The 72,089-nt window shown below is 40.4% G+C and overlaps 2 protein-coding genes across 2 annotated transcripts in view; both read right to left on the bottom strand.

Annotated features, from left to right (window-relative positions):
* Positions 1-37,146: 37,146 nt before the first annotated feature.
* On the bottom strand, positions 37,147-47,962 carry DPPA2 (developmental pluripotency associated 2). The gene is made up of 8 exons (XM_041748527.1): positions 47,933-47,962; positions 47,648-47,743; positions 45,685-45,829; positions 43,535-43,701; positions 43,371-43,436; positions 42,199-42,448; positions 40,284-40,479; positions 37,147-37,320 (listed from the first exon to the last, which is right to left on the bottom strand). The coding sequence occupies exons 1-8, from the start codon at positions 47,960-47,962 to the stop codon at positions 37,212-37,214; spliced, it is 1,059 nt and encodes a 352-aa protein (XP_041604461.1). The 3' UTR covers positions 37,147-37,211.
* A 19,511-nt stretch (positions 47,963-67,473) lies between these two features.
* DPPA4 (developmental pluripotency associated 4) overlaps positions 67,474-72,089 on the bottom strand; it is a 7,345-nt gene continuing 2,729 nt past the window's right edge. The window contains exons 5-6 of the mRNA XM_041748519.1: positions 71,015-71,210; positions 67,474-68,006 (exon numbers count right to left, since the gene is read on the bottom strand). Coding sequence (XP_041604453.1) covers positions 67,976-68,006; positions 71,015-71,210 — 227 coding nt within the window. The 3' untranslated portion in view covers positions 67,474-67,975. The remainder of the gene's footprint in view (positions 68,007-71,014; positions 71,211-72,089) is intronic.

Below are 72,089 nucleotides of genomic sequence, written 5' to 3'. Positions count from 1 at the left end.
ACAGATACACAGATGAATCACTAAGATCGTATGATCTCTTGGCAGACCAAGACCAAGACCTGCTGGCCTTGAAGCAAATGGTCATATTGTGACTGCTTGCAGAAAGGTTCACATTGCAGGAAATTTGGGTGTCCTCTTGGACCTCCAGCCCACAACCAATGACAAGCCCGTCCTAGGTCACAAAGCCCCAAGGATAGAATTCAGCCAAGAGTTTAATTGAATTTGGAAGCAGATACTTCCCTTTGAGCCCCCAGGCAAGAATGCAGCCTAATCAACATCTTGATAGCAGCCCTTTGAAACTCTGAAGGGGGGGGGGGGGGGGAGCTGTGCCCAGACTCCTGACCCAGAGAAACTACAGGCTAATAAATATGTGCTGTTGTAAGCCGGTAATTTTGTAGTAATTTGTTCTGTTGTAAGCCGGTAAATTTGTAGTAATTTGTTATGCAGCAATAGAAAACTAGTGCAATAGCTCAGCACAGGCCAGAATTTAATCTGTTGAACATCTCTCCTTCAAATTGAGGCTAACGTCACTCATTCCTTAGGTTTTCTAAGTCATTTCTACAAACAAATCTGGGTGGTTGGTTGTTTTTGCTTCATAGTCATCCCATCCAGATTGGAACCAAGGTTAATAAGCTTTCAAGTGATTCCCTATTTCCTTTGGTGAAACCTCATTAATTTTTCCAGTCCACAGAGTCTCTCTTTATGGAACCTATGATTAGTATATCACTACAACATTTAGCATTTGATTGTTCTTAACAATTGTATTTCTTTTCCAACAGGATGTGGGTCCTCTATTTGTCTTACAGGTTTTTATGTTTCTCACAGTATTTGCAACAGTGTCAGGCAACAAAGGAGACGCTTGTTAAATGTTGATTGATGAACATGATCTGATTTTACAGAAGTTCCCACTAACAAGTGATCAGCTTGGATACTCAATATAAAATTTGAATTTACTCATTATAAAATTGCCATATCCCCCAGCTGTCCTGAGTTGTTCTGACTCCTCTCCAAAGACCAGGACTAAAGAAACCTCTAGAAAAAATCAGATGTCAAAAATCACTTTCTGGGTTAGTTCTGTTTTCGATTCCTATGTGGCATAATTTATCCCTATGTGAGAGGGTACATCCAGTTCAATACTCAATCCTTGTACATAAATTTAAATCAGAATTTCAACATACATGGTCCAAAAAATAATGATGATAATGTAATGGATAATTGGATGGTCATAAAAATGAGAAAAGAAATTACTAAGATACTTCTAAAACTACAAACTCGATTGTGAATGAATGAATGAACATGTGTCTAAGCCAGTTACTTCCAATCCCTAAAACTCTGTGTAGTGGCAAGCAGCCAGAATTCTTGGGATGATGTACCATAAAACTTCTGCATCATAAACCTTTCATGTTTTACTTCAAACTAAAATATACCCTGACAAGATAAAGTAGCAGATACTGTCAGATTTGGCTTGACGCCTTAAGAAAGAACTGATTAGGGATGCCTGAGTGGCCCGGTGGTTGAGCATCTGCCTTCTGCTCAGGTCCTGATCCCAGGGACCCGGGATCGAGTCCCACATTAGGCTCCCTGCATGGAGTCTGCTTCTCCCTCTGCCTGCGTCTCTGCCTCTCTCTCTCCCTCTCTCTCTCTCTCTCTCTCTCTCTGTCATGAATAAATAAATAAAATCTTTAAAAAGAAAAGAATGAACTGAGTAAGCCATAAAGATTGGTAGTGATTACTATGACTCTTATATGCTTTTCCACTTTCCATAGTGAGTAGGAAGGAACAAAACCCAAACATTTATAAAAACCTACTCATTAAAAACAACACAACTTTCCTAACCTAAAAATAAGGTGCTATAGGCATATTCTTTTGCCTCTTCCATATTTTAGAAGTCGTCTCTGTCTCTCTTGCTGTCTCTGTCTCTGTCTCTCTCTCTCTCTCTCTCTCACACACATACACACACTTTGAAATTACTGCTTATCTCTTATTTACATAGAAATGTCAATAATCCTAAAATAATTGAACCAAATATCTACCATTGTGGCCTTAAATCAGTAACTGCTTACAGCTTCTTTTTGAAAATAACTTGTTAAAACAACTGTTCTAATTCGAAATCATAAAGTTTAAGTGTACAGATAGTGATAATGTTAATGAACTAAGTTTTGTTGTTGTTAACTCAGATTTCTTTGGATGAATCACTTTTCCTTTCCATGAAATTACTTGAATTTCAGTTTCTCAGCTGGCATTTAAATAGTTTTAATTGATCCTGACTTGCTGCTGCTTATTTTTCAGTCTATAGTAAAAGCAAAGTGTTTTAAAATAGAATTTCAAAACAATATCAAAACAACCGCTTTCCTTACGAAGACATTAGACAATTATTTAGTGCCTTGCTCATATTTTGTGCTCAGCATATATTTGGAGAATTAACAATAATAAAAAAAAAAACTGGGAGAGTTTATTACAAACAGAACTATCCTGCAAGAAATGCTAAGGGGAAATTTCAGACTGAACAGCAATGACACCAGATAGAAACTTAGTACTACAGCATATAATGAAGAACACTGGAGATATTTTTTTCTTTTTTAAAGATTTTATTTATTTATGCACGAGAGACACAGAGAGAGAGAGAGAGAGAGAGGCAGAGACACAGGCAGAGGGAGAAGCAGGCTCCATGCAGGGACCTGACGTGGGACTCAATCTTGGGTCTCCAGGATCATGCCCTGGGCCTAAGGCAGCGCTAAACCACTGAGCCACCGGGGCTGCCCTGGAGATATTCTTTGTAAAAGGACAACAGATTGTTTAATGCAAATACTACTATACTATATATTAGGAATTATAACATATGTAGATTGAAATATATGACAGTAATTCTGCAAAGTTTGGTGGGTAAGTGGAAATATATTGTTCTTATACATAACTTAGTAGTAGAAGTCATGCATTAATTCGAGGTAGACTATCACAAATCATAGATACATAATGTAAACCCTAAACAACTATTAAAATATGAAATAGAAATAAGTATTTAAGCAGCCAAGAGAGAAAAGAGGGTGATGTTAGCAAATTGGCAGTATGGGAATTTCTGGTGCTCATCTCCTCCCAGAAACATCAACTTAAACAACTATCTAGTAAGAAATATACTAACCTTGCACAAACTGTTTCAGAAAAATAGAGGAAGATGAAATCTGCCCCAAATCATTTTTTGAGGTCAACATAATGCTCCCATGAACATAGACACAAAAAATACTGCATAAATTACAAGCAAATTGAAATCAACAGTATATAAAGGGATAATATATCATGACCAAAATGGAGTTATCTTGAGGGTACAAGGAAGATCTAACACTTAAAAATCAAAACAACACGGGTGCCTGTGTGGCTCAGTCAGTTAAGCGTCTGCCTTCGGCTCCCAGGATCGAGCCCCATGTCAGGCTCTCTGCTTAGCAAGAGCCTACTTATCCCTCTCCCCCTGCCTCCCCAACCCCTTACTCATGCTCTCTCTCTCTCTCTCAAATAAATAAAAACCTTAAAAAAAATCAAAACAACAAAAAAAGGGATGAAATTATCTCCATCGATGTAGAAAAAACAGTTTACAAAATTCAACACTCATGATTAAAAAGCAAAAACAAAAACTCTAAGCATAGTGATAATAGAAGGAAACACTCTAAATTTGGTATAAGGGTTATATTAACCTTAACCCCAATTTATTATCTCACAGCTCTGGAAGTCAGAAATCCAAAATGAGTCCCACTGGACTAACATCATGGTTTCAGAAGGACTGAGTATCTTCCTTAAAACTCTAGAGGAAAACCCTTTTATTTGCTGTTTCCCGACTCTACAGCCTGCCTCCATTTCTTGGTCTGTGGCTTTCTTCCATCTTCAACCAGCAATGACCAGTCCATGTCCTTCTCACTTTGAAACACCCTGACTCTGCCTCTCTTTTCCACATATGAGGAACCCCTGTGATTACAGTGGGCCCACGTGGTTAATCTATGATAATCTCCTTATTCTAAGGTCAACTGATTAGCAACCTTAATTCTACCCGCTGCCTTGATTTCTGAGGATTAGGACATGGACGTCTTTGGGGAGCCATTATTCTGCCTTCCACAATCTATAGCTCCACAGACTATCACCCCACCCCTGAATTATTTCAGAGAAGTCCCACACATCACAGCATCTCACTCATAGTTATTTCAGTATTTTTTTATTTTTTAAGTTTATTTATTTAAGTATTCTCCACATCCAACATGAGACTTGAACTCATAACCCTGAGATCAAGAGCCACACATACTTTTTTTTTTTTAAGATTTTATTTATTCATGAGAGACACAGAAAGAGGCAGAGACACAGGCAGAGGGAGAGCAGGCTCCCTGTGGGGAGCCCAATGCTGGACTCGATCCCAGGACCCCAGGATCACGCCCTGAGCCAACGGCAGATGCTCAACCACTGAGCCACCCAGGCATCCTGCCACACATACTTCTGACAGAGCCAGTCAGTCACCCCTCAGTACATGTTTTTAAAACAAGAATTCTTTAAAAAAATAAAAAATAAAAAATAGCAATAATTTCTTAAGGTTATCAACTATCCAGTAAATAGATTTCCCTTATTCAATCATGATTTTTTAAATATTTTGCAGTTTGGGACACCCAGGTGGCCCCGTGGTTGGGCATCTGCCTTTGGCTCAGGGCCTGATCCTGGGGTCTGGGATCGAGTCCCACATTGAGCTCCTGCAGGGAACCTGCTTCTCCCTCTGCCTGCGTCTCTGCCTCTCTCTCTCTCATGAATGAATAAATAAAATATTTTTAAAAAAATTTTTGAAAATAAAATATTTTGCAGTTTGAAAGAATATTCAAAAAAGATTTATAGTTTTCATTGAATAATTTTCTATTAAAAAGATAATATTTCTGAGGATCCCTAATATTACTTCAAATCATTTTTATTATACTGTCAATTAAATACAAACTTGAAACCAGTTATAAATTCCTCAAGTGTATGACTCATCTATTTATAAAATAAAAAATATTCTTGAAACAAACCTGTGTACCTAGTTTGAGAAACACTGTTCCTATAACATTGTCTGCACTGTCTATTTTGAAAATACTTGTGTCACGACCTGTGAGAGCTCTTCATTATTGCTAAAGCTGCTGCTTAATTTCATCATTTAATTACCACTCTTCAGTACACACCTTGGTCACCTACTATTTGCCAGTCACTTTTCCCAGGCAGGGAGAAAACGCAAAGGTGAACAAAACTTGGTCAATTGCTCATAGTGAATTTTCAAAAGATTATGAATTATGAGAACTGTAATATAAGCTCAGTGAAGATACGAACCATGTATTATGTATCTTTATATTCCCCAAGGAGCCTGAGAGTGCTTTTTTTTTTTTTAACAAAGTCAGTAATCAGTGTTCAATAATTGATTAGACTTGAAAGCCTTTATTTTACTCACTCGGTTAAATTTGACAGGCAGATTCAGGGAGAACCATGCAACTACATTTCTCTTTTCTGCTTCGGAATGAAGAAGAGGTAAGTGTGTTTGTGTGTTGGCAATTATGGTGAAGAAAAGGATGCTTGGTGACAGCAACAGTGTGACACCCACTGTGGTAATCTGGAGCCAAGCAAGTCATAAAGCTGCCTCCGTCGGGTACAGATCCTTACTAGTCAGCATAATAGATGGATAGCTATTATGGGTCAACAGTGATGGATGGAATTTGCTCAGAATAGCACAACACATTCAGCTCTTTGGGGACCATGAACATTTATCATTGATGATTAATCCTTTCATGAGGTTAACAGAGCTCTTTTCTTGCATTCTTTGTTCTTTGTGGATCACGCCCACAGTCCTGCTCATTTGGGAAATGCTTACTTTCTGGGACTATGCTGTGTCCCTAAGTATTTAATCAGGGGACCGCATGGTAGATTTGTCCCAGCCCCCACAACTGTCTCACAGCCTATTTTCCAGCATGTGCCCAGTCTTATAATTTCTCCTCCTGGAGACATTCTTTGGTTTGTGTCATCTGATAATACATAACCCTTTAAAAAATTCACTATGAGCAATTAGCCAACTTTTATTCATGTGATACAAATTTCAATATAATATCTAAAAGATATTAATAGACATTCACACATTTTAAAGCAATAGGTTGATATATTCATTCTCAAAGGGCAAAACCTCAGGAAGAGTATAATCAGGGAATGCAGATGAGGGTTTTGTTTTAAAGATTTTATTTACATATTTGAGAGAAAGAATGAGTGAGCAAGCAAGCAAGAGAAAGAGAGAGAGAGAGAGCAAGCACACAAGTGCAGGGAGAGGGAGGAGAAGCAGACTCCCTGCTGAGCAGGAAGCCTGATGCAGGCTTTATCTTAGAACTCGTGGATCATGACCTGAGCTGAAGGCAGACACTTAACCAACTGAGCCAGCCAGGTGCCCCTAGGGAGCACATATGGGTTTTGAAACATACAGTATATGCTGCTTTTGTCCAAGAGAATGGATAAAATTTGGTGGCCTTGAGGAGCATGAAACTATAAGGACACTAAAAACAGAGAGCTATATCACAATTACATAAATCTATGCTGTTTAATTATTCGTGTTTGTCCTCATCCTTGACTATAGTATAAATCCCTTAAGGGTGGAGACCAGATTGTACACTTCTGTACATCCCAGTCATAGAGCTCAGGGTGTGCTTCACAGACCAACACCATTGTCATCACCTGGGAGCATATGAGAAATGCAGAATCTAGAGCACCTGGGCGGCTCAGTCCATTAAGCATCTGACTTTGGCTCAGGTCATGATCTCAGGGTCCCCCGGATCAAGCCCCATATTGAGCAACCTCTCAGGTTCCATGCTCAGGGAGTCTGTTTCTCCCTCTTCCACTACCCCTCTCCCTGCTTGTGCACACTCTCTCATGCTCTCTCTCTCTCAAATTCATTAAAAAAAAAAAAAAGGAGTCTTCATCCTAGACACACTAAATCAGAATCTACATTTAAACAAACTTCCAAGTGCTTTCAATGTGATTAAAACATAAGAAACAATGCTCTATAGCGCTAGCGTAGTGCCATAAACCCAACAAAATCCACTACCTGTGTTAACCTCAAACACAGACTTGATAAACTGTGACTCTCTCAGGTGTATAGGTCTGAGAGACAAAACATTTAACAGTTTAAGAGAGGAAGATCAAAAGCAGGCACTATAATAACATACACATATCAGAAATTCTATACTTTTCTGGCAACACACCATAATTGTATGACAAAGAATGGGATAGTCCAGCATACCTGTCTTCACACTGAGGTGTTAGGCCCTGGATGTCTGCAAAATAGTCCTTTGGTACATAGGGAGAGAAATTAGAACTTCTATTCACATTTTTTAAAGGAAAATGGGACACTATACTGGGACACCTGCGTGGCTCAGAGGTTGAGCATCTGCCTTTGGCTTGGGTGGTGATCCAGGGATCCTAGGGTCAAGTCCTGCATCAGGCACCCCACAGGGAGCCAGCTACTCCCTCTGCCTGTGTCTCTGCCTCTCTCTCCTCTGTGTCTCTCATGAATAAATAAATAAAATCTTCAAAAAAAAAAAAAGGAGCAATACTAATATTTAATATCCAGGTTGACATGAGTACCTCCTTAGTCTGCATACCAGATAGTGCATGAGACAGTAGCAATACTCTTCGTTTATTGAAATTTTCCGCAGTTTATGTGTGCCTTGCCAAGTGACTGTAACTAAATGGCCAAATGACTTTAAAAGATTCCTTTAAGAGAAATGCAGAGTGAAGATAATCCAAATACAAGGAAAGTGATGACAAAACAGCAGAGTAGGCACTTACCGTCCTGCAGGCTGTCAGTCACATTCAAGGCAAAAACAATAACAAGCAAATCAAGTCTGACCTGAAGTCAGCTCAAAATCCTTAAATTTTTTAAGTTTTATTAAGGTATAATTAATATACAAAACACTGCACATATTTGGTGTATACAATTTATCATTCTTTTTTTACAAAATATAGTTTTAAACAATTTTTATTATTTAAAGACCCGCCCCCCCACACCCCTGCCCCACTCATGATGAGCTTTCCCTAAAAGTAAATTTTCATCTCTGGGGACACCTGGGTGGCTCAGTGATTGAGCATCTGCCTTTGTCTCAGGGTGTGATCCCAAAGTCCTGGAATCGAGTCCCATATTGGGCTCCCTGCATGGAGCCTGCTTCTCCCTCTGCCTGTGTCTCGGTCTCTCTCTCTGTGCCTCTCACGAGTAAATAAATAAAATCTTTTTAAAAAAAAATTTTCATTTCTGCCTACCATGCTTTGTGAGACAGGCCTTCCAGCAAGGACAGCGGATATGCTGAGATCTCAGGACACACCCAGTAAACTAAACAAAACAAATCAAGATGTGCACATGCAAAACACAAAGAGTAGAACAGTCCATAACGTGAATTATATTTTATAGAAGAAACCCACAATTTTTTTTGCAATTTAAACACATTATCGTGAAATTTCACAATACTAGAGTCAAAGAGAAGGGCGTAGAGAAGGAGAAAATACAGGTCATACTTGATCTAGAATTAGAGCAGATTTAGATCTCCCAACGACAAGAAGACAGTGAAAAAATGACTTCCCCATTCTGAAGACACATTGCTTTTATTTTAGAATCCTATGTCCAAAGTATGAGCTAGCATAAGGATAAAATACAGACAGTTTCAGACACGCAACTGAAAAAAAAAAAAAAAACTTCCCAAAAAGCTGTTTCTCAGGAAGCTATCGATAAGCTTAATTAAAATACAGACATAAGCCGCAAAGAGAAGATACAGAGTCCAGAAGACAAAGACCAAAAGTAGGAGCAAGGGATGAGAGGATAAAAGGAAATTCTGAATACACTTGCCCCATCCGTTCTAGGAGGGGAAAGAGAACACTTCTGCGTGGGGCAGGCGGGAAGGGTCTGGGAGACACTCCACAAAGATCAGATTGACAACCACCCTAATGGAGACATCAGGTTAAGAGACTCCAGCAAACTGACCATGTTTGGGGCTGAACTAGTGATCAATAAGAGACAACATGGTGTGTTGACTGCGTAGGCAGACACTCTTCATGGTACATGAGCTTTATGCAATGGATGCATATGCTGCCCCTATTTCCCAGATTAGAAAGAGGCAAAGGTGACTAACCAGCTAGCTCTGAGTCACACAGCTCGTGAGAGGCAGCAAGGGGACTGAAACCCAGGCAATCTGATTCTAGAGACTTCCTTTAACCATAATTCCGTCCTGACTCCCGAAGGGCACAGAAATGCCACCAATTAAGAAAAACAAGAAAAATCAACTTTAGGAAAAATAGAAAATGGCATAAGGAAGGAAAAGTATAGTTTTCTATATGATTGGGCTGTGAATGACAATTTTCATAGTCATAATAATATGAATATTAAATATTAATCTAAACAATATTACTATAGTGATTTTAAAACATTGGGAGAAGGACAACTGAGTGGCTCAGTAATTGAACATCTGCCTTTGGCTCAGGGTGTGATCTCAGGATCCTGGGATTGAGTCCTGCAATGGGCTCCCCACAGGGAGTCTACTCCCTCTGCTTGCATCTCTGCCTCTCTCTCTCTGTGTGTCTCTCATGAATAATAAGTAAAATCTGTAAAAATAAAATAAAATATTGGGAGATTTAGGGGGTGCTCATCCATAGTGGAGACAGGGAGAGAGAAGGAAGAGAGAGCTAAATTCTTTCATAGTGGAAAGCCAGGTCTAATGTGAAAAATACAAGCATGTTCAATTAGCAATATGGAAGCTAAAATCAAGAATCAAAGTACTTGAAAGTGTGGCCTCTAGGGAAAGAAAAATGGAGTAAAAGGAGAAGAGACTTCAGTTTATCTCAGCAAGTTTTTTGGAACCGGCTGATTCTTTAAACTACATCTATGAAATTAAACTATGTGCGTGTATTTAAACTATATAAATCGAGGGCACCTGGTGGCACAGGTGATTGAGCATCAGACCCTTGGTTTTGGCTCAGGTCATGATCTCAGGGTCGTAGGTTTGAGCCCCCTGGAAGGGCTCCACATATAATGTGGACTCTGCCTAAAAAGACTCTCACTCCCTGTCCCTCTGGCCCTCATCCGCCCAGTCTTTCTCTCTCTCTCAAATAAATAATCTTTAAAAAAATCAAAATAAACTATATAATTAAAATTAAAATTGCAAAAGAAAAAAACATGAACACATTTTAAGGAACAAAAGGAATCCTGTACATTTTCTTCCAGTTCTGTCCTTGTCCTTGAAGGAGTTCAGGACATGCCACCTCAAAATACGCCACTTCGGCATAGTGATTATTTTGAGCTAAAGGCATGTGAGAAACCACAGATCACCAAGGGCTCGTGGGCCCCCCTTTTCTACCTAAAAACAGGCCATAGCATTTCCTACAGGAAAGGTGCCCCCCCTGTACCAGGAGGATCTCAGCACCAGAGCCCGGGAACTGACCCCAAATGGATCAGCAAACAACCTTGCTAAAATCACCCTCATCCTCCACTAGGTTTGCCTCTCCCCTATTTATCTCAGAGTCACTCCTCCCAGTTTACTGTCTCCAGCCCAAACTCTCTTGTGTTGGCATTTCCTCACAAAGGTATCATCTCTTTGTCTAAAAGGGATGAAAGCTTTCTGCTCTGGGCACATCGTTGGGCCTTCACCCCCTTACACAGACCCCCATGGACACGTCAACGTGTCATAGGACCTATGCTGTCCTCCTGTCAGCCTGTCCATGTCGACCTAATTATCAGGCCCAGCCAGAGACCCTAGGAGGAGAATTTTTCCTCTTCTGTGTCCTCATGGATATATGTGCTGGTTCAGGTGTTTGGGACACGCAAACTGAGACTGAGTTAGGAGCACCAATGGTGATGACCGGGGGAGGGACCTGTGAGAGAAGAGTGGAGAAGGCAGAATGGGGCTGAGGGAAGCTCTGCAGACAAGTCTCCCCTCTGCCAAGTGTGGGGGGCTCTGGAGCAAGGGTCAAGAAGAGTCTGACCCTGGGGGAAGTGGCCTGGCCCTTGTTCCACCACCTGGTCATTAGCTGGGGCACTGGAACAGGGGATGGCATCAGCTTGGACACCTCATGGAAGTGGTCAGCTCACCTTTCTCCTTGCATCCTTTTTTTTTTTTTTTTTAAATTCAATTTGCCAACATATAGTATAACATCCAGTACTCATCCCATCAAGTGCTCTTTTTTCTTTTAAAGATTTTATGTATTTATTATAAATAAATATATTATTTATTTTATTTATTCAACCTTGCCTCTAAGATTTTATTTATTTATTCATGAGAGAGACAGAGACATGGGCAGAGGGAGAGGCAGACTCCCTGCAGGGAGCCTGATGTGGGACTCCATCCCAGGACCCCGAGACCATGACCTGAGCCAAAAGCAGACACTTAACCACCAAGCCACCCAGGCGTCCCCAGGGCGTCTCTCTTGAAAGGAGCCTGGAGCTGTGCCTCTCAGTAATTGGCCGTCTATTTCTTTATAAAACAGAGTTGCAGCCATCATGCACATGATGCATGATAAACAGCTGCTTGCTGTTATTTTCCCACTTAACCATTTTCTATTCTGTATTTCCATCTTATTTAATATTCATGAAATTGTTATTACATTAAAATTATGTTGATATTAAATTCAACGTGTCCCTGTGATTTCAAACCAATTTAAAGGGACAAAGTGAAACCTAAGTCCCTAGTCCAGATTCTAGTTACGCTAGACTCCCTTTCTACGGGAACCACAACTACCGGTTTCTTACATCTCCTTTGAGAGACAGCCTATAGATTACATGAGTTAACACATGTGAAACGCTTAGAACATTGCCTAACTCAACCCAATGCCATGTTAAGTTTTTGCCAATATGAACAATAGTAGTGGAGGTGGAGGCGGGACTAGGGTAGGTAGTAGGTAACAGTAGTGGCAGCAGGGCCTAGATCAGTCTCCCTCACTCTTTTTTAATGGCTGCATGGTATTATAATTTCACAATGTGTAATATAATTTTTTAAACATGATTCTTCTTACAGAGGGGACAACAAATAACAAAATAGTTACCATGATCTCCTAAACTAATAAAATCAACAAATACAGAAATTAGATGTGTCAGAAAACAAATTCTGAAAGTCTGTATGCCCTAAGATCTGAATTGGAGTGGGAATTGGAAACACTTGGGCTAATGTGATGTTGAGTGTAGGGAAAAGGGGTCACAAAGTTATTCAACCTTGCCTCTAAGATTTTATTTATTTATTCATGAGAGACAGAGACATAGGCAGAGGGAGAAGCAGGCTCCCTGAGGCGGTCTGATGTGGGACTCGCTCCCAGATCCCGGGATCATGACCTGAGCCAAAGGCAGACGCTCAACCGCTGAGCCACCCCAGCATCCCTCAACCTTGCCTCTAGTTAAGTATTAGAGACTCACACCTGGCACAGTCAACTGGCATCTCCAGGTGTGTTTATTTGCAGATATTTCACAGGCAGGACCATGAACAAACAAGATGTTTACATTAAATCAGTTCCATTAGAAAGGTAACCACTTAAAGTCTCTGCTCAAAAGCTGAGGAGGTGCCGGTGGCCTCAATTTTACCTTTGAATATAGTACACATGAAATTGCAAATATCTAAATTTTGGTCCATTATCTCACAGATATGCCCCTTTCCGGCACTGTTTTTCTTTTAAAAGATTTTATTTATTTATTTGAGAAAGAGACCAAGAGAGTAAATGAGAGAGAGAGAGAGAGAGAGCGCGCACAGCGGCAGAGGGAGGAGAAGCAGGCTGCCCGCTGAGCAGGGAACCCCATCCCAGGATGTGGGCATCATGACCTGAGCCAAAGGCAGACACTTCACCAACTGAGCCAGTACCGTTTTTAAGAGAAATAACTCTCGGTCCACAGTGCCTTGGTGTTTTGTTGTTGTTGTTTTTTAAGTAATCTCTATGTCCAAGGTGAGGTTTGAACTCACAACCCCAAGATGAAGAGTCACAGGCCCTACCAACTAAGCCAGCCAAGGGCCCCACCTTGGGATTTGAATTGTGGCTCAGACCTTTATAGTTGAGTGACCTAAGGTAAATTACTGAACTTCTCTGAGTTTCAGTTTCTTATCAGTAAAATGGCGAGATGTGAAGGACTATATGACTGCTGCTACTGGCAACGGTATATCTTATTTTCCAATTTAATCTAGTTCTAGTTAATGAACATTGTTTTGCTCAGTTATGATTAAAATAATTTTGTTTAAAAAAAAACATATTTTTTTGTTTAAAAAAGAGCCATCCAAGCCCTGGATGGCTCAGTTGGTTGGGTGTCTGCCCTTTGGCTCAGGCCATGATCCCAGGGTCCTGGGATGGAGCCACCTCACTGGGGCTCTGTGTTCAGGTGGGAGTCTGCTTCTGCCCCTCCTCCTGCTCATGGGGTGGGCATGCATGCTCACATCCTTTCTGTCTCCCAAATAAATAAACAAAATCTTTTTTAAAAAATGAAAAAAGAACCATATCCAAATCTTGAGTCTCAAGTGACTGATGAAGCCACAAACTGTACCTGAAACCCAAAGTCATCATTCCATTAGCAGCAGACTTTGTGCTTTGGCACATTTGACAACTGAGCATAGGCATGTGGCCCTAGAAAGGTTTCTTAGTAGACCTGATAGGAGAATCACTTGAAAGCAGTACACAGTATTTCCCAGGGGAAATCAGACCACTGGTACTTTAAAAATGATTAACAATGTTAATGAGTGTTTAGCATTCTTGAAAGGATCGCTTAATTGACTACATAGTCCTAGGGGATGAAAAGTGCAGTGTAAAAATGGAATCCTGGCTTTACTTGAGTCAACTTTTGAAGTCAAGAAAATTAAACAAGGATGGGAATCCATGTGTTTCAAGGACATTATTTGAATAGGGTCCTTTTTAAAAAGTCATCAAGAGCCATAGGGGAACAATGGGATTAGGAGTGGGGGGGAAAGCCCTATAATTTATATTGAGGCTGCATCATTGTTTTAAGCATCCTGCATTTACTTGTAGATTGAAACTCTGGTATAGAGAAGTTAGGCTGTTCCTGAATTTCAGGTAGCACATGACGCCTGACAGCCTCTTACCCAATAGGGGGCGCTCCTGAAATAGTGATTTACAGAGGAATAATCCCTTGGGAAAAATAATACTGTTGGCAGAAATAGCTGAGGGAACCATAGACCCATGTGGTTTTTAGCTAAGAAAGTCCTAATTCCAAAAAAAAAAAAAAAGAGAAAGTCCTAATTCCTTAGATGCATTATCAGAATTATCAGTGAAGGGGTAATTGGACCTGCAGACTCCTTTTGTAGAATTCTCTAAGGAACATAAATTACAGATATTAGCATCTTGGTTGGACACCAAGAGTATAACAATACAATCATTGCCTTGAGGAAAAACTTATTGAAAAGACCAGTGAAGTTAAATGACAACAAAAGTCAGTATGTCAACAAGAATTCAGAAAACAAGAGACAAATTCTACTCCAGAAGCCAATATTGCACTGTATGTTAAAAAATAATTAATTAATCAATAAAAAAAGAAAACAAGAAGCAGTTCTCAACTCTTATAGGGGGAGGGCATTGCTGTTTGGTATTTTTTATTGGAGTGGGTGGAGGCAGGGAAAGGTTAGTGAAGGTCACAGGGCAAGGCAGGAGGACAGCTGGAACGGAAGCCTAGAAGTAGACAAGAAAAAGAATTTTGTTGTGCGGTTTTGTTTTGTTTTAAGATTTTATTTTTAAGCAATCTCTACACCCAATGTGGGGCTCAAACTCACAATCCTGAGATTAAGAGTCGCATGCTCCACCAACAGAGCCGGCCAGGGGCCCCAAGAAGAAGAGTTCCTACAAGCCAATCAGCAGGAATAGAGATTTTGTACTGCAAAATTTAAAAAAAATAAAATAACAGCTTATGAACAGACATGAACTTCCTATTGAGACATTGAGGGAGATAAAAAGATTTCAAGCAGGAGTGTTAAATGAAGGGAAAAAAAGCTGAAGATTATTTACTTGATAGCACATTTTGGAGGAAATTGCTGTGGGAAGTACTAGATAAAGTGCCGTCTCAGTTCCTGCTAGAAGCCCTTCATAATTTTCCAAGGTTCCTGCCTGAGACTGGGGTATGTCCTCCTTCCTTTTTCACAGTTTCTTCTGACCCCTTAGAGTAACAACAGTAACTACCATTTATTAAGGATCTGTTTCTGCAAGGAGTTTGGTTTTTTTTCCCTTAGATTTATTAATTTTAGAGAGAGAGTGTGGGGTGGGGCAGAAAGAGAGGGAGACAGAGAATCCCACGCACACTCCCCACTGAGTGCGAACCTGTGAGATCAGGACCCAGGTGAAACCAGGGGTCAGATGTTCAACCAACTGAGCCAGCCAGGTGCCCCTCTGCAAGGAATTTTATAGACATCCTGCCCCAAAACAACCACCTAACATTAGTAAGAAACATCACTATCCTTTTCTGGATGCGGAAGGGTAAGTAAGGAGCACTCGACTTCGTAATGGCTGTTAAGTGGTAAACCCAGAATTCGACCACTGCTCTGTTTAATACCAACATCAATATTTTTTTTTCACTACGCCTTTAAAATTCAGGGAGGTCGAAGAAGACAAGGGTTAGCACTCCGTCTTTCTGAAATTTAGCAACCTGAGGGGATTCTATGGGTGGCTACATTCCATGGCTAACATCTTCATGATCCCTCCTTTCACTGGTCCTCATATCTGGTGGGGAAATGTGAACACTGAGAAATCTAGTCCCCTTAAACATCTTTGATTTTTTTTTTCTTTTTTCTCCACCAATCATCCCCCATTGGCCTGTAAAGGTGTTCAGAGATGCCAGGGCTTTTGGAAGGTCTGCCACATGGACAAGCACAGAGCATCCTGAGTGTTGGTGGTAGGGGCCATGGGCCTGTCATGCCACAGGCATCTCCATTTTCCTCTCTGGGCTCCTCAGTCTTACAGAGCACCCTTGGGTTGCTTGGAAGACGTTTCCAGTAATAGCAAGTATGGGAGTTAAGGTGCACACACTGGGCAAAATGGTAGCTCTCAGATGGCCAAGGGCCAGTCACTGGGATGGGGGCCACCATGGCTCACAGGTGGGCATGCAACCTTACAAAGGTACACAGAGTACGCCCCCTGCCCAAGTCAATGCCCCCCCCACACACACACACACAGTAGGACTACGAGGCACCTGGCCAGGCAAGGGGCCAGGTGTTCTTCCCTTACCGACTGTACATCTGACTCCTGGGCACTCCAACATCAGTGGTAATCCCGGGGTGGGGGTGAGGGTGGGGGTATCGCTGGGAGCGGAAATGACATCAGCACTGGGCTCCCACACCTGAATTCAATCCACCTGGAGCGCTGCCTGGGACCACAGAGCTAGAGGCCAGGTGGTGAGCAGCACCTGCAGGACAGCCCTTCCCCCTCCCACCCCCGGGAGGGCCACTGGGGGGACGCAGGCAGAGGAAGCACCAGTGTCCACTGCAACAGAGCACCAGGCCTCTGACACCACAACACAGAGGGCAGGAGGGGAAGGTCAGACCAGAGTCTGCACCCCCGTCCTGCACACACTGCCAAACCTTGGGGAGGAGAGAACACAGGTCACCACACTGATCGTCTCCTTTGATCTTTTATGTATTAGCTATTTGCTCACTCATTGGAGAAATATTTATTGATTAGCTACTATATGCTGGGCGTAGGAGATCCTAATCCAGTAAGGAAGATGGAAGAGGTTCTTCAGACCTTGCAGAAAGACATTTATATGCAACCAGTAGGCAACTATACAGTTCATTTTCCCAATACCATTGTCTAACCTGAAGGACAAGTTTAATTTAAAAAATAAATATAAGCTTTAACTCTATGGAACATTTGCTTTTTTGTTTGTTTAAGATTTTATTTATTTATTCATGAGAGACACAGAAAGTGAGAGGCAGAGACATAGGCAGAGGGAGAAGCAGGCTCTCCACGGGGAGCCCAATAGGGGACTTGATCCCAGGATTGCGGGATCACACCCTGAGCCAAAAGCGGACGCTCCACCAATGAGCCACCCAGGCACCCCACATGTGCTTCTTACACTTAGAGTTTCAGAAAGAACATTTTGGTAACAGGAAACCGTCTTAGTCTTTTTAGAAAGCTTCCTTTTCTTTTTTAAATCTAAAATCACTTTCAAGTAATGTTAGATAATTTATCATTTTGGCCATATATCCACCAATTTGCTTTTATAAAATAGATGAGGGATCCCTGGGTGGCGCAGCGGTTTAGCGCCTGCCTTTGGCCCAGGGCGCGATCCTGGAGACCCGGGATCGAATCCCACGTCGGGCTCCCGGTGCATGGAGCCTGCTTCTCCCTCTGCCTGTGTCTCTGCTTCTCTCTCTCTCACTGTGTGCCTATCATAAATAAATAAAATTAAAAAAAAATTTTATAAAATAGATGATAAATAGGAGAAGCTCAGGTGTGTTTTCACTGAGTTGTTAATCTCATTCCCTGACTTGTGCATGGTTAGTATTATAGATTAATAATACCACAACTCTGATGCCACACTCATTTTCAATTACCTGTTAATTCATATGTAACACTTTTTAGAAGACAGACCTCTTGGCATTTTGCCTTCTTTCTCCTGATATCCTGAGAGCCTTGCTGGGAACTAAACTGAGAAGGTTTCTAAATCATATCTGAAAGGGAATGTATATACATATTCACATGCACGTGTACAAAACATCTCTAGAAGGCCCTTTGAAAGTCCTAACAATTTTCTCTGGGAAGAGGACCCGGTAGACAGAGAATAGAGGCTTTTCACTCTTTGGTACTTGAATTTTGAACTGTGTGGGTGGATTCTTTATTCAAAAAAATAAAAATAAAGATGAACAAATCACATTTGTTCTATCTGTTCTCACTGTCAGATTGAGATCCTGCTAAATAGCCTTTGACTTTGGACTAAACTTCATTTCTCTAGATTTTTAAAGAGCCTTATTTTAATTATACAAAAGAAGAATTGCAGAAATTCACAAAAATGAAGTCTCTCAAAAAAAAAAAAAAAAGTCCAAAGAAACGGGTACTTCAACTCTGTAAAAGGTATTAATGCACATGTGTTCTTTGTGGTATATTATGGTGATAATGGCCCTAACTTGTTCACATCTCTCTACATCCCACCCTTGGTTAATCCCCTCCCTCTCTAACTTTGTGCTTGGCTGTGTGGCCAACTTAGCTTTGGCCAGTTGGATGATGGAAAACTTGACTTACACGGAGACTTGCAAAGCATTTGTACATTGAGACTTGCCTTCCCTTGCTGCAGGGAACCCTTTGGCCACCATGGGAGGGAGCTTGGCCAAGACTGATAAACGATGAGACTTATGTTGCCATTGCTCAGCTGACATGGAGCCAACCTCCAAATTTGTGAACAAGGGTCCCCCTAGACCACCTAGCCTGTCCTCTCCAGCATATGAGTAAGGCATCCTGGACCACCCAGCTCAGCCTAAATAGCCCAGCTCAAAAGAACTCTCCAGGGATCATTTTCCATTGCTTTGTTTTTAGGGTGGTTTATTAAGCAGCAAAAGCTAACAGATAAAGTCTAGAATATGCACTGAGATTCATATAGAAAACACAAATAAATCTCAAAGCTATTTTAGATGTTTTTCTTTTAATTTATATGAGCATGTGAAGACAAGACACAGCTGTGATTGGGGCCAAATTATGGTCAACAGACCTAGAGTTTCTTTAGGCAAAGGGTTCTATACCACGGAATGCTCTTGGCTATTTATACCAGTTCCCTTTCTTGCTCATCTTTATTGACAGTGGGCTTTTCATTAACCTCAGAGTCCTAAGACGTAAATGATGTAAGTTTTGCTAAGCAAGAGTAGAGTCAGGCCATTTTACACAGGCCTCTTTCTTGAAAGTGGCCAGTTAAATAAAGAACACCATCCTGAGAGCCTTGAGCAGCTGTAGCAGCAACAGAGTGGTGGGTGAAGGAAGAGGTGAATGTAAGAAAAGAAGAAATTCCTCTTATTCTTCAGTTTGGCTTCTCATGCTATGCACTCTACTGACGTCCTTTCCTACATCTTCATCAACTCTCAGATTGAGTATTTGTGTTCCCCTAAAATTCATGTGTTGAAATCCAACCTCCAATGTGAGGTATTTGGAGGTGGGGCCTACAGGAGGTTATTAGGTCATGTGGGTGGAGTCCTCATCAATGGGATTCGTGCCCTTTATAAAAGGCCAGAGAACTTGATTATTCTCTTTCCACCATGTGAAGATACAAGGCAAAGTAATCAGTTGTCTGCTACCTGCAAGAGAGTTCTCATTAGAACCTGACAATACTGACATCCTGATCTGGACTTCTGGCCTCCAGAACTGTGAGAAGTAATTTTCTGTTTGTTAATGAGCCACCTCATCTATCGTACTTTGTTAAAGCAGCTCAAATACACTAAAACCCATTCTCAAATTGATCACAAGTCAATTTCTTGTCTGATCACTAAATATTTTCAGTCTCCCTTGTTCACCTGTGCTAAATTGCAGGAATCTCTAGGACTTTTTTCTTAAGAAAAAGTCTTCTGGGGCACCTGGATGGCCCAGTTGATTAAGTGTCTCAGGTCATGATTCTGGAGTCTCAGGATCAAGCCCCACATGGGGCTCCGTGCTCAGCAGGGACTCTGCTTCTTCCTCTGCCCCTCACCTCACTCCTGCTCACTCTCTCTCTCATTGCTCTCTGTATCTCAAAACAAAAAAACAAAACGAAACAAAAAAACCCTTCTCTCTGCGCCTTTGCTAAGTGATCCCATCCACAGGTATCAGCTATCAATACTTGCCAGTGTTTCCCAGGAGGTTCTCCAACAGAAGCTTCTCTCCTGAGTTCCAGACCAAATTATCGCAAATAGATCTGAACTTCTGCTCAGTGCCTTTCTCACTAAATCTGATTTTCTGCCTCTATTTCCTATCTCATAGATGGTAACACCAACCACTGAAGGCAGGAAACTTAGGAGGCCATTTCAGCTCTCACAGGACCAATTGTTCAAAAGTCCAGTGATTCTTTCTATCTTCCAAAGTACTCTTGAGTTCTCTTATGTTTCTTGTAACTTCAAGGTTTGTTTTATTTCTAAAGATGTTATGTATTTATTCATGAGAGACACACAGAAAGAGAGAGGCAGAGACTTAGGCAGAGGGAGAAGCAGGCTCCCTTTGGGGAGCCTGATGCAGAACCCAATCCCAAGACCCTGGGATAATGACTTGAGCCAAAGGCAGATGTTCAACCACTGAGCCACCCAGGTGCCCTGTAATTTCAAGTTTTTATTTAAATTCTAATTAGTTAAAAAAACAAAAGTAAAAAAAAATTCCAGTTAATTAACATACAGTGTAATATTAGTTTCAGGTGTAGAATTTAGTAATTTATCACTTACATGTAGCACCCAGTGCTCATCACAAGTGTCCTCTTTAACACCGATACCCATGGTTTTTTAATGCCCATTCATCCCATATATTAAAGAAGTGGTAAGAAAAGATACAATGCAGAAAAAATACCAACCATCCTTTCACATCAGGCTGAACGAAGCACAGGGATTTCTCCCTTCCATCCCTCCACCTCCCCCACCCCAATTCCCATATTCCCATCCATGTCAGTTTAAATTTTGTGGTTCTTTGATTGGGAATACTAGTGAAGAGGGAGTTGGATGAGCAGTGGAGCCTTCTGGCCTCCTCCAAGACCCTGGAGAAGGAAGCTGCTGGCCCAGTCAATCAAGCAGAAATTGAATTTGGTGGATCTTTGAAGTGGTGACCCACTTCCCTGTCCTGTGTTTGAGCCCCCAGGGAAAGGTATGGCAGTAGGGGATGACCAGGTCCAAGCTGCCCAGGTCAGAGATACTGAAGCATGGTCTATTCCTCAATGCAACATTTCTAGAGAACAGTGAGCTGATTCTCCAGTGGTGAGCAGGGGACTACTCATGAATTGGGACCTGCAGGCCCATGTATCTCTAAGAAAAAGTCCACATGAACAATTCAAGAAACTAGTAGAAACAAGGGGCAGAAAGCTGTAGGACAAAAGCACAGCAGGCTTCTGGAGGACTGGAGATTCTTGGGCAAGATCATTCCCATCTGCCATAGTCCATCGCCCACAAATAACATTTCTCCTTCAGTCAAGAAAGAAGCAGAGGAAAATAATGGTTCTTTTGAACTTGAGCCCCAGGTATGTACTTCAGACTCTGCATCTACCTTTTACTTACAGCCCCTGCCCAGAACCATGGTGCTTGAAAACCAACATGGGCCTGGAGAGAAAACGGTGTTTAAGGGGGTAGCATTCCATTGGAGTAGATTGCAGCCATCAGACCCCCTGGTCTGGGAAAAGCAGCTGGGTTTGCGCCCATCACCCATTTAATCTATCCCCTCTACCACTTCTTCAGTTTAGGCCCTAAATTATTCCTCACTTGGATTCCTGACTAATTCCTCAATAATCGATTCCTCCTTATTGATTTTCTTTTATCCTCTTCTAGTTAAGAAAATCGTTAAGTTTGTCCCGTGGGCCAATTTTTAAATCATTTCTGGGACCTAAACTTCTTTGATTGTGTGATGGAATTTATACACCCTCTTGCCAGAAAAATGTGAATGCACACTTTTGGTATAAAATTTCACCTCCTGAAGAACTAAGTAGCCCTGGTTATGATGCTCAGCTACAGGTGCTGAAGGGTTGCATGATCACAGGGGAGTAAACTGATTTGACTTGCACTCTAGAGAAAACCAGCCAAATCTGGTTTGTGATTCTCCATGTCCACTGACCCCTTGCTCCTCTTTAAATGTTTTCCATTGCTTCTAGCTAAGGGGATCCCCTTTTCTGCAGGATTTTCTTCCTATATCTTCCGTATCTCAGATGCTTTCTTGCTCTCTAGCTTTTAGCTAAACTGATTTTCTTCTCATTCTTTCATACTTACCAGCCTTTTCCTCACCTCCAATGGCTGAATACTCTTGCTAAACTTTTGCCAGGTTAAAAGCTACTTAGAATTCAAGTCTTCAATCAAACTTTACTTTCTCAGAGTGAGGGCCACAGCCCACCATTTTTCTTAGTTAATCCATCCTTCACATTGTCCTACCTTCTCCAAGAGAGTCAATAGGGTTAAGACAGATTGTTCTTTTTTTTTTTTTTTTAAGACATTGTTCTTAATTAAGCAAAAGTAGAAAAGAAAAATGTTTAATATTAATCAGTTAAGTGGCTACTTAGTTTAGGCCCAATGTGAGTAACCAAGCATGGTTAGGACTTTAGCCATGCTCAGTGTTAGTGAGAAATTCTTCCAGGTTTGGCTTTTGAGAAGAATTCTCTGGTTTTTGGTATTCGGGTATTGGATTAAGGCAGATGAAGGGAGAAGATAAGAGGGCCTGCTTTGTTTTCCACCCAACTTTTTAAAATTGAGTAAGATGAAATCAGGAAAAACAATACAAAATCTCCATCACCACATCCATGAATTCCTATCAGTGAACATCTAAAACCATTTTATTCGCATTCTCTAAAGACTGCATCCATTCAATCCTAAGGGCAAGTGCAGATGGTGGCTATAGTAGTGTACCTAAGAAGTAACAAAATTATTATTATAAGTTATTGTTGGGAAAAAGATGTTAAACAAAGGTGATGTTTACATTCATCGCCCCATTCTACCTAAGAATGTAACAAATTTGTATGTAAGAAGTAAGCTAGTACATTCTTACTACCTAAGAATGTAACAAATCTTTGTACCTAAGAAGTAATAAAATTTTTATTATGAATTATTGTTGAAAAAGATGTTATAATAAATTTGATGTTTACGTTCATCACCCCATTCTTCAAATATCCACATATGAAATTTATTTTATGATTTATTATCTTACCCAATGTATTCTAATCAATATATTTATTAATTGATATATTATTTTTCTGATTTTCCTTTTATTAGTTGCTACACATTTTCCAAGAAAATTTTTAGAAACTTTTATTACAAATCTATTAACCATTATTTTCAAATGGATTTTACTCAAAAACATGATGAAATAACCAATCATAAGATATAATGAAGGGAAAAAAATGCACATGTTATGTACGTGTGTGCATATATATTTACATATGTAATATATGTATCTATAAAATACAGAAAAGAAACTTCATTTAAAATGTGAACAATTTGTGGAGTGCCTGTATGGCTCTGTTGGCTAAGCCTCTGACTCTTGATTTCAGCTCAAGTCATGATCTCAGGGTCATGAGATCCAGTCTTGCATCAGGTTCCACACCCAATGGGGAGTCTATTTCTCTCCCTCTCTCCCTGCCCCTCCCCTACCTCACTCTTCAAATAAATGACTAAATGAACACATAAATGAATAAATAAATAAATAAATAAATAAATAAATAAATAAAATCTTTAAAAATACATAAAATAAAAATGTGAACAATTTGGATGAATAAATTAATAGAATAGTCTTGAAAGGTATATTCTTGGAAGGAAAACTCCAAGACCTAAAAATGTCAAATCTCTTTTGAATTTCTATAAATTAGATGCTGTTTCAATAAGAGTAATGAAAGATTTTTTTCTTCTGGGAGTCAAATAATTTTAAAGTTCATATATAAAAGTAGGGGCACCTGGGTGGCTCAGTGGTTTGAGCATCTGCCTTGGGCTCAGGTCATGATCCCAGGGTCCTGGGATTGAGTCCCACATCAGGCTTCCTATAGGGAGCCTGCTTCTCCCCCTGCCTATGTCTCTGCCTCTCTCTGTATGTGACTCTCATGAATAAATTAAATAAAATCTTTAAAAAGAAAAAAGTTCACATGTAAAAATAAAGTAAGGGATAGCTGGGGAAAAATTTTTTTTAAAGGAGCAGAATACACTACCCCCAAATATGTTGCTTTGGCATACGGGTTATTTTTAGCTTTTTCATTGTGGTTGAAAAACAACAAATTGAAGAAGAAACTTTCTATGGGGATCCCTGGGTGGTTCAGTGGTTTAGCACCTGCCGACGGCCCAGGGTGGGATCCTGGAGACCCGGGATTGAGTCCCACATGGGGTTCCTTGCATGGAGCCTTCTCCCTCTCCCTGTGTCTCTGCCTCTCTCTCTCTCTGTCTCTCATGAATAAATAAATAAAATATTAAAAAAAAAGAAACTTTTTATGAACTCCCCTTATTTGCCTAAAGACCAAAGAAACTCAGTTGTCATAAATGCCCTCCCCAGGGAGCTTCATCAACCAGGAAGGACTGACTTATCACAGGAGAGGAAACTAAAAGTCAGTACCACAGCCAGACAAACTTTGTCACAATCTATCATGCCACCCATCTATTCTTTAAGGGCCCATTTATCTAAAAATCATTTACTCTCTCCTAAGAAGCCAACTTGTCCCCTCACCTTTCTGTATTAAAATGACTTTTAAGCCTGAATTTTAAGCTGCTTCTTTAAGTTGCTCATTTTTCCCTGGTTATCTCCCACATATATATGAGGTATACTGCAGTAAACTTATTTCTCTCTTAATCTGTCTTTTATTATAGGGGCCTTAGGCAAGAATTCAGAAGACTAGAAGGAAATTTTTTCTTTCCCATCTATAATATTAAAATTAATTACAAATCCACATTTAGAGAATGCTAACCTATAATAACTATAACTTCAATAATAATAATAATAATTTTGAAAAAGCAGGGTGCCAGGGTGCCTCAATCTGTTGAGCATCTGACTCTGGGTTTCAACTCTTGGGCATAGCCCTGTATCAGGTTCCACACAGAGTGGCAAGTCTGCTTGAGATTCTCTTTCCCTCTCCTGCCCTTCCCCCTGCTCATGCTCTCTCTTCTCTCTCAATAAATAAATAAAATCTTTAAAAATAATAATTATAAAGGCTAATCTAAGAATATCCATACAAATCAATAGAACAAAATTAAAGGTTCAAATATAGACCAAAATACATAGATGCATTTAGAATATGATCAAGTTAGCGTTTGGTGGCACCTGGCTGGCTCAGTTAGTGGAGTGTGTGACTCTTGATCTCAAAGTATAGAACTTATTTTAAAAAAATAAAATCTTTAAGGTAGGAGAAGGAGAAGAAGAAATATATATATATATAAAAGTAGTATTTCAATTTAGAGTGAAAAAGGTGGATTATTTAAAATTGTATTGATACAATTGAGAAGCCATCTTAGAATTTCAAAAACTAGCTGAGTCCAACATAATAAACAGTAGCAAGTATAAGTATCAACAGCAAAAAGGGGTGTGTGTGCGCAAAACTGTATATAAAATTGATCTCCCCCACCATGGTGAAATACATAAAATAAACAAACAAATAAATAAAGGAATTACATCTAAAAAGTTGAGTTTGTAGTTCCCACCTTACATCAGAAAACATTCCAAGTGGATCAAAGACTTACATATTTAAAATGAACCTCAAAAACAAATAAGCAAATAAATAAAATGAACATCTGAACGTAATCAAAATAAATCACAAATATTTATATATTTCTGTTTGTGTATATATAAAATCTAGGAATGAATAAAGGTTTTCTAAGTATGACACAAGGGATCCCTGGGTGGCGCAGCGGTTTGGCGCCTGCCTTTGGCCCAGGGCGCGATCCTGGAGACCCGGGATCGAATCCCACGTCGGGCTCCCGGTGCATGGAGCCTGCTTCTCCCTCTGCCTGTGTCTCTGCCTCTCTCTCTCTCTCTCTCTCTCTCTCTGTGACTATCATAAATTTAAAAAAAAAAAAAAAAAAAAGATCTAAGTATGACACAAAATCCAAAAATACTAAGAAAAAAAAAGATTGATAAATTCAACTATATAAAAACAAAAAGGTTTGGTATGGAAAACAAAACAGAAAGCCCAAAAAAATGGGAGAAAAAAATGGACAACAAATTTGAACAAATAATTTAAAGAGAAATGAAATGGAAATGATTCAAAATTATGAAAAAATGCTCAACTTCTATAATAATCAACAAATTAAAACTATATAGATAATCTCCCATGCAGTTGAATTTCAACAATGTTTTGATAATCCTTCCTCAAGGAGGTGGAGCATAATTCTTTTTACAGAAGGCCACACACAGTGACTTCCTTCCAAAGAGTAAAGCTTGGAAAGGATGCAAGAGAAAAGTAACCTTATGGTGGAGAAAACTTACAAACAATAGTTCAGTCAGTTAATCAAGGTCAACATCAACAGGGAAATCATATTGATAATATATACTCTTTTCTTTGCTTTTTAAGATTTTTATTTTTAAATAACTTCTCCGCCCAACATGAGGTTCAAACTCACAACCCTGAGATCAAGAGTCACATGCTCCACCGATTGAGCCAGTCAGATGCTGGGATAGTGTGTACCTTTTTTTTTTTTTTTTCAAAGATGTATTTATTTTTTTTTTACAGAGAGAGAGCATGCATAGGGGTGGGGAAAGGGCTGAAGGAGAAAGAGAAACTCCAGGAGACTCTGAGCTGACCACAGACCCTGACTCAGGGCTTGATCTCGAGATTCTTTTATTTTTTTTAAAGATTTTATTTATTCATGAGAGACACAGAGGGGTAGAGACAGAAGCAGACTCCTTGCAGGGAGCCTGATGCAGGACTCGATCCCAGGACCCCAGGATCACGCCCTGAGCCACCCAGGTATTCCTGGATCCCGACATTCTGAGACCATGACCTGAGCAGAAATCAAGAGTCTGATGCTTAACCAACTGAACCATACAGGAGCGGCAGGATAGTATGTACTCTTGATGTAATATGATGAGAATGGCAATTTACCTCCGTGGTCTTCTCCAAATCTCATAATCCCAATCTATTCATGAGAAAAATATCAGACTAATCTGAATAGAGGGACATTCTATAAAGTACCTGATTAATACTCCAGGTCATCAAAAATAAGGAAGATCTGAGAAATTATCATAGCCAAGAGAAGTCTGAGACTTGACAACTGCAAAATGCTATTGTGAATGGGATTCAGGAATAGAAAAAGGACTTTAGTGAAAACTGAGGATATCTGAATAAAGTATGGAATTTAGTGAAAAATAACATCAATATTGGTTCATTAATTGTAATAAATGTGCCATACTAATGTAAAATGTTAATAGTAAGGAAAATTGGTCTGGCATATACAAAAACATTCTGTTTGTTTTCACAATTTTTCCATAATCTGAAACTAATAAAAACTTTAGACAAAATATCCTTTACAGATATGCCATTTTCAGTTATCAGACTGACAATGCTTAAAATTTGATTTTACACTCAGTTGGTGAAAGAGTGAAAAAAAATGAGCCTTCTTATCATTATGGAATGAGAAGTATACACTGGGCTAATCACAATGGAAGACAATCTAGCAATAAATTTTTGATTGCTAATATCCATACTTTTACTTAGCAATTCCACTTCTAGAAATTTATCATGAAAAATAGACTCATGATGATAGAAACTAACATGTACACAAAATTATTTATTGTAGTATTTTTGTAAGAATGAAAGATTATAAATGATAAGTTTACCTGAATACACATTTAATATTTTGGAAGGATACACAAAAAAACTTAAGGAAGGACAGAAAGAGACCATATACCTTTACTGCAACTTGAGAGTTTTGTACCACCACGTTAATGATGTTCTTTTCTTCTACTATGAAAGTCTCCATATTTCAAATGCATTTATTTGATAAGTACCTACTATGTGCTAGATTTAAGATAGGGTAATAAAAATACAGCCTCTGACCTTGAGAAGTCTGCTTTCTGAGGAAACACTGAATCATTAGATAGCAATTATGACTTTGGCATTAAGCCAACTTAATTTGAATTCTGGATTTTAAAAGTATTGATTCTGTTTGTTAGGCAAATTATTAGCCATCCTAGGCCTCAGTTTTCTGAATGGGTCCTTTTCCTCCTTTGAGTCCAGATTATGACTTATTAAGAAGTCTTTCCCTGACTACTAATGATAGAAGTTCCCCTTTAGTACTAACTGTTGGCCCCTATTTTCTTCATAATAGTTGGATCTCCATTTGTACATTGTATAATATGTCTTCTCTACTATCCTATGCGCTATGTAGGGCCAGGGACTATGCCTATTTTTTTTTTTTTTTTTTTTACCAGAGTCCCTCCTAACAACCCCTGCACAGAGGTCACTAATAGGTATAAGCCATTCTTTTTTTTTTTTTTAAGAACTACTGTTCTTTTTTTTTTTTTTTTTTTTTTATTTATTTATGATAGTCACAGAGAGAGAGAGACAGAGACATAGGCAGAGGGAGAAGCAGGCTCCATGCACCGGGAGCCCGACGTGGGATTCGATCCCGGGTCTCCAGGATCGCGCCCTGGGCCAAAGGCAGGCACCAAACCGCTGCACCACCCAGGGATCCCTAGGTATAAACCATTCTTAATCTCTTTACCCTGGTCTCCAAGATTAAGCTTGAGCAGACTCATTCCCCTCCTTTGAGTTAGGCACCTCTCCCTTATCTGTCCCATCTGCAATATTGTCTTTCATTTGTCTGTGCCTCCAACCACATGTCAGCATGAGTGTTTCTAATCAATTTGTACCATCAGAGATAAACAAAGCCTTGTTCCTTGAAGGATCATTAAGACACAATGAATGAACAAATAAAAGCTCGGTTGCAGCATCTTTATGTGAGTGGCTTTTCAGTCCTTAAAAAAGATGTCTTTGGATGGGGTTGTCTCACTCAGGCAACATTCCTCACTATGGAATCCTAATCACTATGATCCCATGTTGTAAATCACAAAGATTCATTAAAATGATCTCCTCTTCATCCTAGGTTACAGGTCTGAAAGTGCATCCCTCTTTCTGTAGTACCTAGAGGCAAACCTGGAATTGTAAATACAAATCAAGAGTAGCTTCTAGCTATACTCATTGATTTTGGGTCTTTGGTGTACAACAATAAGAAAAAAAAAGAAAAAGTAGAACTTTTAATGAAAAAAGAATGACATACTGAAATAGTAAACAGTAAATAACATAGCCAGCGTTGATTTTCTTTGGGTTATTGAGTTAGACTCCTTCCTAGTTATTTCAAAGACTGATGATATCATGTGTGTTTTTTAATTCTGTACTGGTCTTTAGGCAAGAGATGTTTACACTAGAAGACAATTCATTTGTGACATTTTTGGAAGACAAACCTCCTGGTACTTTGCCCTCAGTCTATTTTGTCCTGAGAGCCCAACTATGAGCTCTACGGGGAAGCTGTGACATTTGGTCTTTCTGTTTGGGCTCTCTGTAAAATAGACCGGCTATTAGATGACTGTGCCATTAACCATCAATAGCCTGAGTTCAGAGTAGCTTCTAAAGTTTAATTCTACAAAATATATGGCAGGTCAGAAACACTCATATTCTCAAGCTTGTAGAGCTCTAAATGCAAGCAATAGAAGTGTAAAGAGTGAGATTAAGTGCTTACTTAGGACCTTAACATCTTTTTCTGTCCTTCTCCCCTCCCTCACCCAGAGCTAAAGCAAGTATGAGAAATTGCAGACAGCTAAGTTTAAAAACATAACTCTGAAATAGAAGAGTATAAAAGCTAGAAGCCATTTGTTCTGTTGGATGATTGGATATAAATGCTAATGGAAAAGAAGAGCAAAGCAGTCTGGAGACCCAGCTGAGTCAGAAGGCATGTGCTGTATTTTCTCTGCCTTTGGGTGATTCTGGAGGTGGTGGGAATCTCACTGGCTTGCTGAGGAGGAGCTAGTGCCTTTCATGGTAGCACAAATTTATTCCAGGCACTTACATGGTTCATGTATTAGGAGAGAGAAGAACCTAGGGATTCCTATTCAGGACTCTTTCCATCTGACAAATGCTTACCAGTCCTGGTCTTCCAGACAGAAACCCAAGATAAAATTATGAAAGAGAAATTAAGAGCTATAAAGGAAGAAAGTTAACAATATTTATTAGGAGCCCTGGAGGGGGGGATCCCTGGTGGCACAGCGGTTTAGCGCCTGCCTTTGGCCCAGGGCGTGATCCTGGAGACCTGGGATCAAATCCCATGTCGGGCTCCCAGTGCAAGGAGCCTGCTTCTCCCTCTGCCTATGTCTCTGCCTCTCTCTCTCTCTCTCTCTCTCTCTCTCTCTGCGACTATCATAAATAAGTAAAAAAAAAAATTAAAAAAAAAAAAAAAAAGGAGCCCTGGAGGAAGAGAAAAGCATAAATACAGGGGAGGAAGAAATAACGATTGAGAACTTACCAGAATTAGGGCAGTTCTTATGAGGAAATTTCCAGCTTTAAAAATATTGATCAGAACAGAAAGATGGAATATAAGTGAGCCAATAATTTAACTTAAGGAAAATTACAACTCAGGCTAGGAAAACAAATGAATAAATTCAAAGAACCATGGAAGAAGGAAAAAATATTAAGATAATAACAGAAATTAAGGAAGTGGAAAACAAAATAGCAAGGTGGAAAAAAAGAAAACCCACAAAAAAACAGCAAGGCAGAGATTGATCAAAATCAGAGACATCAACTGTAGTGAACTTGGACTTGAGTTGTCCAGGTTCCCCTTCATTGAAGGAGTGTTGTAGAGACAGCTAACCGCTGGGAGAGCCTCCCACTGGCAGATGAATGCCCTTGCCCAAGGTCATGGCCTTCCCTGAGCAGCCCACAACCAATGACTAACTTGGCTACGGTGTAGTGCACAAACAATAAACCCACAGTAAGCCAACCCTGATATTTTATCTCTAGAACTCCCCTCAGAGGTTGGCCAAGGCTTTGATTCAGGCCTGCATCGCAGTCTGATTTCCCTCTCTCCAGTCTGCTGTCTCCCTTTCCTTTCTTTGTGTGTTGATCCCAAAGGGCTCCCCAACATTCTGTATCCTGCTCTCTGTCTCAGAATCTGCCTCATAAAGAATCCCAACTAAACACTATTCTTTGGAAAGATTAATTAGAAGAATGAATCTCTAACTAAAGGCAGAATAAGAAAATGAGAGAAATCAAATAAATATAGAATCTGAAAGAGATTCAGTGAACAACTGACGGTGAACGAGAGCAACAAAAAATATGGTTGATGACTTTGAAAATTTGGAAGAAACAAAGTTCTAGGAAAAAAAATATAGGATGAAACAGGTAGCATAAAAATATAGAAAACTTGAATAAACCAATGATGGTTAAAGATATCAAAATGATAACAACATACTTTGTCCTCTCAATAAAAATCCTTGCCTAGATGATTTTACATGTGAATTCCACATTCAAATGCTAAATAATTCCCTTACTACACAACTTGTTCCATAAAATAGAAAGGTGAGAACATGTTCAAACTGTTAACACACCCATTATAATCTATAAAGCCAGTTAGGTCAGTATGTGAAAAATCATTCATGTAATGCAACAATTTTAAATAAAGTATAAACTAATTGAGTCCAAGAGTATCTTAATGCATCGTAATAATATTAATTGCAGGGCACCTGACTGGATCAGTTGGAAGAGTATGTGACTCTTGATCTTGAAATCCTGAGTTCCAGCCCCACACTGGATATAGAGATTACTATAAATAAATACAGAAAGAAACTTAAAATATATAAATACATATCAATTGGTCATAGCACATACCAAAAAGTTAAATTTAAAAACATTTTTTAAAATTAAAAAATAAATTAATTTAAATGGTCCTCAAAAAGAAGAAGGAGTTTACAATAGAAAGCCAGCTTAAAAAAAAACAAAAAGAATTAAAACCAAAAAGATTTTACAACTGTTAAGGTAATAATTGATTCAGATATGAATAACCATTGTGATAGAGTAGGCAGTTAGCTAGATACAAGCAGGAAAGTGGACTTTTTCCACCATTAAAAGATAAAAATTGAAAAACTGCTAACCATCCTCTAGTACACAAACAGCTAGAAAAAGCACCAGGAAGTATGCATATGCCCTTCCCTCTAACCGGTGCCCTACAGTAACCTACAGCTTCATTATAACACATTTACATTGTGGTTTCCATACAGTTCCAACAAGGACTACATAGGGCCAAAAAAACTCCTCCCCACCGGTAGGAGGAGTCCTTTAGATGATTGAAAGTAACCTCAGTTAGGGACTGCTCTAGTAATTACCCATAACCTTTACAAACATAAAAAGAAAAGGCATCCCTAACCCTGGTGCACTTGCTAACTCTGGGCCAGACCACTTTCCCATCTTAAGAATGTATGTATCCTTTAACTGCTATTGAATTCTTCATTACTGGGGCACCTGAGTGGCTCAGTGGTTGAGCATCTGCCTTTGGCTCAGGTCATGGTCGCAAGGTCCTGGGATCGAGTCCCATGTCAGGCTCCTCGCAGGGAGCCTGCTTCTCCCTCTGCCTATGTCTCTGCCTCTCTCTCTTTCTGTGTCTCTTATGAATAAATAAATAAAATCTAAAAAAAACTCACAAAACCCCAAAAAACCCAGGTTAGCATAGAGGCAGGGAAAGGGCCAGCGATGACAATTGAATACTAAGTTCACTGTGTGAAGAATTGCCAAGAGGCAAGATAGTCACATGGTGTCAAGGTACCACCCTACAGAATAGTTACAAATTTCAAAATGAAAACTGCCCATAGACCTTAGAGAATTCTAGTGGTCAACATTTTAATAACATGATAACATTTTAAAATAATTTTTAATATAATGAAATAATTTTTTTTTAATTTTTATTTATTTATGATAGTCACAGAGAGATAGAGAGAGAGGCAGAGACACAGGCAGAGGGAGAAGCAGGCTCCATGCACCAGGAGCCCGACGTGGGATTCGATCCCGGGTCTCCAGGATCGCGCCCTGGGCCAAAGGCAGGCGCAAAACCGCTGCGCCACCCAGGGATCCCTAATGAAATAATTTGAATTATGTACCTTCTCGTGCAATGCAGTATGAAGTCCTCAGTCTTATGAAGTATTCCTGCCAAAAGTGTTTTATCTGAATCTAATCAAAACGCTGGCTTTAATTTTGAGTTTATAGGAAATAACAGTGAATGAGTCAATAAAAACCATGAGGAAACAATCCAGAATGTGGTATATTGTACAAGAAAAATGATCTTTTCTCTCCAAAAAGTTAATAATATTAAAAAAAAGAGAGAACTTTCTTGATTAAAAAGGAAATAGATACTACAATCAAAAAGAATGTCTGAAACTCTATTGAATCCTGGAGTTTTAAAAGAAAAGGACAAAAAGTATTTTGGGGACAATTAAGCATATTTGAATATGAACTAGATATTATGTTATGCAATGACTGTTTCTAAGGTTTGATAATGGTACTGTGATTATGTAAAAGAATGTCCTTATTTTTAGAAGGTGAATGCTGACGTATTGAGGGGCAAAAAACTTGTCTATTTACTTTTTCTGCCAAGGTAATCTGCCAAAACCAAATAGAAAAAATTTCATCAATGTGGCAAAAATATTAACAAACAGTGAATTGTTTCTATTCTTTCAACTCTTCTTTGCAGCAACATTTTTCAAATATATAAAACGTACTAAGACAATGCACCATTGTAAGCTAGCAGTATAAAAAGTACAAGGCTGTTTCTATATTTAAAATAGATCAGTGTATTTTACCACACTAATGAACTAAGAGGAAAAAGTAATTTCAGCAATGTTTTGTAGTCTTCACTGTACAATTCCTTAAGTTTATTCCTTAGTTTATACTATTCTCGATGTTACTGTCAATGGAACCATTGTCTTAATTTCCTTTTCAGATCATCACTGCTAGTATTTGAGTAAAACTGATACTGGAGCACCTGGATGGCTCAGTCAGTTGAGCATCCAACTCTTGATTTCAGCTTAGGTTATGATCTCAGGGTCCTGGGAGAGAACCCTAACCCGAGCTCTGCGCTCAGCATGGAGTCTGCTTGGGATTGCCTCTCTCCCTCTGCTCCTGCTCTCTATATAAATTAAATTCTTAAAAAAAAAAAAAAAAACCCAAACTGATATATTGTGATTTTTATATTCTGAGTATTTGCTGTATTGTTTCTTGAGGGGTGATTTTTCTATATGGAATATGTCATCTGTGTATAGTTTTACCTCTGCCTTTCCAATGTAGATGACTTTAAAGATACTTACTTTTTCTCTTGTCTAACTTCTCTGTTTAGAAATTCTAGTACTATATTGAATCAAAGTGGTGAAAATGGGCATTCTTTTCTTATTCCTAAGTTTAGAAAAACTCTCAACCTTTTACCATGGAGTGTATTAGTTACACGCTTTTCCTATATGGCCCCCTATCATGTTGAGGAAGTTCCCTTCTATTCCTTGCTTCTTTACTTCTTTAATGTTTTCATCATAAAAGGGTGTTGAATTTTGTTAAAGGCCTTTTTCATCGAGGTGTTGTTTTTCTTCATTCTATTAATAGGCACATTACTTTGATTTTCATCAAGTTGGGCCACACTTATATTGCAGGGATAAATCCCACTTGGCAGTATACGATCCTTTTAGTATGCTTTTGAATTCAGCATGTTTTCTTGAGGGTATATTGGATTGTATAGTGCTTTGGATTATGCCTATTCTGATAGGTGTGTATACTGTTGCTGGGAATGTAAACTGGTGCAGCTGCTACGGAAAACGGTTTTGAAGGTCCACAAAAGACTAAAAATAGAACTACCATATGATTCAGAAAGTCCACTTCTGGGTACTTTCCCAAAGAAAATTTCCATTTTCTTCATTCACAGTCATTCAAAAAAACATATGCACCCCTATGTTCATTGGACGATAGCCAAGATACAGAAGCAACCCAGGTCCATTAACAGGTGAATGGATAAAGATGTAGTATGTGTGTGTGTGTGTATGTAACACATAATTCATATTATTTCATTATATTAAAAATTATAAATATTATATATATATAGGAGTATTATTCAGCCATAAGAAATACTGTGCCATTTGCAAGATGTATGGACCTAGAAGGTATTGTATGCTAAGTAAAATAAGTCAGAGAAGGATAAAAACAATTTCACTTATATAGAGAATTTAAAAAAGACAAACAATAAAAAGAGAACAAAATGGTGGTTGTCAGAGGGGAGGGGGTTCCGGGATAGACAAAATAAGAGGATTAAGGGGGATTAAGAAGTATGAACTTTCAGTTATAGTAAGTCCAGAGTAACAAGTACAGCATGGGGAATATAGTCGGTAATACTAAAATAACTATATGGTGACAGATGGTAACTATTATCCTAGTGAGCATTTTGTATGTAAATGTCAAAGCACTATGTTGTACACCTGAAATTGATAGAATATTTTGTCAGCTATACTCCAATTTTTAAAAAGATTGTGATAGTAGCAATATAGCCTTGCTATATAAGAGCTTTTTTTTTTATAAGAGCTTGATCATTAAAAACTTATACAACACATAAAAAAGGGCAATGAAAACAAATACAGATTTTAAGCCATTTATATCAATAATCTGAATATATAAATTAATCAAGAGAAAGAGAAGACAAACCAGACTAGGAAAAGTATGACTTATTTAATAAAAGACTATCACTCCAAATACAAAAGAACTCTTAAAACCTAACAATAAGGGATCCCTGGGTGGCGCAGCGGTTTGGCGCCTGCCTTTGGCTCGGGGCGCCATCCTGGAGACCCGAGATCAAGTCCCGCGTCGGGCTCCCGGTGCAAGGAGCCTGCTTCTCCCTCTGCCTGTGTCTCTGCCTCTCTCTCTCTGTGTGTGTGTGTGACTATCGTAGATAAAAAAATAAAATTTAAAAAACCCAACAGTAAGAAAATGGCAGATGAAAAAACAGGCAAAAAAACCTAGATATCTCACCAAAAATATACAGATGACAAAGCATGGGAAATGATGCTGCACATTGCAGGTCATTAGGAACGTGCAAAATAAAATGATACTTCTACACACCCATTAGGATAGCCAAAATCCAAAGCACTGATACCACCAAATGCTGCTAAGGAGCAATGAGAATAATCATTGCTGGTGGGAATGGAAAATGGTGCAGCCACTTTGGGAGACAGTTCAGCAGTTCCTTATAAAACTAAACATACCTTTACCCCATGATCCAGGAATCATGCTGATTGGCATTTATATAAGTTGAAAATGTTATGCCTGCAAAACAACCTGTACACGAATGTTAGCAGTTTGTTTGTTTTTTTATAAAGATTTTGTTTATTCATGAGAGACACACAGAGAAAGGGCAGAGGGAGAAGCAGGATCCCCATGGGGAACCTGATGCGGAACTCGATCCCAGGACCCTGGGATCATGACCTGAGCCAAAGGCAGATGCTCAACCACTGAGCCACCCAGGCATCCCTGTAGCAACTTTATTCATAATTGCCAAAAGGTGGAAGCAGCCTAGATGACTTAATATGGGAATGAATAAGCAAACTAAGGTGCATGCAGACAAATGGACTATTCAGCACTAAGAAGTGGGATATTAAGCCATGAAAAGGAGTAATCTTAAACGCATATTGCTGTGAAATCAGCCAGTCTGAAAAGGCTACCATTTGAGTCCAAATGTATGACACTCTAGAAAAGGCGAAGCTATGGAGTGGTAAGGAGTTGGAGGGAAGAATGTTGAACAGACAGAACATGAAAATTTTAGAGAGGGAAGCTATTTTGAGGACACTATAATGGTGGAATAGGTGTCATTATATACTTGTCAAAGGGGTGACGGGCACTGAGGGGAGCACTTGATGGGATGAGCACTAGGTGTTATTCTATATGTTGGCAAATTGAACATCAATAAAAAATAAATTAAAAAAAAAATATATATATATACTTGTCAAAGCCCATAGACTGTTCAACACCAAAGTGAACCCTGTTTGTGTTTTTTTTTTTTTAAGATTTAATTTATTTACTCATGAGAGACACAGAGAGAGAGGCAGAGACATAGGCAGAGGGAGAAGCAGGCTTCATGCAGGGAGCCCAATGTGGGACACGATCCTGGGACCCTGGGACCCTGGGACCATGCCCTGAGCCAAAGGCAGGATGCTCAACTGCTGAGCCACCCAGGAGTCCCCAAATGAACCCTGTTGTAAACTATGGGCTTTGGGTGATAATGGTAAGTCGATGTAGGTTCAACAACTGCACCACTCTGGTGCAGGCTGCTGATAGTAGGGGAAGGGGTTGGAGCAGTTATTTCAGAGCTCTGAACTCTCTGTTCAATTTTTCTGAAAACCTAAAACTTTCAAAAATCTATTAATTAAAACAGAACTAAGTTATACTCTATAGGACTAAGTACTTGAAGCAGGAGTAGCAGTCACTTCTCGGCAAGCCTCAAGTACAGAATCCAGACATTCACATCCATACTCAAGGCTATCAAGCGATGCTGAGGCTGGCTAGGACAGAGCGCAGCAAACACTGGGATGCAATTCAGGGGTGGCTCTGGGCTCTCGACCATTTATTCTGTATCAAGATATGGCCCATTCAAAGGGAATGGTGTTGATGTGTTCAAACGAGGTCGCCTTTCCTTCCCCAGTGCAATTAATCTTTTCATTATCTTCTTATTTCTATAAAGAAATTTAGAAAAGAATTTTGAAAAATTGTTAGAGTAAGATAGACCATTCCAGGGGTGCCTGGGTGGCTCAGTCAGTTGGGCGTCTGCCTTTGGCTTGGGTCATCACCTCAGGGCCTGGGACCGAGTCCCACATCAGGCTCCCTGCTCAGTGAGGAGCCTGCTTCTCCCTCTCCATCTGCCACTCCCCCTCTTGTGTTCTCACTAGCTCTGCTCTCTCTTTAAAATACATAAATAATCTTAAAAAAAAAAAAAAAAGACCATTCTGCACCAACTGCAATAAGGAATTCACTTCTGGGGTTCCTTAGTAGTTTACCCCACCACCCAAGAATGGTGGGTTAAAGAGATTGTGGCAAAGAAAGAAACATGATTGTCCACTTACTATGATGAGGGCTCATAGTCTATATACTACAAGTAGATCCAGCTCATTTATTTATCTTTAAAATGTATTTATTTATATAAAGTAATATCTACACCCAACGTGTGGCTCAAACACGCAAACCCAAGATCAAGAGTAACACACTCTACTGACTGAGCCAGCCAGGGGCCCCAGGTCCACTTCCTTTATATTTATACCTTCCTTTTTCTTCCTGCAGGTTCTTCCCATATCCCCGTCTCTATTCAGACTCGATCATGGGTTTCCCATTTATAAACATAAAGAAACAAAAGAAAAGAAGAAAGCAAGGAAGGGAGAAAAGGAAGAATGGAAGCAAAAAGCTTCCTTAATATTATTGCCTCAACTACCGTCTCATTCTCCACCCAGGTAGAAGAGATTATTAACAGGTCCTGTTCCTAGTTCTTCACATGTTCTACTGCAACTTGAAATCACCCTATTTTGTGTCTATATCCCCTTTCAATATATTCACAAAAAGGCCACCTTTTTCTGTGTGTCCTAAACTCACATTCCCAACAGCACTGCATTAACCATAGTCTTACAGGGCCATCTCACCACCAACCATCTCCTTCTGAAACTCTGTCCATTAGCTCCTTTTTTCACTTCTCTCTCAGCCTTACTTGTACTTTTTGGTCTCCATTGATTGCCTGCCATTCGTATGCTGCATCTCTTTTGGGTTCTTTCCTCTACATACTCCTATGCACTATTTATATGGCAAAGACCCAAATCTGTTTCTCTCTAGCCTACACTTCTCCTGGAATGCTAGACCCATGACCATCATGTCCCATGTATCACATTCTTGGTCACTGAACTCACACTGAAATGTGGACTTTTCCATCTAACAAGATAACAACTGTTCCCTGTACTCCTGCATCTCTTAAGTTTGGCCACTGAACTCGCACTGAAATGTGGACATTTCCATCTAAAAAGATAACTGTTGGGATCCTTGGGTGGCGCAGTGGTTTAGCGCCTGCCTTTGGCCCAGGGCGCGATCCTGGAGACCCGGGATCGAATACCACGTCGGGCTCCCGGTGCATGGAGCCTGCTTCTCCCTCTGCCTGTGTCTCTGCCTCTCTCTCTCTCTCTGTGTGGCTGTCATAAATAAATAAAAATTAATAAATAAATAAATAAATAAAAAGATAACTGTTCCCCATACTCCTGCATCTCTTAAGTTTGTTCCATTCCTCTTTAAATTCTTTGCCAAGCTCATAGATTGTATCTTTCCAGAATTATTATTTTATTTAAAAATTGTATTCATTTGAGAAAGAGCACAAGTGGGGGGCAGTGGCGAAGGAAGAAGCAGATTCGCTGCTGAGTATGGAGCCTAATATGGGACTCAATCCCAGGACCCTGAGATCATGACCTGAGTCGAAGGCAGATGCTTTACTGACTGAGCCACCCAGGTGCACCTCTTTCTATAATTATTATAGTAGTCTCTTTAGTTTCTGTTCCAAGATTTCAATCCACTTCCTAAAAAAAGCCTTAGTTTCCTTCCACACTCATGTCATTATCACCTCCAATTCCATTGTCAAAAGCTTAGTTTTGTACTCAAACATTAAGGCGGCTATGGTCTATGTAAAAATCCAAAGCAGGGCATATGTGTATGCCTAGTGTGTACTTCCCTGAATGGTGAGTATGCAATTATATTCTCAAAAGAGTCCATGTCCCAAAAGTGACCTGAGAAATTAATAGCCACAGGATAATGAGACCTTTTATATAGATATAAAGCTTGAGGGATGCCTGGGTGACTCAGCAGTTGAGCATCTGCCTTTGGCTCAGGGCCTGATCCTGGAGTCCTGGGTTTGAGTCCCACATCGGGCTCTCTGCAGGGAGCCTGCTTCTCCCTCTGCCTGTGTCTCTGCCTCTCTCTGTGTATAAGTAAATAAAATATATTTTTTAAAAGATATAAAGCTTAAAAAAAAAAAAAAGATATAAAGCTTGAAAATAAACGAACAAACTTGCGATGGTCAGCTCCTCCCTCCTCCATTTATTTATCAGTATATGCTTGAAACATATTGACCTATTTGCAATTTCTAAATATGTCATGTTCTTTCACTTCCATGTATTTGTATGGGCTGTTTCCACTACTAGACTGCCCTAATTATTACTTTCCAAATGGTAGGCTCTTCCCCAGTTCATGCAATCCCTTGGGAAGGTTCCCCAAGCTACTCCAATATAGGTACTACCCATACATTTGCATAGCATCTCTTACTCCTTTTCATTAGAGTGCTCCATGGATTTTTGTCTTACTAATTTGTATGTCCTCAGTAAAGTATCTGACATGTGAATTCTTGAGTCTTTTTTTTTTTCTTAAAACATGTCTCTAAAATTGAGGCAGTTAAAGTCCTAACTTAGATTCTTCGCTAAGGTTTCTAAGAAGCAGCCACATTTATCCAAGTTCTAATCCACTACATTAAGTTTTCTGCTCCCTATTTTTGCCTGATCTAATGGAAAATTAAGAAAACAGCATATTGCCCTCTTTCTTTCTCCTACTAAATTATTCAGAAACCTATCCAGATATCTCCTTTTCTGTGTACCATACTTAGAAAAATACTAAGGGTTACCTTTTAGCACATTCAGGGCATAACATATTATCTTCTAGGCCTGGAGATGGGAAAGTGCAGGCAGGTAACAGGAAGAGAGAGATCATCCTTTTGGGAGTGTCAGGCACCCAGGCCTGACCTGCATGAAACTGCAGGCGAACCCAACCTTGTGTGTCTGCAAGGAGAGGCCTGCCGTGGACCACACACCACCTGACACCTGAGGGAAAGAGAAGCAAATATAAACAGCAAAAATCAAGTAAAAGCACCCTACTCCAACCTCCTAGGAAGTTTTGCTCTTACATTCTATCAATGAATCAACTGAATGAAAAGTATGAAAAAGGTACACCAAAGACACTAGATAGAATCTGACTTCGCAAATTATATGCCACAAGGGATAATAATTAACTTTTTGGAATGGTTATTCTGTGTGGAAGATTTTGCTAAGTGGTTTATATGCATAAATACATTTATTCTTAAGAGCATTATTGATATTTACCTTCTATTTACTTTTATTTACAGGCAAGGTAACTGTAGCTTATCTTGTTAAATATCATAATTTTCCCCGAGCCAAGACTTCGATCTAGATATTCTGATTCACAGTCCATTTGCCCAACCATTACACTGCACTGCCCCAACTACACAAAACAGGCAAGAGGATCTTTGTTTAGAAGTTTACGGAACAGAGCACCTGGGTGGCTCAGTCAGTTAAACAACTGCCTTCGGCTCAGGTCATACCCCCAGGTCCTGAGATAGAGTCCTGTGTCGGGCTCCCTGCTCAGTGGGGAGTCTGCTTCTACCTCTCTCTCTGTTCCTCGTCCGTCCCCTCTACTCGTCCCCTCTACTCGTGCTCTCTCTCAAATAAATAGAATCTAAAAAAATAAAAATAAAAAAGTAAATAAAGTTGAGAGGAACAGTCCTTGGGAGCTTAAATATCTCTCCATTCAGACTGTAAGTTAAGAGTTGAAATTATGTGTGTTTGGATCACAGTAGGTGCTTAATTACTGCTGAATGAAGAGGAACTGAAAGCCTGAGTTAGCATGTGAGATGATACTACTTCATATGGCACATTAATGAAAATTGGAAAGAAGTGTCATTTTTGGGAGAGCAGTCCTCCAGAGACAGCTTTGTGGCTGCACAGTGCCTGCCTCCTCACAAAAGGAAGTGCAGCATGGGGAGCCCATAGTAGGCCAGTTTCAACTCCCTGTGAAATTCTTTTGGCTGTATTTCTTGTGAATGAACAACAGCCCTATAGTTAAAATGAAAAAAAAAAAAAAATCCAGGACACTTCTGGTAATGGGATGGATGGGGAAAGATTTCAAGTCAAAAAGGAGGAGGACTTTGTGCCAGCCTGAGTTGGGGTCTGCTGGAGATGAAGAGAACTGTGACCCACAGGAGCAGGAGCTGGCCAAAAGTGGGGCTGAGTTACTCTCAAGATCCTTTAAGAGGGCAGGGGCCCCAAACATTTCAGTGATTACTGCCCACTTTTAATGTGTCAAATTGTATTTTGTAAGTCTCAGAATTATTCTATGAAGCAGAAGAGTTGCAACCGTCATTTTGTCAGTCAGGATACATTATCAGATTATGCTTTCTTCCCACCCAGAACTTCTGTTTATGGTGAAAAAGGATTACAACTTAATCACCTAGCTTAGACATTGGTCCATGCAAAACTTGACTACTGGTCAATGGAAAGATAATTCTTATATAAATCTAATATCCAATCTACAATATTTCTAACTCTTTCCCTTTTACTCCCTTTCAGTAGGGGACTACTAAAATTTAACCTTCTCTCTGTAATAGCACTCATTTTTTTTTTTTAACATAGGTTCCACACCCAATGGGGGCTCGAACTCATGAGCCATTAGATCAAGAGTTTGCATGCTCTACTACCTGAGCCAGCCAGCTACCCCAATGCTCACTCTTTTAAGGTTGATCTTACCAGAGGCTTGCAGCAGAAAGGTCTCAACAGAAGCAGGAATGGAACGTGAATTCACAGACTTGGATTGACTGGCTCTTGCAGCAATTCTTGACCATGCTGCCAACATGCCTTCTTGTGCCGAAGTTACCACTTTGACTGTATTAATTCCCCTGCCTCTCTCACTCTTACAACTTTTCCAAATCTTGGCCACCATCTTGCATTTTGCCGAACATGACTCCGATGTAGCCTCTGGTGGTGTTTCAGGAATAGTCTATAAATGGGATTCATGGTGAGTATTCAGCAAAGTGCTACTGCCCTAAAGACTCTTGTGTTTTGTGTCACATTGACCCATGCGTGTAAGTGTAGGTAAGATCTAAGATTGTTAGTTCCCTTAGAGCAACCAGGAGGAATTTTTGATTGTTAAAACTGAGAGTAGTTGAGTGGGAAAAGCAGAGGGGGTTGCCAATGATGTTTAGTGTGTAGAGGCCAGGGATGTTTAGGCCTAAAGTGCACCAGACAGTCCCCTCACCAAAATAAATTATTTGGCCCAAAATATCAATAGGCTTTTTATTTTCCAATTGAAGTGTAGTTTGCATACCATATTATATTAGTTTCAGTTGTACAACATAATGATTCGACATTTACATACATTACCAAGTGATCACCATTAAGTCTACCCACCATCTGTCACCATACAAAGTTGTTATAATATTACTGACTATATTCCCTATGCTGGACATTGCATCCCATGTCTTACTTGCTTCATAACTGGAAGTTAGTGCCTTTTAGTTCCTATCCTTTATTTTGTCCATCCCCCCACACCTCTCCTCCTCAGGGTACTTCCAGATTGTTCCCTTTTTCTTTTTTTTTTTTTTTTTGTTCCCTTTTTCTATGAGTCTGTTTCTGTTCTGTTTGGTTGTTTTTTTAAAATTCTACATATAAGGGAAATCATATGGTATTTGTCTTTCCATCTGACTTACTTGACTAATACTCTCCGGGTCCATCCATATCATTTTAAATGGCAATATTTCATTTTTTTTTATGGCAGAGTAATATTCCTTTGTATTGTATATACAGCATCTTCTTTATCCAAAATATCAATAGCCCTGATTGAGAAATATTGCCTTAGAGATACAACATATATAGGGATGATGAGATAGAAGGAACAATTCACAATAAGCACTCACCTTTACATTGTCACACTCCTGGTTTGTTTCAGAGTAAGCATGTTTCTGGAGCCTCAGATAAACCTCTATTTTCTAAGGAAATTAAGAGGGGGGAAAGAAAATTACAAATTGACAAAGCTTCCCATACTTGCTCTGTGCTTCGTGCTTCAGTTTCCCACCAGGGTACTCACCCGGCCATGGGTACTCAAATTCAGTTGTTGGCACCAGTTCCGCAAAATGTCCCAACGTACTTTATTAACAGGAGGCAAACTGGCTGGCAAAGGAGGGGCTGGTGTACTACAACAACAACTATGTTTTGGACAAAACTTGAATCGTTCACTTATATGAGGATGACAAACTGCAAAAAGAAGGAAATGCAAGTAGTAATAACTTAATATTTTTAAGATTACAGTTTGACAGAGTTCTTTCTAATTCCTTACAACCCAATTTGCATACACACATACACCCCAAATACCTTTCCTCTATCAGAAATAAAGTAATAGATTCTGTAATTAAAGGACTCACCCAAGATCACATCTCCATTAAAATGGCAGACCTGGAAATCAAACCTACATTTTGAAATTCTAAATCCTATGTTTTTTTTTTTTTTTTAAGATTTTATTTATTTATTCATGAGAGACACAGAGAGAGAGGCAGAGACACAGCCAGAGGGAGAAACAGGCCCCATGCAAGGAGCCGGACGTGGGACTCGATCCTGGGTCTCTAGGATCAGGCCCTGGGCTGAAGGGGGCGCTAAACCGCTGAGCCACCGGGGCTGCCCTGAATCCTATGTTTTTTATTTTTTATTTTTTTTTTTAATTTTTATTTATTTATGATAGTCACACACACGGAGAGAGAGAGAGAGAGGCAGAGACACAGGCAGAGGGAGAAGCAGGCTCCATGCACCAGGAGCCCGACGTGGGACTCGATCCCAGGTCTCCAGGATCGCGCCCTGGGCCAAAGGCAGGCGCCAAACCACTGCGCCACCCAGGGATCCCAATCCTATGTTTTTTAAACTACATATAGCAACTTGACTTTTGCAGCCACCCACATACACTTGGATAGAACAATATATTGTATTGCTAATCCAAAATGTCTAGATTTTGGACAAAAATCCTAGTTGTCCCTAGAGAAATCAAAGAAACCACCCAACTACCCATGGTCCTGCATTCCACCAGCCTACCTCATTTTCCTCAGCAGCACCCCCATCTCACCTGACTCTGCTTAGGTGTAACCTGTCACTGTACATTGCAATGAAGTCCTGGATTGACAAAAGTAGATTCACAGGTGGGTGTATGGGATATGCCTTGAGTTTGGGGAAACCATTTCCCCCTCTTGGCCCAAAAATAAAATCATTCCGAAAATACTTATTTGATGCCTTTATGTGAAGCACTAAGAACAGATTCAAAAGGTCATGACATTAAGATCTCCTAGATATTTGATGAGTAATTGCTTACCAAGCAAAATACTAATTTGAGAAGATGTGGATCAAAGGGTACAGATTTTCAGCTATATGATGAAAAAGTTTTGGGATCTAATGTACAGCATAGTGATTATTCTTAACAATATTATGCTGTGTGTTTTAAAGTTGCTGAGAGCAGGGGCAACTGGGTGGTTCAATGGGTTAAGTGTCCAACTCTTGATTTCGGCTCATGATCTCAGGGCCCTGAGATTGAGTCCCGCAGTAGGCTCTGCATTGAGCATGGAGCATGCTTAAGATTCTCTCTCCCTCTCCTTCTGCCCACCTCCCACTCCCTACCATGTGCTCACTCAGGCACGCATGCTCTCTCTTTCTCTCTCTCTCAATAAATAAAGTCACTGAGAACAAATATTTAAATGTTCTTACGGTGGAGTAGGGTGAGGGGTAGGGAACTGTGTGAGGATGGATATTCTACTTAACCTTTTTTTGGCAACTATTTTGCAATATAAATGTAAATCAACCATCACATCGTACACGTTAAGATTACACAAAGTTATATGCTGATTATATCTCAAAGCTGGAAAATACCACTTCATCTTTACAAGAGATATGTAAAGTATGTTTCAACCAAAACGAAAACAAGATTAAGCTTCATGAATTGGGAATTTGAATTCATATCTAGCTGACTATAAGAACCCCGCTCTGTCCAAGGCACTCCACATGCCTATATTTTGTGTCTTAAAAGGCAAGGCATGGTAACTACAAATGAGAAGTGTAGTAGTTAGAGGACTTTCTTACCACAGGTAATCAAGGTAAGATTTAAGATAGATGTTGTACAGTCAAGGATACGAAAGAAAAATCATTTTCCTGGGCTTACCGGCACTGAGGGAGCAGTAAACTGAGCAATCTCTGCCCTCATACCTTTATCGCTTGACCCAGGCATCTTCAGACTGACTTCTGAAGTTGAAGAAACACTTGGTTCCATTTGTTCTTCATTAAGTTCTTCATTAACTGGAACCAATGTGAGAATCACACTTTCTTCCTCTAATGCCTCCTCAGAGAAATTCTGGAAAGGTAAGGGTCAATCGTGGATTCTCATTTGATGCCATGAAACTAAACTGCTTACCTTCAAAGCACGATTAATAAACTCAGAAACCAATAGGTTGCTGGAGAGAAGACTCACGATTCTTTGAATTTGATATTGATTAGCAGACCATTTATTTGATAAGAAAAGAGGGGTGCCTGGCTGGCTCAGTCCATGAAGTGTGTGACTTTTGATATCGGGGCTGAATTCGAGGCCCATGTTGGATATAGAGATTATTTTTAAAGATTTTTTAAAATTTATTTTTAGATGATAAGAGAAACAATGAGGAAATAGACAAAAATATATTTATAGGTGGGTATATAGGATACGCCCTGGGCAGCCCCGGTGGCTCAGCGGGTTGGTGCCTGCCTTCAGCCCAGGGCGTGATCCTGGAGACCCAGGATCGAGTCCCACATCAGGCTCCATGTATGGAGCCTGCTTCTCCCTCTGTCCGTGTCTCTGCCTCCCTCTCTCTCTGTCTCTCCTGAATAAATAAATAAAATCTTAAAAAAAAAAAAAAAAAGGATACGCCCTAAATTTGGGGAAACCATCTTCCTCGAGGCCTTCCTCTCCCTCAGCTCAAGCAAGTTACTTGCATTTTGTCTGCTCAATCTATATGGAATGTGTTCCTGCCTTCCCATCTTTCATGATTCCCGACGATTCCCAATTCCAGCCATTATCCACTCTCACTGGTAGATGCAATAATTTCCTATCATTCCAAACTCCATTCTGACACCATTCTTTCTGCAGATTGCTCTCCGGCTTAAAAGGAACACTTCAATGGCTTATCATTGCTATTCAGGTTAAAGACAAAACTCCCTTGCATGAGCTACAAATTTCTGGAGTCCGCCCTTTGCCTGTCATTCCTGTCACGACCCCTGAGCTTTCTGAGCTCCCGCCAGACTGGCTTTATTTCAGCTCCATGACCTGAAGGGAGCAAATACATATTTTACTCTGTTGCAATCACAGCAACACACGCAGTGCGCAGCACAGAGTGGGCAATCAAAGCTCTCTTAATGATCTAATTTAATGATAAGTAGGAAGGAACTAACATATTTACGAGTTTTTGTATAGTACACACGCAGGGGGCTAGGTGCTTTCTGTATTTTCTCATTTAATCTTCATGGCACATTTATAGTAGCGTCAGTGTTCCTATTTTTACAAATTAGGTCACTGAGTCTCAAAAATTAAAGGAACGATGTCATAGAGTATTTTATGCTTAAGTTTCCACCCAAATGTGGTGAATAGAGTCCATTCCAGCCCTAGTGCAATACTTTCTTCTCAGAAGAACCAAGTGGGTTAGATGGGGCCACACCCTTCCCACATGCAGTCTCTTCAGTGGCTTCCAACTGCTCACTCTCATCCTGCATATGTAAAACACTTTTTCTTTCTTTCTTCTTTTTTTTTTTTAATTCGATTTTTAAGTCACCTCCACGCCCCCGGGGGGCTCGAACTTAGAACCCTAAGATGGAGGGGTCACAGGCTCCAGAGACTGAGCCCACCAGGCACCCCCGTGTAACACTCTCAGAGCACTCCCACAACATTCACCCCAAGTCATCGGGGGAATATTGCCCCACTCTAGAGATACGCAGGGGCACGAAGCTGCGCTGTAACTCGCCCATCATCATATAACTTTATTTGGGAGTAGGACACACTCCCGGAGGACAGAAACCAAATTGGTCACTGCACTTTCTCACCTCCCCACTACCCTTTCTCACTCTCTCTTTATCACTGCTCTTCACTTGATGTTTTTCGCTTGTCCAGCTACCAACACGTCTTTCTACAGAAAGGATCTCTTACTTTCACCCTAGGAAGGGCAATCTTGGCCCCAGGAAGGGCAATCTTGGCCCCAGGAAGGGCAATCTTGGCCCTTTCCACTCTCAACCCAGACACATTCTGTGCAAGAAAATAATCCACTGGCAAAGAGGGGAGACTCCAAGATGGGAGATTTCTTTACACCCAGAAGCGAAGATTTGGGTGTAAATCCCAAATTTTGGGTGGTGAGAAGAAAACATTAGAGAGTTCGTAGAAGGGCTCTGAAAAGGAAATCTGTGGGAAGATTCATTCTGTCTGAACTAAACTTACCTGCTCATTGTCGTAAGTCGAGTTCTCCATTTCCAGGACGCTCAGCGGAAGGCAGAGCCAGCAAGGTCAGGACTTGGGCCCTCCAATCCTCTTCACCTGAGGGCTTCCAGTCTAATTTCTCCTTTTATAAGCAAATGTCTCTGTCTACTTCCCGTTTCCCAGAAGAGCTGCTTTCCTTCCTTCCTCCTCTTTTTCCCCTCCCACACTATCTGACAGTGTGATGATTTCATCACTTTTACACTATCTTGTCCATTATATGACAGTTGAGTTATTGAGTAATTAATGTCACTCCTAATGCATTTTAATACACTTTAAAATAAAGATTTTTTTTAGGGGCGCCTGGCTCTGTGGATAGAGCATGTGACTCTTCATCTCTTAGTCTGTGAGTTGTTAGCCCATGTTGGAGGTAGAGTTTACTTTAAAATAATAATAATAGGGGCACCTGGGTGGCTCCGTGGTTAAGCATCTGCCTTTGGCTCAGGTTGTGATCCTGGGGTCCTGGGATCGACTCCCACATCTGGCTCCCTCTAGGGAGTCTGCTTCCCCTTCTGCCTATGTCTGCTTCTCTGTGTCTCTCATGAATAAATAAAATCTTAAAAAATAATAAAAGATTTGTCTTTATTACTTTAAGGTGAGACTTGGGAGAAAACTGGAAGTGTCGAATTCTTGCTAACAAGTTTTGCAATTGAATAAAACAAACATTTAAAAAATATTTCTAGGACAATATCAGTGATAAGATTGAATGATGTTACTATGGAGGGAATAAAAAAAGAATCAGAGGTATTTCATAACCGGTTTATGCCTGTGGGTGTGTCATTCACTGGAAGATTAGATTTAAATTCCTGACTTTGGTTCTAAACACGAATATTAAATATGCCTTACTAGCAGGCTGGCTAAAGGAGTTTGGCTGTTTAGGATAGAAGCAGCAAAAGCCAAAAAACACTAAGGCAAAAGGTGGACTAATGGATTCCAAAGAACTGCAAGCACTTGGGAACTGCTGGAAAGATGAGACTAGAGAAGTCGCAGTTGTTTTCATCGGTCACTCCAAGGAGCCAGGGCTACTAAAGGAAAATATTCACAGAGAGCATAGCAGCACCAGCATCCATTGGTCTCACTGTGGGCTTTCTCTTTCCCTAGGAAAATGGTCTGGGTCCGTCAGTCTCAGGACCCAGAGAGCCCACATCAGTTTAATTTAGTGGACACTCTATACAACATGTGGTCTGTGAGCACGCGAATTCAGCCTACTGAAGAACTGATTGGAAAAATAAATTGTAAGACATTACCCCAGACCTCCAGAAGTGGACCCTTGAGGGCAAGACTCAATTCAACAAGCCCTTAGGGTGATTCTTTTGCACCTAAAGTCTAGAAACCTTGACTAGATCAGGGTGTGACCAAATGCATTTGGATTCGGCAGATAATGACTGGAATCCTGGCTCCTCCCTTCCAGAATGGAAACTAAATCAGCCCGTGGAGATTCAGCCAGAAAGTACTGTCTACACCCATTTGGGTGTGACCCCACCTGATGGGCTTTCTCTGGCTGCTTTAGAAGGCAGCTGAGCCAGTAGCCCGAACCAGATACCAGTGTCTTAGGCCACGTCCAGTGGAAACAGCTTTTTATTACCATTATTTTTTTTCTCTTAGTATTTATTACAATACAATTATTTTATTTACTTTCTTGGATTTGCTCCCTCCTCTTTAAAAATGTTATATTATGGGAGAGTTCAAACATGTGCAAAAGCAGACAATATCATGAAACCTTATATATCCATTATGCAGTTTCAACAGCTGTTGACTTCCAGCCAATCTGATTTCATTTAAACCATCACCTAGTCTCTCCGGGTTATTATTATTTTTTAAGATGTATTTATTTATTCATAAGAGACACAGAGAGAGAGAGGCAGAGACACAGGCAGAAGGAGAAGCAGGCTCCATGCAGGGAGCCCGATGTGGGACTCGATCCCGGACCTGGGGATCACAACCTGAGCCGAAGGCAGCTGCCCGACCACTGAGCCACCCAGGCATTCCTCTCTTGCGTAAATTGAAGGAAATACCAATCTTTTCTTTTCATCTTTTATTTTTCTTATAATTTTTTGTTAGTGTTCTTGCTATTGTTTAGAGAATTGTGGGTATTTCCTGTAGTCCCCTTATCTGGGTTTTGTTAATTTCATTTGTTGCTCCTTTTAGCCTATTCTTCCATCCTCTGCATTTGTTGTGAATTCTTTTGGTCAAATTCAAGGATAGCTTTTTTTTTTTTTTTTTTTTTAACACTTTTTCATCCCTCTCCACTCATCTGACTCCTCATTCTTTAAGCTTTTTTTTTTTTTCTCATTGAAGTGAATTTGACATATAACATTGAGTAACTTTAAACTGTACAACATTGAATTTGATACACTTTCATATTGTAATGCTTCTGGCATTGTAGGGATCATTAGCACCTCTACCAGGTTCTTTAAGCTTAAATGCCAATTTCTTGGGAGTCACCCTTAAAATTTTGCTCCTGTTATTTTCTTACTCTTTTCATTCATAGAATAATTGGAATGTGTTGTTCTGTATAGAGTTGGGATTTTACTTGCTTAATTTCATCTCCCCAGTTAGGCTCCAGAGAGCAATGGCCGGATATATGTGGGTTACCCTTGGTCTATACAGAGCTTTGCAGTGTGTCTGGCTCAGAATAGAGGCTCAATCAATGTGAGCTATACAGATTACATTAGTTTCGATCTTCCCCATCCCATGTGATTTGCTTTTGAGAGAAGTCCCTCTTTGTGCTGTCCCTAACGGAGATGGTGTAAACACTGATCACAGACTGATGTGACTGTCCCACTAGATAGACTATGATACTCTGAAGTTCTCAAACTCATCTTTTTTCTCTTATTGCTCAGCACAGTGCCTGGTTCAAAGAAAGATCTTAATTAGGTGCAACCAATGACTTTCATATTGTACCAACTCAAGTTGGGGCTCAGTATATACTCAAAAGCAGCCATTGAAAGAATGCTAATCTATAAAAAAACAACTTAGGCTGTAGGATAGAGATTTTTTAAAAAAGGAAAAAACTGTTTATGAACACTTATGTTCTAACACCCCAATGACAGACTCTGTCATATACATCTGCTCTGATGTAAAAATGTATTACCTATTTCAAATATATTTTATTTACTATGTTGTAATTTCAATAGTTATAAAAGCATATTTCTTATTTAGGTAAGTGCTTTTCAAAATCTTTTTTTTTTTTTAATCAGAGGAACAGGGATCCCTGGGTGGCGCAGCAGTTTAGTGCCTGCCTTTAGCCCAGGGCGCGATCCTGGAGACCCGGGATGGAATCCCACGTCGGGCTCCCTGCATGGAGCCTGCTTCTCCCTCTGCCTGTGTCTCTGCCTCTCTCTCTCTCTCTCTCTCTCTCTCTCTCTCTGTGACTATCATAAATAAATAAAAAATTAAAAAAATAATAATAAAAAAAATCAGAGGAACAACTCTACAAGGGTAAATGTTTATGAATCACCAATATAAAGTAGAAGTGAAGTAACTCTCTTAAAGCCAATTAGATCATCATATTTCAGAGGCGTGTGGGTGGTTCAGTCAGTGAAGCATTTGCCTTTGGCTCAGGTCATGATCTCAGGGTCCTGGGATGGACCCTATCTATATAGGGCTCCCTGCTCAGTGGGGAACCTGCTTCTCCCTCTCCCTCTGCCTGCCACTCCCCTACTCATGCTCTCTGTCAACTGAAACAATAAAATCTTTAAAAAAAAATCATATTTCAAAAAAAAAAAGTTAGAGATCTCTGATCGGGGAAATAAAAACCCATAAGCATCCCACAGAACCCTAAATTTCTAAGAAACAGTTTGGAAAGTATGGTTCTATAACATTACCAGGTGGAAGGGACAGCTACTGAGTTCTTCAGTATTCTGAGGAAGAAAACGAAAATTGCACTGAAAGATGATCCTTATTTAGCTACATCCTTCATTTCAAAAAATTCCCAATTAAAAGGATTATTGAACACATTTCTACTTTAGAACAATAGTTACAATCCTCACCTTCTAACTGAGAATAAATGGACATTTTTGCCTTTTTTTTTTTAACATCTTTTTGAAATCATGATAACAGTCAGTATTAGGAGAATCTAAATTTAGGGGCACCTGGGTGGCTCAGTCTGTTAAGCGTCTGTCTTCAGCTCAGGTCGTGATTTCAGGGTCCTCAGATCAAGCCCCACAATGAGCCCCAAATCAAGACTTGCATCAGGGTCCCTGCTCAGTGGAGGGCCTGTTTCTCTCTCTCTCTCTCTCTCTCTCTCTCTCTCTCTCTCCTTCCCTCCCTCTGCCTCCCTCTCCGTCTGCCTGATGCTCCCCCTGCTTGTGCTCTCTCTCTCAAATAAATAAATACATAAATACATAAACACATAAATAAATAAAAATCTTAAAAAAGAGAATCTAAATTCAGAATCCAGACCTGTTACCTGTCCCATACTGTACTATATAATTCAGAAGATGTATTTGAACAGAACTTAACAGTTCTGGGGAAGTCAGGTGAGGAGGGCAATTTTCAATGCCTGGACAGGGAAGTGAATTGGCTGTTAGGTTCTCTAGTAATAGTTGCGAATTTAGGTATAGCCTACGGGCAAGTGTAGGAACTAAGCAATTGCCCAACTCTCCAAGGTCAGTGGATGAGAAAGGATGGGGACTTAAGTAAACCCAGGCTCCCACTCCTTTGTCCTCATGGATTACTTATTCCTTCCAGAGTTTGCTACCTTTCCTTCTTTACAGGTTCTTCCTTCCCAGCACACAAGTGTTTTAAACATGCCCAGTTACATGAAGCACCCTTGTGTGTATCCCCATCTCCTTTGACAAAATCATTCTTTTTAACTACTATTAATGGCCCCTTTCACAATTCAACTTTCTTCTTACTCAAGTTCTTTCCATTTATCTAATGGTTTTTCCCTTTCTTTTCACAATTTAACTCCTAAGATGTGATGCCTGGGTGGCTCAGCAGTTGAGCATCTGCCTTTGGCTCAGGGCATGACCCCAGGGTCCCAGGATCCAGTCCCACATCAGGCTCCCTGCATGGAGCCTGCTTCTCCCTCTGCCTGTGTCTCCGCCTCTCTCTCTCTCTCTCTCTCTCTCTCTCATGAATAAATAAATAAAATCTTAAAAAAAAAAAAAAGAATGGCCAGTAGAAAAATGGATAAAATATGTGAATGAAAATAGGACAAATAAAGATACAAAAAATATATAATTCTAAGCAAACAAACAAAAACCTCCTAAAACATTGGTGTCCCATAGAGTTCATTTCTCTGTTCTTGACCATGCCTTGTGCTTTCCTGGAGCAGCCTTGTCCATTTCTCTAATTTCAACTACCACCTACGTGCTCACAACTCCTACATATATATTTCTAGATCAATCTTTTTGCCTGTTACTGACCCAAGTTTTGGCATATCCTATTCTGCACTTCAAACATGTTTAAAAAAATAAACTCATTGTTTTCCCCAGCAACTTTCAACCTCTTTTGTAGGCCCTTGAACATCATGGGTTTGAACTGCATTGGTCCATTTATACACAGGTCTTTGTTTATATAATACAGTACTGTAAATATATTTTTTTCTTCCTTATTCTTTCTTTCTTTTTCTCTTTCTTTCTTTCTTTCTTTCTTTCTTTCTTTCTTTCTTTCTTTCTTTCTTTCTTTCTTTTTTTCTTTCAAGTAGGCTCCATACCCAGCTTGGAATCCAATATGGGGCCTAAACTCACAACCCTGAGATCAACACCTGAGGTGAGATCAAGACTCAGATGCTGGGATCCCTGGGTGGCGCAGTGGTTTGGCGCCTGCCTTTGGCCCAGGGCGCGATCCTGGAGACCCAGGATCGAATCCCACGTCAGGCTCCCGGTGCATGGAGCCTGCTTCTCCCTCTGCCTGTGTCTCTGCCTCTCTCTCTCTCTCTCTGTATGACTATCATAAATAAATAATAATAAAAAAAAAATTAAAAAAAAAAAAAAGACTCAGATGCTCATAGTGCCTGGGTGGCTCAGTTGGTTAAGCATCTGCCTTTGGCTTGGGTCATGATCTCTGGATCCTGGGATCAAGCCCTGTGTCAGGCTGTCTGCTCAGTGGGGAATCTGCTTGTCCCTCTCCCCCTCCCCCCATTCATGCTCTCTCTCTGTTTTGAGTAAATAAATAAAAAATCTTAAAAAAAAAAAAAAAAAAGAATCAGAGCTCAACCAACTAAGCCACCCAGCTACCCCCTCTTCCTTATGATTATTTTTAATATCATTTTCTTTTCTCTAGCTCCCTTTTCAGTAAGAATATAGTATATAATACATATAACATACAAAATATGATTTAAAGGACGCCTGGGTGGCTCAGCAGTTGAATGTCTGCCTTTGTCTCAGGACTTGATCCTGGTTCCGGGATTGAGTCCCACATCAGGCTCCCTGCAAGGAGCCTGCCTTTCCCTCTGTCTATATCTCTGCCTCTCTCATGAATAAATAATAAAATATTTTTTTAAAATATGAGTTAATTGGCTGTTTATGTTATTAGTAAGGCTTCCAGTCAAAATAGGCTATTAGAGTTAAGTTTTGGGAAAGTCAATATATATATGTGGCTTTTTTATTATGCAGGGGGCAGCGCCCCCAATCCTTGTGTCATTCAGGAGTCAACTGTATTTCTTCCTTCTCTTCTGAGATATTTTATCATCCACCCAGTGATTTAAAGGCAGAAACATGACAACTCTCCTTAAACTCCAAATCATTGAAGTCTTATCAATTCAAACATCTACACTTCTTGCTTGATTTTGTCTCTCCTGTAATTACTGCCATTGTCATTTTTCTTGTCTAAAGCCTCTATAAGGAGTACCTGTATGGCTCAGTTGGTTTAGCATCTACCTTTGGCTCAGGTCATGATCCCAAAGTCCCAGGATCAAGCCTGACTTGGGGCTCCCTGCTCAATGGAGAGCCTGCTTCTCTACCTTTGCCCCTCCCCTCCGCTCATGCGCTCACGCTCTCTCTCTCTCTCTCTCTGTCTCTCTCTCAAATAAATAAATGAAATCTTTTAAAAAGAAAAATCCGGGTTCCCTGGGTGGCGCAGCGGTTTGGCGCCTGCCTTTGGCCCAGGGCGCGATCCTGGAGATCCGGGATCGAATCCCACGTCGGGCTCCCGGTGCATGGAGCCTGCTTCTCCCTCTGCCTGTGTCTCTGCCTCTCTCTCTCACTGTGTTCCTATCATAGATAAATAAAAATTAAAAAAATAAAAAAATAAAAAAATAAAAAGAAAAATCCTTGGGATCCCTGAGTGGTTCAGTGGTTTAGTGCCTGCCTTCGGCTCAGGGCATGATCCTGGAGTTCCAGGATCAAGTCCCACATCAGGCTCCCTGCATGGAGCCTGCTTCTCCCTCTGCCTGTGTCTCTGCCTCTCTCTCTCCTTGTCTCTCATGAATAAATAAATAAAATCCAAAAAAAAAAAAAAAAAAAAAAAAAACCTTAAAAAAAAAAGCCTAACTAGTTACTGAAATCTCTAATTGGTCATATTATCACTCAGCTAATCCATTCTCTCTTTTTTAAAAGGTTTATTTATTTGTTTTATTGAGAGAGAGAGTGAGAGAGAGAGAGAGTGAGAGAGAGAGAGAGAGTGCCTTCCTGAAGAACATCCTCTGGTGGGTGTCCGGCCTCACCTAACATATCCATCCCTGCACATCTATATACCTCAGCTTCCTTATTCCCTCCTCTAGCCTCTACCAGAGCAGTGTAGGCATTTATACTTTGCTCAGTGCTGGCTGTCACTGTCTCAGGGCCTCCAAGAATCATCCTATGTCCAATTTCCTGGGATCTTTGCTAAGATATTAAATCCGTGCAAAAAGAAAGTGTCCTCCATGACAATGAATTCTCGCTTATGTAGTGCTGTGTTCTAGTCCTTTGGATCAGTTGCTCTCAAAATCTAATCTGAGAATTAGTCCCTTAACTTATGCCAGTACCTGCTGGGTAATGTCTGTAGAGTGTTTGGTGTATAGTCTCTTCCCTCCCTTGCTGGGTCCATCACTTCCTTAGCTGGGTTATACTAGAATTATTGGCCTAGTAGCTGGGAGCACAGTTTGGAAAAATTTTTGAGGGAGGCACCTGTTAACCTTTTACCTTTGACAGAAAGGAAATCTGTGCATCATCCTCCAGCACAGAGGTGGTGCTACTGCTTACTGGGGAACCATGGACCACCTCCACAAGTTCTGAGAATTCTTAAGGATTTGCAGAGTTGACACTTTCAGAGAAAGTGTCATTTCAATGTCACCACCCAGTGTTTCAGGGTCCAAGATTTTCCCAACCAGGTTGCTGACTTTAGCACAACAGGTGCTAAGTCTTTGTTAAGGTATTAAGTCTCTGTAGTCTTGCAATTTTAGCTATTAGAGCTTCTGTTTGCTGCTCAGTTCTGTCCATTTTTCTAACATGTGAAATGGGCCTCTGTAACTATAAGAAGCTCTTGGTCTTTCACATCTCATGCTTAGTCTTTCAATGCTTGTTACTGACCCTGACCCTCGGTTCTTTATTATCCCATTGCTGAACATTAATACAGCTTACCAATAACCAGCCAATTCCACTGTATTTGCAGATCCCTTAACATTTCTATTTTCCAAATGCTTGAAGTATTGCATTTGCAAGGGCATTCTCCTCTACCAGAACATTTTTTCCAGGTCACCTCCACTAAAATCTCTAGCAATTGAACTACCACTGAGTGTGAGGGCCTAACCATCCCTTACACAGCACTCAGAATTGGTCCTTTTATGTTCACCAGCAGGTGAATAAGCCAGTTCCAGAATCCCATCTTATCATTTTTTTCTATTGCTCCTGGCACCATATGTTTTTGTTCATGTCCTCCAAGAATCAGATGCCAAGATAAGATTAGGGACACAAAAGACTTGCTGTAGGAAACAACTATGAGGGAAAATGAGAAGGGAGCCAGGAGGCTAGGAGAGCTGAAAGAGCATGATGAACTTGACCCCTATGATGGAGAGGGAGAGGGGCTTGGGAGGAAGAGTCCTGAACTGTAGTGCAATTGCAAGACTGATGAGGAGTCCCTGAGTCTAAGCCACAAGAATGACCCTGCCTTAGAGTTCCTGCTGCACTTATTGACTGGGAACAGCAGGGAGGAGTTTTAGCGTAGGCATGAACTCCATGGTAGTGAAGCTAACGTTGGTGCCACTAACCAATTATTCCCCCTGCAGTACAGAGCTTTAAGGCAAATTTGCATGATCACTACATCATAATGTGATACTTGGCCTGAATGTCTTGAAGAAAGGGAAGAGAAATCGGGTTTACTCAGGTTGTGGCACTCCTCTGCTGAGCACATCAACACTTTATATTTCTCTCTGAAATTGTAATTACATTCGATGATGAGTCAAGCACAGAGCCAAATCACTTGGCTTAGAAATCAGTTTAGGAAAAATGTTGACATTTGCCAGTAAAAAGTGAGCTATGGCAAATGGAGAGATGCCTTATGGGAAACTATTTTCTAAACTATGGACTGTTAAATGGTAAGTAGCTTAATCCATCACTTCCTTTCTATTTGATGCTTAAACTTGAGCTACTTCCCTCTTCCTGATCAGCACTAACATTTTTTTAAGATTTTATTTATTTATTTATTTATTTAAAGATTTTATTTATTTATTCATAAGAGACACAGGGAGAGAGAGAGGCAGAGACACAGGCAGAGGGAGAAGCAGGCTCCATGCAGGGAGCCCGATGCCGGACTCGATCCCGGGACTCCAGGATCACGCCCTGGGCTGAAGGCAGTGCGAAACCGCTGAACCACCCGGGCTGCCTTAGGATTTTATTTTTAAGTAATAGCTACGCCCTACATGGGGTTTGAATTTACAATTCTGAGATCAAGAGTTGAATGCTCTGCTGACTGAACCAGCTGGGGGCCCCCCACACTATTATTATCAGTCTTACTAGAGACTTTTTGGGTCCAGGACCTGGTAGTGGGAGTAACAAGAGTGAAGACTTCTGCTATAAGGTTTTCTAATTTTACTCTTCTCCTTGAATATAATAATCATGCAGCCTCTTGTCTGGGTTACTTATCACAATCCTTTTAGCCATGTCAAGAGTTGTGGCCACTTGAGTCTTTTCCACTCTATTGGGTCTGTGCTGAAGCATTGCAGACTGGACAATATCAAGCCTCTTCTTGAATGTGATAATTTCTGGACTACTTATGCTTAGGTGAGCATATTTTGCAAGCAGGTCTTGTGTCAGTGCCCAAAAATAAGGTGCTACTCCATTAACAAGAGAATGCTATTTACTGCAATAGTTCAAAACAGGTGGAAGCAGGATGGACCACAGAGAGAGTAATGTATGGAAGTTGAGACCAAGAATAATGTCCTCTCTTTCTCTATCCTTCTGCTTTCTCTGGTCTTGCTTTATACAAAATTAGGAAAAATAATTCATTATAAGAATTGTCTTCACATTATCACTAGCTTCCCAACAAATGACTTTTTGTTCTGAGCAGCATGAATTCCCAATTTACTAAGCCTGCTATCAGTACTCGAATTCTTTTTTGGCACCAGCTACATAAAGTATCTCAAGATAACTCATCCATGGAAGGCACACTGTCAGCCAGGGAAGTATTCTGTTTAGGGCAACCTGATATTAACAGAAGCTAAGAAAGATTTCAATGAAATAGTCATTCATCATATTTGCATGGAGCACAATTTATGAAGCATATTACATTTCTCATTAAATATTTACAATCCTTTGAGGTAAATACTATAATTATTTTCATTTAACTAACAGATACTCTAAATCAGCTAGTAACTAAAATAGCAGGCTCAGTAGTTAAACCTAGGTCTTACACTCCTTACCCTTTAATCTTCAAGTCATTAACATTTTACCCAACATACATATTTGCCATCTTTTTTGTTTTTGTAGCCTCTACCCACAGGTCAGGTCATTGTATCAGATTGCAGCCATGATATATAAACTTATCTAAGGCAACAGAGGCTTAGAATTTAGCACAGAAATACTCAATTGACAATTGCCTTCATTTTATAACACCCACCATCCTGCATACAACCTATTTGCATTCCATTACTGCCTTTTCCATTTTGTAGAACTCCTAAGACACTGCTGCATTCTATTTAACAGGTGCCCCAAGTCTAGATATTTTCTTACAGAGGAACATACTTAAATGCAAGAAAAATAACTATCCCTGACACATTGAAACACAATACCAAATATCATTTTCCTAGTTATTCCATTCTGTTGGGCTTGCGATATGCCACTCTTGCCGTTTATTCACTGGTCCAGAAAACCCATCAAGAATCCCTGTAGGAAAAAAAAGATCCCTGTTGGATTTTTGCTGTGAAAGGTGACATTCTGACTCTAAATTTATGTATAAAGAATTCCTCAAACTCAGTAGTAAGAAAACAAATGATTCAATAGAAAATGGGTAAAGTACTTTAATAGCCACTCCACTGAGAAGCTATATGGAGGGTAAACTAATACCATAATAAGATATCATTATTCACCTATTACGATGGATAAAATTTAAAAGACTGATCATATCAGGTGTCAGTGAGGAAAGAAAACAATTGGCTATCATTCATTTCTGATGAGAATACAATGTCACAAACATTTTTGGAAAATGCAGCAGTTTCTTTTAAAAAAAATATATTTATCTTAGAGAGAGCGGGGGGTTGGGTGGCAGTAGCAGTCTTGGGTAGAGAGAGAAAGAATCTCCAGCAGACTTCCTGCTGACCCACTGAGCGGGAACCTCTCTTGGGGCTCCATTTCACGAACCTGAGATTATTATGATTTGAGCCAAATCAAGAGTTGGATGCCCAACCGACTGAGCCACCCAGGTGCCCCGGGCAGTTTCTTATAAAGCTAAACATACACTTAGCATATGATAAAGTGATCTCCCCCCTTGTATATTTACCCCAAGTAAAACTTAACTGTTTTTTTTTAATTATTATTTTTATTTACTTTTATGAGACACAGAGAGAGGCAGAGAGAAAGGCAGAAACAGGAGAAGCAAGCTCCATGCAAGGAGCTCAATGTGGAACTTGATCCCGGGACTTTGGGATCACACCCTGAGCTGAAGGCAGCCACTTAATCACTGAGCCACCCAGGCATCCCAAAACTTAAGTGTTCACGTAAAAATTACATAGGAAAATTAATAGTGGCTTTATTTTTTTTATATATATTTTTATTTATTCTTGAGAGACACACAGAGAGTCAGAGACACAGGCAGAGAGAGAAGCAGGCTCCTTGCAGGGAGCCTGATGTGGGACTCAATCCCTGAACTCCAGGATCATGACCTGAGCTGAAGGCAGACACTTAACTGCTGAGCCATCCAGGCATCCCAATGGTGGCTTTCATTTGTAATTGCCAAAACCTAGAAATAACCAAATACCCTTCAACCGGCAAATGGAAAACTACAGTACATTCACACAATGAAATACTACTATTCATCATAAGGAATAAACTAATGATACACAAAAAAGATGAGTCAATCTCATATGTACTATACTAAATTAAAGAACCAAGACTCATTTTATTTACAAGACATCCTGGAAAAGACAAAAGTGTAAGAAGAGAAAATAGATTATTGGTTTTTAGGAGCTGGGAGGGGATAGGAGTTGACTACAAAGAGACAAGATGGAATTTTCTGGAGTGATTGGAGCCCTACATCTTATGTTGGTAGTTATATGACTACATGCATTTGCCAAAAACTTAGAAGACTATACATTAAAATGGATGAATTTCACAGTATGTAAATTATGCTTCAATAAATCTGAGAAGGCTAAAGAGATTAAATAAATTCCCAAAGCCAAGCAGCTATCAAAATGGCTAATAAGTATTTGGTAATTATAGATCACCTCAGTTCAGGAAACAGAGACAAAACATAATAGGAATTACAGCAATTACTCTTGGCTGAGTACCTATCATTTGCATAACACCATAATTGTTTTACATGCATGATTTTTTTGAATCTAGCAACCTTGCAAAGGTGGTTTGTTATCTTCATTCAAAACATCTAGCAAAACTGAGCTTCAAGGATAGGAAGTTGAACTTCTAACTATCCCAAAAGTTTGGGTCTCTTGTGTTCTTAACAATAAGCAATGTAGTGATTTCCAATACAGTATGGATTAAAAAAAAAAAGATAGTTTTAAGAGTTGGAACATATCAAAGTAGCTTATCAAAGAAGTAAGATTTAAGCAGAGTTTTGAAGAAAGAGCAGAATGTAGTAAGTTCTGACCTTTGTTTTCCAACATTAAGAGCTGCATGTAAATACCAAGGAACTCTCATGCAGTCTCTGGGAACCTCCCTTAAAACCTTCTTCAGTGTTATAAATCTTCCTGATGGATTGGTGTCCTTCTCTTTGTCACCTATCATGGCTTTGAGGTGTCTTTACAGAACCCTAGGAGTAGAGTCATATGACAGACACCATTTCCTTTTTGATCTCCAGAATAATTTTTTTTTCTTAATTCAGGTAGGATTTATAGTGAAATGTATGGATCTTAAGTGTACGGTTTGGTAAATTTGAAAAGTGATAGCCGACTTCCCACTCAAGACAGAAAATCTATCACAGAAAAGTTCTTTGTGCCCCTGACAGTCAGTTCCTACCACTTCCATCCTTTGGAAAAGATGGATAAAGAGAAGTGTCATCTTACTTAGGATACCTGGGGATTATTCTCTAGTACTAGTACTCACCTTGCTTTCCAAATTTTTAACAACTATTTTATTTATTTATTTATTCGATAGAGAGAGAGCACTAGGAGGGGTAGCAGCAAGCAGAGGGAGAAGTAAGCTCCCCATGAGCAGGGAATCCCATGTGGAGCTGTCCCAGGACCCTGGGATCATGCCCTGAGCAGAAGGCAGATGCTTCACTAACTGAGCCACCCAGGTGCCCCCAAATGGTTTTTAATACAAGAGATGATGGAGGAATGGAATAAAACAATGAACTAAGAATGTAATTTGTTAATAGACAGCAGTTTCAGAATCACTTTTCTGTTCTTTCTGCATTATCCCAGTCCCAATACCCAGTCAATAATGAGTCCTGTCAACCTTACCTCCTTCACCTATCTCCACCGTCCACCAGAGTCAAAGCTGCCAAAATCTTTTTTTAAAGATTTTATCTGTTTATTTATTTAAGATTTTATTTATTTATTCATGAGAGACACAGAGAGAGACATAGGAAGAGAGAGAAGCAGGCTCCCTGTGAGAAGCCCAATGTCAAATTCGATCTCAGGACCCCAGTCACACCCTGAGCCAAAGGCAGACGCTCAACCACTGAGCTACCCAGGTAGCCCAAAGCTGCCAAAATCTCTTGCTAGAAAGAATACTTAACTGGTTTCCTTTGTAAAACATCCTCTGCCTTCTGTTCCTTTCTCTAGAGGCAAATAATCTCTTCAAAATGCAAACCTGACATTTCAGCCTAGCCCCTTGAGCTTCTAAAAGCTCTTGGGTGTTTTAGTTTAGTTTTTTTTTTTTTTTTTTTTAAGATTTAATCTTTAAATAATCTCTACACCTAACATGGGGCTTCAACTCACAATCACAAGATCAAGTTGGATCCTCCATCGACTGAGTCAGCCAGAGGTCCCAAGGCTTGTGTTGTTGTTTTTTTTTAAATATTCTATTTATTCATGAGAGAGAGAGAGAGAGAGAGAGAGAGGCAGAGACACAGGCAGAGGGAGAAGCAGGCTCCATGCAGGGAGTCCGATGTGGGACTCCATCCTGGGACTCCAGGATCACACCCTGAGCCAAAGGCAGGGGCTTAACTGCTGAGTCACCCGGGCATCCCAAGGCTTGTTTTTATAAGACAAAACAAAGGTCTTGCTTTGCCTGGGCCTCCATCCCTTTCCAGTTTCAACCAATATCTATGTTCCCAAGCTCTGAACTCCCAACATCCTGGCCCTCCAGTTTCTTTGCTACTCACCTCAGGCTCTTCAGGCCCTTCCCACTGGCTGGAATTTCTTTTTTTTTTTTTTCAATTTAATGCTTATTTGCCCTTCAATTTGATGTCAACTGAAAACTTTCTCCAGGAAATAGTTCCTTAAATAATGGACTCAGAAAAGATTAATAACTTTTAGAATCATTTACTTCCTCCTGATTTCCAATGTAGCTACGCCCTAACCAGAAACAAGATAACCTTAGTTAATCGTTCTAGTGAAGTGTCTTCTGGGTCCAGTTATGCCATATTTGTAAGCTAGTATCTCCCCCTACTCCGTGTCCTCCTGGTACTTCTTTTATGCTTCAAAACATAATGCAATTCAATAATGTCTTATCCTTCAGGTAATGGTGATTGAAATATTGGGGGATTATTGCTGCTTTTTTTTTTTTTAAGATTTTATTTATTTATTCATGACTCTGGTGGACAGAGGGGGGGCGGTGTGTCTGGCAGAGACACAAGCAGAGGGAGAAGCAGGCTCCATTCAGGGAGCCCGACGTGGGACTCCATCCCAGGACTCCAGGATCATGCCCCGGGCTGAAGGCAGGTGCTAAACCGCTGAGCCAGCAGAGCTGCCCTATTGCTGCTTTTCAACACTGTTGGACTTCACATTCTAAAACAGGAAGATGGGGTGTTGGGGAAAAAAAAGAACTTCCTGCCAAGAAGTTTATAATTTGCTAGCGACCTTCTGAAATAGTACTTTATTTTTTTTTTTTAATTTTTTTTATTTATTTATGATAGTCACACAGAGAGAGAGAGAGGCAGAGACACAGGCAGAGGGAGAAGCAGGCTCCATGCACCGGGAGCCCGATGTGGGATTCGATCCCGGGTCTCCAGGATCGTGCCCTGGGCCAAAGACAGGCGCCAAACCGCTGCGCCACCCAGGGATCCCTGAAATAGTACTTTAGAGGGAATAACAGTGGGAACAGAAAACAGAATTCAGGGTGCTAAACACAACAGAGAACACTTTTCTTTCCAGAGGGGACTCAACTTATTGTCCCAGAGAATACTGAGGAAAATTAGGGAGTTTGTGGTGATACATTAGAGGACAGAGACCAACTTTTTTATATTGATTCCTAAGTAATCTGTAGTCCATTTCCTTTACGGTTCACTTCAAACATTTCCATTTATCATTCACTGAACATTTACTGAGTACCGACCATATGTCAGGCTGTTCTAGGAAGTTGTGTTACCTAAGTGCACAAAAAGGACAAATCCCTTTATACTATTAGTAGGAGACAATAAATAACACATTACACGTAGTTAGAGGAGATGTTACAGGAAAATAGAGAACAGGAGCAGGGTGAGGGAAGAAATGGTGCTGGTAGGTGTTGAAAAACAGCCTGTGATTTAAGAGGGGTTCAGAGTGTGCTTTTTTGATCAAGTGACATTTGAAAGAAGACTTCAAAGATTTACCATACTAACTTCTGGGAAAAGGTCATTCCAGCCAGCGACAAGGTCAGTGAACAGAGACAAGGTACAGCAGGTGAGGCCAAAGGTGAGAGGCATGGGGTGGAAAATACTTAGGTAAGGCTTTGGAGGTCATAACAAGGACTTTTTTTTTTTTTTTAAGATTTTATTTATTTATTCATGAGAGACACAGAGAGAGAGGCAGAGACACAGGCAGAGGGAGAAGCAGGCTCCATGCAGGGAGCCCGACGTGGGACTTGATCCCAGGACCTTGGGATCATGACCTGGGATGAAGGTGGCACTAAACTGTGGAGTCCCCTGGGCTGCCCAACAAGGACTTTTTTAAAAAAAAAATTATCTATTTATGTATTCATGAGAGAAGCAGAGACATAGAGGGAGAAGCATGCTCCCTGCGGTGAGCCCAACGTGGGACTCAATCCCAGGACCCTGGGATCATGACCTGAGCTGAAGGCAGATGTTCAACCACTGAGCCACCCAGGAACCCCAGGAGTTCGGTTGTGGCTCTGAAACAGGATCCATAGGTGGGTTTTGAGCAGAGGAGTGTCATGATTTGACTTGTATTTCAAAAGAATCTTTTCATATATGCAATAGAGTATTTTGAAAGGTTATTTAAAAATCCCAGTCATAAAAGTTGGTACAACACCGTGCATCATCCCTTATTAACCAATTATTAAATGCAAATTCCGTAGTTCTCACAGCCAAGACCTTAACAGTGCTGTAGTATCACCTAATCTCTGCTCTATAATCAAATTTCCTGTTACTCCACCTAACACATTTTTTTTTTTTTTTTTTTTTTTTTTTTATTTACGATAGTCACAGAGAGAGAGAGAGAGAGAGAGAGGGGCAGAGACACAGGCAGAGGGAGAAGCAGGCTCCATGCACCGGGAGCCCGACGTGGGACCCGATCCCGGGTCTCCAGGATCGCGCCCTGGGCCAAAGACAGGCGCCAAACCGCTGCGCCACCCAGGGATCCCCACCTAACACATTTTTATGTGGCAAATCTCTAACATATTCAAACCAGGTAAGCTTTTAAAAAGGAGATGTAGCAGGACGCCTGGGTGGCTCAGTGGTTGAGCGTCTGCCTCATGGCTCAGGCTGTGACCCCAGGTCTGGGGATCGAGTCCCGCATCGGGCTCCCTGCAAGGAGCCCACTTCTCCCTCTGCCTGTGTCTCTGCTTCTCTGTGTCGCTCATGAATAAATAAAATAACATCTTTAAAAAAAAGGATATGTATCTCACATATGGTAAAATATACACATATCAAGCACATAGCTCTGTGGATTTTCACATACGGATGAGCCTAAGTAATCGCCACCCACAAGCTAAGCTCGCTTCATGCTGACATAATTGGGATCATCAGGACTGCCTGCTTCTTCAAGTAGATTCATATTAAATCTTTCTGGCAAGAATACCCTCAGTGAGCTATCCCATCAGAAAGCACATTTCTGTTTGTGTCGTTCCTGGTGAGAAGTCTGAACACTCAGTCAAGGTGGACATAACCAACTTTTTGTCTCTAAGGCCCATCTTGCGAAACTGTAGCTTTCCTCGAGGCACTTTCAGATGAGTGAATTCCAATTCAGGGAGTGAGTATTTTAAACATTTCACCATCATTCTCCTCCCACATCTGCTCCTTGGGGCTGGGATCCTTGGAGACATAGCCATTTCCAATTTTGCTCCCTGGCAGAGTTCACGGGCTTTCTTCACGCAGATCCATTTGCCCTTAGCCAGCAATGCCTCGGCAAAAACCGACTCCGAAGCTTCAACACCAACTCTGGAGAGCCTTACATGTCCCTTTGGGGCCAGGAGAAATTTGGAGGGCTGGCTCCAGAGGCCTCCTATCAGCATTCCTAGTGCACCGCATATCTTGCTCATAGCACCCGTGCGCTTCTGGGCAGACAGATCCGCAGGACTGTTACTTTGGTTTCCAGGTGGGAAATAGGGCATTTCTCCCCCTGGCTTCTTCCAAACACCAAAATCATCCTGCAGGTTCCTGTTGCCACTGAATTCATCTGAGGCATGGAATATTGAGCTTCAAGTGCTTATATTCCCCCTTTGTAATATTTTGGGACCCTGGGAGGGAGATACTGAAGGAGGGATAGACTAGGGTAGTTAAAACTATAGTAAATTCTGGGGGAGGCTTGTGGACAGTAGGGAGTGCTGGGGACTAAATGCGACTTTAGAGATTTCACCTTGCTAGGGGCAGGAAAAAGGGGTAGATAGTCATCTTCATAGTGGAACACAACTGATTTTAAAGTTTACTTTTGTGTGTTAGGACTAGGAAGCTATCTGAAAGCAGATTGGGAAGGCCAAGGAATAGAAAAGTGAACAATACACTAAAAATAGGGGAAAAGCTTAGAAAGGAAGCAAAATTAAAATTAATAATATGTGTACAATAAGATAAAAGGAATCAAATGCACATACTCTTTTTTACACTGAAAAACTCTGACCATTAATGAGTAATCGGTGTGGAGACACTGCAAGATCATATAAATATCTTGCTTGTCAACAAACATTTAACATTTTTAACATTTATTGAGGATTCTTGCCCAAATCTGTCCATATCCTAATGGTTACAAACTTTCTAACTCTACTACTCCTTCCAGTACATTAGAGGGGGAAAAAGTTTTCATAATCTCCAAATCCACAACAATAAAACAATGTTGGAATCTGCCATAAGAACACAAGTGAAAAAAAATATTTTCTAAGAACCACAGGACTATAAATCTAGGAAGGACACAAAAAATTCTAAATGAATCAAACTCATCAAATTATATACATTAAATGTATAGCTTTTTTTTTAAAAGTTACTCATACTTCATTGAGTGGTTTTAAAAAAGAATCATACCAAAGAAAATCATGATTTTTAGCTTAATCCTGAGTTAATATTAAGAATTTGCCCACAAAAAAAAAAAAAAAGAATTTGCCCATAATGCATATGGCCTCCTATATACAATAGATGATTTTATATACAATTTAAAAAATCTAATACATTATGAATTTATGATTCAGAAGTACCCTTAAATATTTTTAAGCAGGAGAAACACACAAGGTAAGTTACAAGTAGAAATAATACCCGCAAAGTGTTCCATATGATTATCCCAGAGACATACCATAGAGGTCTCAGGTTATTAAGAAAACATCAAAAAATGTTTTCTATATTAAGAGTATGTTTTTGGGAGTGGGAAAGAATAACAGCTTTCCCTTTGGTTTAAAATACTCAACAGCCTGAAGTCACGAACCTAAGAGGGTGTAGCCGTCTCTGGAGGAGTTGGAATTGCAGAGAAATCCAGCGTGGAAGCACACCTGTACTTTCCACTCCACCTCCCACCCCCAAATCCTCTGCCAGGCGGGGCTCAGGTTCCCACTTTAAAAGAAGTTAAGGTCACTTCTATTTCAGAAGGGCAAACGTTTGTTATTATGAATGACTTTTTCTTCTTATTAAGTAGAATGAATGGTAATTTCTGAAATGCTCTTCCAATTTAAAATCTAAGAGCTCCTGCATCTCAACCCATGAAGCCACAGGCCCCATGGAGGTTGGAGGGTAACATCTGCAATGCACTAGCCTGTGTCCCTGTAAGCAGGAAGCATGGAGGGTGTGAGCAGCCTACAGTCCGGCCATCAGTGTCACCACGGAGTTGATTGTAGTTCTCTTTGTACCATTGGTTGTAATCACAGCTGTGTCCCTTTTCCTGCTATCGAAAGCTCATTGGAGGCTTTTCATTAACACCTTATTCCTATAAAGCAAACAAAATGTTTGTTTTTAAAAAGAGGAGATCCAAGAAGAAACATTAATTGTACCCTTGAAAACAGCCAGGAAATGCCCTGGTGGACTTGTCCTTAAACTATAGGATAGTAAGTGGAAGGACGCCGAGGAGGCTCAGGGGTTGAGCGTCTGCCTTCGGCCCAGTGTGTGATCCTGGAGACCCGGGATCGAGTCCCACATCGGGCTCCCTGCATGGAGCCTGCTTCTCCCTCTGCCTATGTCTCTGCCTCTCTGTCTCTTATGAATAAATAACATCTTACAAAAAAAAGAAAAAGTATGGTAAGTGGAAAGCATGCAACCAGGCCATCAAGGAGGGACTATAAGCCAAGTTATGTCTCCATAATATGTATCTGTCCTTGGCAACCCATGGGCAGCAGAGGCCCCAGAGTGGACCTTTTACCATTTGCCCAATGGCCTCGGTAGGTCATTAAAGGACTCTCCAGAGTGACCTCAATTCTATTCAATGTTCTTGGCAACGACAATTGTTGGCGGGAAGTAGGGCAGCCAGAAGGGGGAAAAAGAAGTGCACACTCTACTTGTCTTCTGTGGGAGACAGTTAACTGTGCCAGGGTCCAGGGGCTGCCACTCCTGGCTGATGGAGGGGGGTCTAGCCTGAGGGTCCCACCCACTTCAGTCTTCTATGCTCCGCCAGCTGTCCAAGATCCCTGGTGTTCAGTAACCTTGACACTAAGGATGATGGGCCCCCTACAGGCCGACAGAGGGCTGTGGAGAGGGATGTGGGAGGCAAGTCTGGGCTGCACCAAACCCCTCCATTCAGAGCGATAGTCCTCTTCCCGTCCTGCCTCTCTGAAGGCCCGTCTCCCAAAGTAGGCCCAGAAGCACACCTGGGCTCTCTGTCTGCAATGCAGCATAAAAGGAAATGCCCTTTGAGCATCCTATTGTTGCATCTCTCCATTTGTGCTTTTGGAAAACACCTCCAGTGACCCTTTCCACTTGTCCACTCCCCGTATTCAAGCATCACCAAATCACCTGTGTCCTTTACTACTCTGGGTCTCATCTTATGCAAGCAAGTGTATCATTTGAACTTTCTTCAGCTTCATGTGATATTGCTTAAAGCCAGATTCTGTCTTGGTACCGTTAGAAGATGCTAGGCCCTTAAAACACATTACAAACAGCTTTCCCACAACATTGTCCCAACAGCTCTCACACCCTTCCCTCTTTGGCAATGTAAGCCTCGGTGCATGCACTAGCTTCAAACCCTGCAGTGGCCCATCTCCCAGCAAATCACCAGATTCTGTGCCCATCACTCTAATCCTCAAAATTGTAAAATTTTCCATATCTATCCTATTCTATCCCTCTGCTTTCTCTCTGTCTCTCATGAATATATATAAATCCCTTAAATACAATAGCCTTTCGGAATAAAAATTTCTTTACAGGTGTGTACACTTTTCAGTGACTTACCGCTGAGCCACCCCGGCGTCCCTTCTTGGGGACTTCTTAGTTTTAATACCATAGGTGACTTTTGTACACCATCCTGTCCACTTCGCTCCTCATATTACAGATGTGGGAACCATGGCTCAGGAGGGTGAAGTGGCATGTGTAAAGCTGTGGAAATGGTCTCTGGTACAAACAGGATTCCAGAAAAGGACTGTTCCCTTCCCTAAGCCAATGCCATGCCTGTGGCTTCAACACAGAACTGTGCTCACTCTGCTCCACCTCGCTCCCGGAGTTTGTCAATTGTAATGGCTTGTATTTATTTATTTAAAAGATTTTATTTATTCATGAGAGACACAGAGAGAGGCAGAGACACAGGCAGAGGGAGAAGCAGGCTCCATGTAGGAAGCCTGATGTGGGACTCAATCCCAGGTCCCTGGGATCAGGACCTGAGCAGAAGGCAGATGCTCAACCACGGAGCCACCCAGGCGCCCCAGTAATGGCTTGTTTTAATAAAAAGACTTCCCATCCTTATTTAGAGACAGAAATCTTTATGAATTAGCTAGTCTAGTTTATACAGAGAACAAATTTACCTATTCCACATCAGCCAGTCATTTAATATGTTTATTTCAATTGGCTTAGAATTTAAATTATAGAGAAAACCCTTTTTCTTCTCTTCATAATTGTGAGTTTATAGCTGGTTGTTTGGTGATTACAAAGGTATGTCATTGATCACATCACATAACTAAAGACATCTTTTGAAAGAACACCATGGGCAACTGATTAAATTCTGAACCTTCAAAGCTTACTATAATTAGATCCCAAACTAATGATATTACTTAAAAATCTATAAAGCTCAATTTGGGCCCAAACTGGTTTTTGCATACATTGTATATTTCTCTCTTTATGAGGACACTGAAAGGAATCCCATTTGCTGAAATGATTAGTACCCAAGTTTTTTTTTTTTTTTTTTTTGAATGTTTGCATGTTAGACACAGGGCTAAGAACTTTACATTTATTCACTCATCTAATCTTCACAATACTTCAGATAGGCATTATGCCCATTTTGTAAGGAGGAAGCTGGCTCTTTTTTTTTTTTCTTAACCATAATCTGCCACACTACAATACTTACAATTTCTACTTTGTCCTAAATTCTCTCAGCCTTGGTGTTGGTCCCTATTGAAAAATGAGCTTTCTCCTTCTTTCCATCTAGGCAATTCTTCCTTGAAGTTAAGAAACCTCTTCTTTGATACTAGTCATCAGATGGCATTACAGCTCTTTACATACCAGTCATCCCCATTAGACTGTAGTCTACTTAAAGGGTTTTGTTGCTGTTGTTTTGCTAGTCATTATTTCTGTGAAGTGCATATACCTGTAATATAGTAATTAATCAAGACTTGTTTCTCCATAATTATGGGAGGGTCTCTAGGTAGAAGCAGTTAGCCTTGACCTCTAAATGCTCTTTTTCCTAAGAATAGACAACTCAAAATACAGGGCTATTTAAGATTGACATGTATCTCCAATCTCCCCCAGCTAGAAACCAGGTGTCCAGTTTCAGTTTGTAGAAATGCACCAGGTAGTTACCTGCGAACACATTTGGGGCACAGCATATTGTCCTCCAGCTGTGGGGGTGGAAAGTTACAAGCAGGGAGCAAGAAGAGGGCGCATACTCTCCCCCGCTTTTCAGGCACCCAGGCTTGTCCTGCATGAAATTGCAGGTGAACCCAACCTGCTGTGTCTGCAGGCATACTTCTCCCATGGACCACACACCACTTGGCACCTAAAGAAGAAAAGAGAGGCAAGTATGAACACAGCCTGGCCAAATTCTAATGTTCTTTTGGTCAAGAATATATTATGGTCTTTGTTTCCACTACTTTTCTTGCCAGTTCCAAGATAGAAACCCTGGAATCCTAGCTCAACCTTCTCTGTCTTGCTTTTTTAGAAAACCATACAAAACAGTTCCTGTTAAAATTTCTAAAAAGAAGAAAGCATAGTTGGAGGTAGTATAGCTCCAGGGGGGTAAATGATAGTGCAAAGGAGGCAAAGCTTTACCTCTACCCATCCTAGGTTTGCAACACGGTCTCCTTGACAAAAAGATCAAGAGAAAACCAGTTTGTTAATGTGTATGGCACAGGTAACTTGGAAGAAACCACCAGTGAAAGTGAACATGGCAGCTTAGAATTCTGGCTTTTCCAAAAAACCAAGGGATTTTTAGAGAAATGACAGGAAAAAGGGAAGCAGTTTTAGACAGACAGTGGGATGCTCAATTTATGGGAAGGAACAAAGAAGTAAGGTTTCGGGGCAGCCTGGGTGGCTCAGTGGTTTAGTGCTGCTTTCAGCCCAGGGCGTGATCCTGGAGACCTGGGATCGAGTCCCATGTCCAGCTCCCTGCGTGGAGCCTGCTTCTCCCTCTGCCTGTGTCTATGCTTCTCTCTCTGTGTTTGTCTCTTATGAATAAATAAATAAAATCTTAAAAAAAAAAAAAAAAGAAGTAAGGTTTCTCTGGTGCCACCCCTCAGGTGATTGTCTCTGGCAAAAAGAGAATCTACAACCTGCCTTTTGGCAGTCGAGCACTTTTCTGGGTTTGCTGCTCTTCAGCTGCCATTAGCTCAAAACAGTTTTTATTATAAATTTTAAAACAATTTAGAATAGGTATAAT

Source organism: Vulpes lagopus, chromosome 1, assembly GCF_018345385.1.
Source record: "Vulpes lagopus strain Blue_001 chromosome 1, ASM1834538v1, whole genome shotgun sequence".
Lineage (NCBI taxonomy): Eukaryota > Metazoa > Chordata > Mammalia > Carnivora > Canidae > Vulpes > Vulpes lagopus.
The sequence above is the reverse complement of the archived record's forward strand: the minus strand, read 5'-3'. Positions and strand labels throughout refer to the sequence as shown.

What these genes read in the sequence shown, in the direction of transcription:
- DPPA2 (XM_041748527.1), bottom strand. Translation starts at nt 47,962, where the DNA reads ATGGAGAACTCGACTTACGACAATGAGCAG. An exon ending in TTGCCCTTCCTAGGGTGAAA is followed by an intron (nt 45,830 to 47,647) that starts GTAAGAGATCCT and finishes TTACCTTTCCAG; the next exon opens with AATTTCTCTGAGGAGGCATT. An exon ending in GCCTGGGTCAAGCGATAAAG is followed by an intron (nt 43,702 to 45,684) that starts GTATGAGGGCAG and finishes TTCTTTTTGCAG; the next exon opens with TTTGTCATCCTCATATAAGT.